At 37.6% G+C, this 62,918-nt stretch overlaps 5 protein-coding genes across 5 annotated transcripts; 1 reads left to right on the top strand and 4 right to left on the bottom strand.

Moving 5' to 3' along the window:
* Window positions 1–8,327: 8,327 nt before the first annotated feature.
* On the bottom strand, window positions 8,328–9,278 carry LOC133764245 (olfactory receptor 5M10-like). Its single transcript, XM_062197918.1, has one exon. The coding sequence runs from the start codon at window positions 9,276–9,278 to the stop codon at window positions 8,328–8,330; it is 951 nt and encodes a 316-aa protein (XP_062053902.1).
* An 11,662-nt stretch (window positions 9,279–20,940) lies between these two features.
* LOC133764244 (olfactory receptor 5M10-like) lies at window positions 20,941–21,891 on the bottom strand. The gene has a single exon (XM_062197917.1). It carries the CDS (start codon window positions 21,889–21,891, stop codon window positions 20,941–20,943), a length of 951 nt encoding a protein of 316 aa, XP_062053901.1.
* A 14,646-nt stretch (window positions 21,892–36,537) lies between these two features.
* Window positions 36,538–37,509, bottom strand: LOC133763631 (olfactory receptor 5M10). Its single transcript, XM_062197429.1, has one exon. It carries the CDS (start codon window positions 37,507–37,509, stop codon window positions 36,538–36,540), a length of 972 nt encoding a protein of 323 aa, XP_062053413.1.
* Window positions 37,510–41,579: 4,070 nt separating this feature from the next.
* On the bottom strand, window positions 41,580–42,525 carry LOC133764242 (olfactory receptor 5AP2-like). The gene is given in 2 exon segments (XM_062197916.1): window positions 41,580–42,405; window positions 42,407–42,525. Coding segments are annotated over 2 exon segments (945 nt in total).
* Window positions 42,526–53,546: 11,021 nt separating this feature from the next.
* On the top strand, window positions 53,547–54,482 carry LOC133763630 (olfactory receptor 5AR1). The gene has a single exon (XM_062197428.1). It carries the CDS (start codon window positions 53,547–53,549, stop codon window positions 54,480–54,482), a length of 936 nt encoding a protein of 311 aa, XP_062053412.1.
* Window positions 54,483–62,918: the final 8,436 nt, after the last annotated feature.

The raw sequence follows: 62,918 nt of genomic DNA, 5'->3' as shown, positions 1-62,918 counted from the left end.
GCCTGCGGCGCCGGCACACCAGGTTCTAGTCCCGGTCGGGGTGCCGGATTCTGTCCTGGTTGCTCCTCTTCCAGTCCAGCTCTCTGCTATGGCCCAGGAAGGCAGTGGAGGATGGCCCAGGTGTTTGGGCCCTGCACCCGCATGGGAGACCAGGAGGAAGCACCTGGCTCCTGGCTTCAGATTGGTGCAGCACGCCGGCTGTGGCAGTCATTTGGGGGGTGAACCAACGGAAGGAAGACCTTTCTCTCTGTCTCTCTCTCTCACTGTCTAACTTTGCCTGTCCAAAAAAAAAAATAACCTAAATATAAAAGAGAGTTATTCTTGCATAAAATGATGAATCAAACTACAGAACCAAAAACTCAGAATGGACACTCAACTTAGATTTTCCAATTGTAAGTTTAAGCAACAGCAACAGTAGAATTTTTCCACTCAAATCCCCAGTGTCTTCATGACCTTCAGACTGTTGAACACTAAGTTAAATTGCACTACCATATCCACTTAAGTAAGGCTGAGAAGGTGAGACAAAGTGCTACATCTTCTATTACTCACAGAAAGAAGTATCTGGCAACTGTCCAAAATTAAAACACATGGCCCACTTAATGCTTTTGTTAATATCAGAGGTAAATAATCTACTAAACACAGCAGAAGAGAGAGTGGACAGATGCTTATGAACATTGCCGTACACAGAAGTTCTTGCTGTGCTCTGCTTCCCCTCATTTCCTTTGAGTTACAGGCTCAATATCCCCACCAAAAATAACACGCAGCATTTTTACAGAGTACTATGCAACTACCAAAGTGTCATCGCACCCGTCATCATCTATGAGCCTTACTACACATCAGTGGAGATGATAAGCACATATCAAGAACGAGGTCTTTGCCATCTAACTTTAGTAAAAGATGGTGATTTCTTAGCTATTCAGTGCTGAAGCCTAGAATCAGCTTCTCAACACCACATTGCCTGTCTCTGTTTCACCAGCACACAGGGACCTCTGTCCTCTTCCTAGGAGAGATCTTGATGTTAAAAATTCAAAGAACAGCATCACCACAAGAATGATAAAGAAAAAAATGATCTTTCTTTTTCTCTCTTTCCCAAACAGAAAAATTTTGCTGAGTGAATAATTCAAATAGAAACAGTAAAAAGAAAAAAAAAATGCTTCAAATGCACAAAGTTACAAAACAATAAAACTAAAGGATAACAAATTTCACGATGTGCTAAAGTTTGGTGAGGATTCCCTATGTTCTACCAGCATTGTGATACTTTGCCTGTGTTATTTTATTAAAATTCTATGTCATAGACAGTGCTATTATCCCATTCTGCAGAGTGGAAATGAGAAGTACAAAAAAATAACTTTGCCTTTGCCAAGAACCACAGTTAGCCCATAAAGTTTAAATATATACTCAGATAATGCACTTCTTGTTTGATTTAACATTCTAGGTCATTTAGATTTATTCTATTCATAACAGAGTTCTGCAGCAGTACAAGAAGCACTAGATATTGTCATACTCTCAGCTTCATTTATATCCAGGAAATATTTAATTATATGAAAAATTCATGTATCTCTTGATAAGAAGACATGATTACAATCTTTCTAGAAATCATGTTCATCAATTGCATCAATAGAAATGTACCCTTTGTTTCACATTTTGTGCTGCAAACCACATGCTCCTATCTCTACCACAATCCTGGAAAATACATTTCTGGCTTCTCTGTAATATCTCCCCACCCCAGAGATGAGATTTTAAGGCCAACCTTATACCCGAGAGACACTTGATTTAGTTTAAGATTCTGTTTATGAAAATAATAGATGCCCAGAAATATTTCTGAAGTCTAAAGGGGTCTTGAAATCTTGTTATTGTTTGTTCTTGGATTTCTCTAAAGACATAAAAATTTTGCAGTAATAAAAATGGATGCAGCATGAATTAAACATTTGTTCTTAGTCTCTCTGTGCTCTGGGAACCCAGAATCAATGCATGACTGAAGGAATTAAAAGGATTATGAGTTTTTCTGCAGGTCGGGAAGTTAGATGAACAGACACATTCATAAACTGCCTTACCTCTAATAACTCTTTACTTCTGTTGGATCCCTTGTTTCTTTTTGTTTAATGCCTAAATTCACCAAAAACAGAAAAGGAGAAAGGAAAACATAAATCCTTCACTTAGGAACGCACTCCCTTTTATTCTCCCAAGTTAAGCCAGAGGCATAGTTTGAACAGACTGTAAAGACCATTCATCACAGGTAGAGGGAAACTGAAAGCATTTCGAGTTTCTCCAACAGATTTGTTCTACATTCAACAGAGATTGACACTCTGTCTTTTAGTCTTCCTCAGTTATAAATACCCTAACTTGTTATATCAAGGTAAATTATGTTTCAAAACTGCAGCAAGGTAACTATACTATTGATTACAATTCTTCCCAATGCAGAGTATTCAGAACTGACTCTGGAGTGAGCACTCTGGTTTATTTCAGGTAATATTTAGTTCTTCTTCTTTGACCTCTTGGGACTCTATGAATCATAGTACCACATTATAATCTACTTATTTTTCCACCCTGAAATTAAGAAAATCTCAGATCTCTTTTCTACTTCTCTCCTTTACCCGTGGGATACGTAAACCCAGTAGAGAAAGAATTTTGAGTCTCATATTCCTAGCAACTATTAAGCATCTTTCTGCTATTGTCCATGAGAGCTGAAGAATTGGTTCCACTGGGAGAATCAAAACAAATCTCCAAAACAATACATTAGCTCTACCCCTGGCTCCAACTCCTACAAGGGCTCTCTGTTCATATAAAATGTTATGCAATGGGGTGAATAGATAATTTGCTGTATAAACACAGTGGAATACTACTCAGCCTTTAAAAGAATAAAATCCCATCATTTGCAGCAAAATTGATGGAACTTAAAGGCATCATGTTAGGTGAAATAGCCCAGACACATAAAGACCATTACTGTACGTTCTTCCTCACAAGTGGGAATTTTTAAAAAAACTAAATCTGGACAGAAAATGCTGATTATTAGATTATGACAGGGTGAGAAGGATAGAGGGAGATTGAAAAAAATATAGGGGAAGCTTTGCACGGCTCACTAATTGTGACCAAAAATATACTAAGATGAGATATTGATAATAGTAGAAGCTGAGTGTGGACTCTACCAGAACTCTTTTTACTATTTCACAAATTTTGGTTTATAAATTTGAAACTATTTTGAAGTTAAAAGCTTTTTAAAAATTATACCACTGATTATAAATCAGTGGACCACTGATTGTGTGGCTTTGATTGTTTCAGTATATCTCTCTCTTTCTTCATTTCTTTATTTATTTATCTAGAAGAGTCACAGGGAGAAAGAGGCAGAGGGAGAGAGCGAGAGAGAGAGAGAAATCTTCCAACCACTGGTTACTCTCCAAATGAACACAAAAATTGGTGCTGGGCCAGCCTGAGAACAAGGTCCAGGATTGCATCAAGGCCTCCCACATGGGTGCAGAGTCACAAGCACTTGGGCCGTCTTCCACTGCTTTCCCATGCGCATTCGTCAGGAGCTGCATCAGAAGCAGCACAGCTAGGATTTGAACCGGCAACCATACAGAATTCCAGTGTATCAGGCAGTGGCTTTATCCACTATGCCACAACACCAGCCCTACCTTTTTCAATCCTAATGCTACCTCATAGGGTGACTTTACAGGTCAAATAAATTAATGAATTTTAATTGCTGCTTCAAACACATATAATTCAATAAATCAGAATTTCTCTCATCTTGAAACTGTTCCCCACTCTCCAGAGTAAGAAACACTTTTCCACATTTGTGGCCTAGATTGAAATTACAAGGTACCTCTTGTCCAAATATATTTCCTCTATAAGAAACCCAGAAAAAAAAAGATATCAATATCTGATAGTAATTTATGATACATCACTATATCTGCACTGTTTAAGTGAGAGTCCAATGTAGTTGCATAACCTAACATTGATAACTCATTTTAATGACCATACAACCATCTAATGCAAAACTGTGTCACTCAATATTCACCCTCTCCTTTATGATCACAGCTATCACATCCTCGCACTTACAGCAGCCCTGTTCTCTCAGGGAGGTGCCTGTGCCTTATTGGTTCCTAAAGGCAACCGATCACACTCTGTGCTGGTCTGTAGCTATTGGGATTCATGCAAACAAAGTTTCAGTATGATCTGGTTTCCCTTAACACTATTGCATGCAAAGTGAAAGCTACCTGTATTTTACATATCAAATGGTTTCTTTGCTCAACCATAAAGCAGAGAACCATGTTAATATTTGCACAGCTTCCCTACTAAGCCTTGTGCAGATTCTTAAAATTAAAAGAGATGCATAAAAATATATATTTGGGCCACACTGTGGCATAGTGGGCTAAGCCTCTACCTACAGCACCAGAATCACATATGGGCATCAGTTCATGTCCCAGCTGCTCCTCTTTTTTTTTTAAATGTTTATATATATTTATTTGAACATCACAGTTACACAGAGAGAGGAGAGACAGAGAGAGAGAGAGAGGTTTTCCATCCGATGGTTCACTCCCGAATTGGCTACAATGGCTGGAGCTGCATTGATCTGAAGCCAGGAGCCAGAAGCTTCTTCCAAGTCTCCCACATGGGTGCAGGGGCCCAAGGACTTGGACCATCTTCTACTGCTTTCCCAGGCCATAGCAGAGAGCTAGATCAGAAGTGGAGCAGCTGGGTCTCAAACCGGAGTCCATATGGGATGCCGTTAACCCGCTGCTCCATAGCACCAGCCCCATGCTCCTCTTTTGATCCAGCTCTGGGCTATAGCCTGGGAAAATAGTTAAAATGACCCAAGTGCTTGGGCCCCTGCCATTTGCAGAATGAACCAGTGGACAGAAGACATTTCTGTCTGTCTCTCACCCTCTCTGTCTGTAATTCTACCTCTTAAATAAATAAATAAAATCTTGAAAATATAAATATACATATATATTTAAGAATTCTTTTTATTTTTTTTATTTATTTGAATGGTAGATTTATGGATAGAGGAAGAGAGACAGACTGAGAGATCTTCCACTTGGTTCACTCTCCAAACAGCCACAAAGGTCAGATTTGGAACAATCTGAATCCAGGAGCCCAGAGCTTCACTCAGGTCACCAGCATGGGTTCAAGGTCCCAATGACTTGGACCAATCTCTGTTGTTTTCCCAGGTGCATTAGCAGGGAGCTAGATCATAATTGTAGCAGCTGGGGGTCTTGATCCAGTTCCCATATGGGTGACAGGGACTCAAGCATTTGGCCTACCTTCTGCTGCTTTTCCTGGTGCATTAGCAGGAAGCTGAATTGGAAACAGAGCATCTGGGACTCAGATTGGTGTTCAGACATGGGATGCCAGCATCACAAGGGGCAGCTTAACCTGCTGTGCTACAGTGCCAGCCCCATCTATATTAAGAAAATTAAATCTGCACAGGTCTTCCTGTTATCAAAAATCCCTGCTTTTACATGAACAGTACAACAATTCTACCTTAATGAACACAACTTAGTGCATCAATCTGAAATACCATAAAAAATAGTTGTTTACTGTACTGGATTCTTATCACTATGATCATGATCAATATTATTTCACAATTAGCAGTAACTAAATCTGTTCATGATGTTCAACATTCTATACAGCATTTAGCACCTGTTAACGACTTTGATAACCATTTCAGTGTGAACTGGAAACAGAAAGAATTTAAAATTAAAGAATTTACTATAATGTTGAGGCCAGTGCTGTGGCGTAGCAGGTACAGCCGCTGTCTGCAGTGCTGGCATCTCATATGGGTGCCAGTTCGACTCCCGGCTGCTCCGCTTCCAATACAGCTCTGTGCTGTGGCCTGGGAAGAAAGTGGAGGATGGCCCAAGTCCTTGGGCTCCTGCACCCCTGTGGGAGAAAAGAAGACTCCTGGCTCCTGGCTTCAGATCAGACCAGCTCCAGCCTGAGGAGCCCTCTGAGTAGTGATCCAATGGATGGAAGATATCTCTCTCTCTCTCTCTCTCTCTCTCTCTCTCAATCTGCTTCTCCATTTAATCTCCTTGTGGTTAAGACTCTAAATGTTGAAAATGCAGATAATTATCCTTTCACTTTCACATGTGAAAATTGTGATATAAAAGTGAGAACCACACCTATGATTAAGTGTTATAACTATTTTTAGGCCAACTTATTTATATTCTATCCCATTTCTCAAGAATTTCTGAGGTTGCTTTTACCCAAACACTGACACAAATAAAATCAAACAAAAGTAAATAAATAGAATATAAATAGACTGCAGTTAGGTCAGCTAATTTAAATTAACAAAAAGCCAAGATTGATTTAAGTTTCCTTGCTGTAAGCCACAGTGGTTCTCAGGACTTGAACATGTTAAGGAAGGGGCTCCTGCTGTGTCATAGCAGGTTAAGCCTCTGTCTGAGGCTCCAGCTTCCCGTAAGGGCACCTGTTCAGTCCTACTCCCTCCAATTCCAATCCAGCTCCCAGTTGATGGCCTGGGAAAACAGTGAACGATGATCCAACTGCTTGGAACCCGCTGAAGCTCCTGGCTAAACTCCTGGTTGCTGACTTTGGATCAGCTCAGCTGTGGCATTTGTGGCCATTTGGGGGAGTGAACAAGTGGGTGGAATACCTCTTTTTGTTCCCTCTCTTTCTGTAACTCTGCCTCTCAAAATACAAAATAAATAAATATTTAAAACAACAGCAAAAAGAAAATGTTAAGGAAGAATATCATTACTAATGCAAAATATAGAGTATTTTCTGCTTATTCAAGTTTTTGAATAGTTTTTGAATAGTATGATGATTCTGAATGTCCAACCATTCTCATTCTAGGAATCAATAAACTCTCAATGTAACAACACAAAAAGGAGGCTTGTTACAAGATAAGGCCATCTTCCACAGAATAAGTGATGTTTGCCTTCAGAAAGCAGGTGCAGGTATACCAGATCCTTTACTGTGATGATTACCTGTCATTCTAGCTGATTCCCTAGCCTCTCCTACATATTGTTGATTCTGTACAAGATTTTCTCCTGATGCCTCCCTAACTTAGCCATAACCAAAGAAAAACACAACCAATAAATTCCTCTGAAAGCTAAAGATCATAACTCAGTAACCCATAAATTCCCACTCTTTTTTTTCAGCTACTATTTCCTAAAAAGATTTGGATAGAGGCAAGCTTAGTCAATTAACCAAAACTTAAGAATGGAGCATAATTTTACAAAACTTAACTTTTACCTAATTTTTTACAAAATTATACATAAAATAGGCAATACAAAAATACATAGTAATGCAAAAAGCAAAATTTATTCAAAAGTTTTAGGTCTGAGAGATTATTTGTGAAATATTTTTATTGCTTTAAAGTTAATAGAGTAGTTGAATATATATAGCATTTCCTAGAGTTGTGTTAGTTAAAAATCAGAGTCAAAATTATAAAATTACCAACCATCAAATGTAGCTTAATAATGGCTAAACATTTATATATACTTAAATATTAAGCTGCTGGCTTAACTAAAAAAAAACATTTATTAAAGTAAATAAAGTATCTGACTCTTTAATCCATTGATTTTCTCAACAAATGTTGATAAGGCTTGGGATGGGCTTATCACAGACAATTTTTTTTTTTTATCACAGACAATTTTAAGAACCAAAGTGAATGTTGGGTGTTCCCTCACAGAAAGATGCACGCATACACACCCTCAATCATTTGTAGGCTCCTTCTGGAAATTCTTCAGTGTGTATAACTTCATGAATAGCCCCAAATGAATCCTAGTAAATTATTCCTAAGTCAAAGTCACTGCAACGAAAAACATATCTGGAATTTCATTAAACTGTGTTGATGATCAAATCTGAACCCACACTCTTGGAAATTCATAATCAGATATGGATCATTTATTTTCAAAATTGAAGAATATAGCTAGTATTATTGAATTTCCTACAAAGTAATTACAGGCATTAGTCAGGCATCAGGGACATTGTTCTAAGCCAGATTTGGAGTACAAATATTCTATCAGTCACAAGTAAGAAGCCCAATACTGGTCATCCCTTTTTCAATATTGCTATAGCTCTGTGGACCATAATTAAGGGAACATGGATTTCCAGTATTCCAATAAAGGCATATAGTTTTAAATTAGTAAAATATGTTATTAGACTTACACCAATTGATATTCAGAGTTTTTGTCAATATGACAGGTTTTAATGAATTATTAATTTTGAAAAGATACTTTTAAAATGGTCACTGGGTGTTGATGATGATAAGCAAGTCACAAGTACAGAGTAATAATTTTAGTCCTTTCAGAGATTCACTGTATCATTACAGCTCATAGTGATTACAAATGAAAAGACGCTTAAACCACAGCTTTACAACATAAGTGTCCTCTAATTACTTGCTGCAGGGCACGGATCACATCCTTATTCCTTAGGCTATAGATCAGTGGGTTCAGCATAGGACTCAAAAAGGTATAAAAAACAGCAATGACTTTGGACTCCTCTATAGACTTCTCTGATGGGGGCCTTAAGTACATGCAGAAGAGGGTTCCATAAAATATGGTAACTGTGGTCAAGTGGGAACCACAGGTGGAAAAGGCTTTGTGCCTGCCTTCAGCAGAACGGATCCTCAAGATGGCTGCAAAGATGAAAAGGTAGGACAGAAGAATGATGAATAGAGAACTTGAGAGGGTAAAGCCCGCAACGATGAACATTGCCATCTTTTTGACATAAGTGTCGGAGCAGGCCAGCATTATGAGAGGAGGATCAGCACAGTAGAAGTGATTGATTTCTAGGGAGCCACAGAAGGATAAGTGAAAAGTCAGCAGTGCCTGAGAGAGTCCATTAAGAAAGCCGTAAATGTAAGGGAAGGCAACCAGAGAGATGCAAGTGTTCTTGGACATTCTGGTGCTGTAATGCAAAGGGCTGCAAATGGCTACATAGCGATCCAAGGCCATCGAAGCAAGGATGTAAAACTCTGTGATCACCAGGGCAATGAAGAGAAGACATTGTGTGAAGCATCCAGCATAGGAGATGGTCTTCTGGTCTGAGAGGAAATTGTTCAACATCTTTGGAGTAATGTTAGTTGAGTAGCAAACGTCTACAAAGGAGAGGTGGCCAAGGAAGAAATACATGGGCGTTTGGAGGTGGGAATTGGTCCTGATCAGCAGAATCATGCACAGGTTTCCTGCCATTGTGATTACATAGATGCCCAGAAAAACCCCAAACAGGATCTTCTCTAGTATTGGGTCATCTGTGAGTCCCAAGAGAATGAATTCTCTCACTTTGGTGTTGTTGCTCCAGGATGACATTTTCTTACACCTGGAAAACTGAAGTGACAAAGAGCAGAGAATTTTGTCTCATTCAGATTCTGCATTCATTCAATCCATTTTATTATTCAGTTACTTATTGATCTGACGTACAAAGACTCTTGGCAATACAGTCACAAGAATTCCTAATTATTTTTAACTTGGCTCTGAATTTCTTTCTCTATGTACCTCAAAAAAGTATATATATTGTCTCTCTTTGTCTCTGTCTCTCTCTGTCTCTCTCTGCCTCTCTCTCTCTCTCTCTCTCTTTCTCTCTCTTATCCACACAGGTGTACTTTTATACTAATATTTTCTTAAGCTTTTATGTATATTCATGCAAGTATCTTTCCCTTTAGGACTTCCATTTTCTTTCCACATTTCTACAATAACAGTCATCAGCAACACAATAAGAAATGAATATCAGCATGTCATTTACATCATTCAAGCAGAAAAATGGATCACCTGTACCTCCAGGACACCTCCAACCATAAAATCATTGTATCAGATATTGAATTAAGGCTGAACTCTCAGCTCAGCATTTTCTCTCTTTTTCTTAAGATTTGTTTATTTATTTATTTCAAAGGCAGAGTTACAGAGAGGCAGAGGCAGAGAGGTAGAGAGAGAAATTTATATCCCTGGGTTACTCCCAAATGGCTGAAAAGGCCAGAGCAAGGAGTTTCTTCAAAGTCTCACAAGCAGGTGCAAGGATCCAAGGATGTGGGTCGTCTTCCACTGCTTTACATACACGTTAGAAAGGAACTGAATAGGAAGCTGAACACCTGGGACTCGAACCAGTGCTCATATAGGATGCCAGCATTGCAGGTGGCAGCTTTATCTGCTATGCCACAGCACCAGCCACAGCATTTTCTCTTAAAATTCAGGGTTGTCTGACTTAACTTCATTAAGATAATAATGAATTTCTGAACTCTATGCCTTGGTTTGTGACAAAAGACATGCAGAAGCAAGAATTATTCTCATTACTTTGGTAATATATCCATCCATTTAATAGTGTATATTGCAAAAGTTATTTTTTTTCTATTCTGCATTATGGATTCATTATGGATTTCCACTCTCAAAGAATACGAATTATTGAAAAGAGGTAGCATATAATAAACCTATGGACAAAAATATATTCTATCATATAAAGGCAATTAATATGAAGTAAATGAACTTAGGGTGCCTTTAGCTGATCAGAGGAGACCTTCATGAGCATGCACATTTGAAGAGGAAATACAGCAAGCATTTCAGGAAGAATGTGGGTTTTTTGTGCCATTAACCTACTCATGAAAGCAATTGTATAAGGAAGCACAAGTGTAATCATATTTTCCAGGTCTACATACTCTCTCTCATTTCTTTCTGTAAATATAATCACTGTGAGAATTACTCAAGAATTGCACCTTAAGGTTATTATTTGTTTAGTTCATACATAGAATTTGTAATAAAAAAACTCACACATGGTAATAGAATCAGTGCTGGCTCCATGGTGCACAGGTTAAGTGGCCCCTGGCAACACTGACATACCACGTTGGAGTGCAGGTTCCAGTCCCACCTACTGCATGTCTTGTCCAGCTCCCAATTAATGTGGCTGAGAAGGCAGTGGATAATGGTCCAAGTCCTTGGGCCTCTAACACTCATGTGGAGACCAGAATGAAGCTAGAGGCTCCTGGCTGTGGCATCATCCAGAACTGGCATTAGAAAACATCTGGGGAGTAAATCAGTAGATGGAAGAGCTCCCTCTCTCTCTCTCTGCCTCTCCCTCTCTGCGTCCTTCATCCTCTCAAATAAATAAGTAAATCTTTTAAAGAAATTGACTCTTCACAGAGTCGGTGAAATATTAATATATGAATGTAAATTCAGGTTCAATTGATGGGAATATTTATCCCAAAATGATGGCATTATAACCTGCCACATGAAAACTCAACATGTATTTTTGGTGAAGAAATTCAGATAATAACCTACCTGTAAATACTGACTCACCGCCTTTTGGAAAAACAAGATGAGGAGCTTTATAATGCATTTATTAGGAAAAGTCCCTAAAGTATTTTTGGAATAATTCTGAAGATCTCATTAAAATATTTTTATTACTCCAGGGCATAACCTTAATTTAATGTTTTGATGGTTAGATTCTCCTTTGAGGCCAAAACCCTTACCTAACATTTATGTACACACCTTAGTATGTGTATACATGAGAGATCTCTAGCTCAGACAAAAACAACTTAACAATTCAATTATAAGGAAAATATGAGTAGGAGCATTGTATCCTTTAATATAGGCAAGATGGAATATTTCCCATTAGAAGTCCTCAGTTTTTCTCTTTATACATTGAGGAAGGTCACCTAATATGTATTTATGATAGGAACGTATGGTGAGAAATTTGAGAGAAAACTGTTTGATAGACTGCAGAGGTCAGAAGTGACACACAAGTGACATAATTAGTAAAAACAAATAAAAGTGCTGGTCATGGCTCAGGGATCTTTGGAGTATTTAAGCAGGGATAATCTGCTCTAACGAGTTAATTCATCAACAAACTAGGAACCATAGGCAGGTCTCAGGACCACAATACCGTCACAAAATTGATATTTCATGACACTGGTGATTTAAGTTGAATATTGAAAATATAATAAAAAACACTGGACATTATTCAGCACTGTGCTTTTTAGAGAATATAAAAGCTAAATATGATATCACTGTTCTTTTTTATCCAATGTAAAAATAGTTATGGGTCAATACAATACAATGAATTAAAGTATATTTTGACCAATACAGTAGAAGCATTTCTAGTTTAGTTAGATCTTCGAATGATGAAGTATAAGGTCAGAAATCAGAGACAAAATTTCATGTCAAAAACAAAATAGGTATCTTTATCACCTCAAGAAATTTTTAAAATATTTATTTATTTATTTGAAAGTTAGAGTTACACAGAGAGAGAAGGAGAGGCAAGGAGAGAGAGAGAGAGAGAGAGAGAGGTCGTCCATCCTCTGGTTCATTCCCTAGTTGGCTGCAACGGCTAGAGCTGTGCTGAATTAAAGCCAGGAGCTAAGAGCTCCTTCTAGGTCTCCCACCTGGGTGCAAGGGCCCAAGGACTTGGGCCTTCTTCTACTGCTTTCCCAGGCCACAGTAAAAAGCTGGATTGGAAGTTGAGCAGCCAGGTCAAACCAGCGCCCATTTGGGATGCCAGCACTGCAGGCAGAGGCATTACCTGCTACGCCATAGCACTGGCCCCAATCACCCCCAGAAATTTGAGATTTCAATATTTTTCGTAGAAAAGCTTTTGCTATTTCAAAGTTTCTGTTTTATTCTGATTCCTTACATAAGTAAAAGGTAAAATAATTTTAAAAATAAAATTAACAACATAAATGTTTGTGTGGAGTAAAAGGTCTTAGAGAATTATGAAATTGGCACAACTAATCTCCTGATGCCTTAAAGTGCACCACCCATTTTTTTGCAGAGCAGAATTACAGATTTCATTCTGATAAAATTGGTCCTGAAATACATATTTGGTTACTGATATATGGTAATAGCAAAAATTATTTTAAAAAACATGTTATTTACAAAAAAATTTTCATGCAATAAATAGAAGTAGTTTGATAATGAAAAATGTATGTAATTAGACATTTAAGATCTGAAAAAAACAATATTCCATGCTTATTAGTAAAAGCCTTATAACTAAAATTCTATACTAAGGCAAACTGAAAAGTCATTTATCAAGGAATGAATAAGTTTACAGGAGGCAGACTTTGCCTAGATGAATGAGAGGGATTCAAAGGCTTTCATGTGCTCTTATTTTAATTTTCCAAGAAAGCCTTCAGAATGCTTGCCTTATATGAGGACAGAAATTGTTAGTTCATTTTAATTTACTTCAATTGCAATTTCAAGAAATGTGTGTGTGTGTGTGTGTGACCAATGATCTTTGTTAGTGAAATGGTGCCGTCTTATCTGAGGTGCCATTTTCAACCCCGGGCACCATCTTAGACCCTGGCCCAGTCCCCAACTTGTACAATAAGTTTTGACCTATACAAAATCCAGCCTGGCTTACTAGAAGTCAGGTGAAAAACTGCCCAACCACAAGTGTCAACTCCACCCCATCCTAACGAGATTTGCTGCTCCCACTTCCCCACCCCTACGAGGCTATAACAAGATCTACCTTCCAGCACACTCTCTCTCCTTCTCTCTCATCCTCTCTATCCAGCCTGTCTGGACCCCACCCCACCCAACAATAAAGTTTTCCTTTAACTCCAGCATTTGGTGTTTTGTGATGGCTTTTCATTGGTACCATGACTCAGACCCCGGCTCTCCCATTGACCATGCTCAGCCCTCAGGGATCCGAGCTGTTTAAAATCCTGGTTTCCTACCAACCACAAAACTCAACCCTGGATCTCCATCTTCACCACCAAACAAGCGGTGATTCCTGTGCACACACCAGCTCTCCAAATCCTGAGGTTATACATGGAAGTGTGAAGTTAGCCACTGAGAACTCTACCTCCAGTCATGGTTCTGTTCTGCTTCATCTCGAAATCCTGGTACCAGGCACCAGAACCTCCAAGGGCTTTACACCTCTCCACAGACTTTACACCTCTGGTAACAGTGGGTGCAGGTGAAGACCCTGCCCTCTGCTCTGCCCCTTACTCTCCTGGTCAGATGGCCATGATACCAGGGATGACTACTGTCAACTAGTCTGCCGCCTCAGGTCGCAATGGGAACTTCCTCATCCCACGTTCCATGCAACTCTCCCCTCAGTTATTTCCTAAATAATCTTGTTCCTCTCAAATTGGCCCGATGTCTCAAACACCATCACCTCATCTTTGTTGTAGTCACGCGTGGCCCACCTATGATTTTGAGAACCAGTGCAAATGGCCACTTAACGGCACGTTGGACCATGACGTTCATCAGGACCTTTGCCACTTCTGTGACCATCCAGGAAAGTGAAGGAAATCTCGTATGTCCAGGCTTTCTCCTATCTCTCCTCTAAACCTTTGTGCTGTACCTGTTGGTCTCTGGCTCATGTTCTTTTAACTTCAAAAGCTCCCACTAAAAGGCCAAAAGCGCTTTCTTCTACTTTCTACCCGACAGATGAGACCACACATTTCCCTAAATGAATGCAAGTAACTCAGAGGGCTTCATGTGCTCTTATTTTTATTTTCGTAGAAAGCTTTCAGAATACTTGTGTTATACTTGAGGACAGTAATGGCTAGCTTATTTTACTTGACTTCAGTTGTATTTTGTTGTTGTTGTCGTTGTTAATAAAAATCCCATGGTATTTATTTTCTTCTTGTAACAACAAAAGGGTAATAATATAAGGGCTGACATGATGGCATAGCAGGTAAATCCACTGGCTACAGTTCTGGCATCCCATATGGGTGTCAGTTTGAGTCCTGGCTTCTCCACTTCCAGTCCAGCTCTCTGCTATGGTCTGGGAAAGCAGTAGGAGATGGACCAAGTCTTTGGGCCCCTTCTTGCAACTGGGAGAAGAGGATACCAAAAAATGGAGGAATCTTCCATGCCCATGGATTGGAAGAATCAACATCATCAAAATGTCCATTCTCCCAAAAGCAATTTATACATTCAATGCAATACCAATCAAAATACCAAAGGCATTCTTCTCAGATCTGGAAAAAATGATGCTGAAATTCATATGGAGACACAGGAGACCTCGAATAGCTAAAGCAATCTTGTACAACAAAAACAAAGCCGGAGGCATCACAATACCAGATTTCAGGACATACTACAGGGCAGTAGCTATCAAAACAGCATGGTACTGGTACAGAAACAGATGGATAGACCAATGGGACAGAATAGAAATACCAGAAATCAACCCAAACATCTACAGCCAACTTATATTTGATCAAGGATCCCAAACCAATCGCTGGAGTAAGGACAGTCTATTCAATAAATGGTGCTGGGAAAACTGGATTTCCACGTGCAGAATCATGAAGCAAGATCCCTACCTTTCACCTTACACAAAAATTCACTCAACATGGATCAAAAACTTAAATCTACGACCAGACACCATCAAATTGTTAGAGAGCATTGGAGAAACCCTGCAAGATATAGGCACAGGTAAAGACTTCTTGGAAAATACTCCAACAGCACAGGCAGTCAAAGCCAAAATTAACTATTGGGATTGCATCAAACTGAGAAGTTTCTATACTGCAAAAGAAAAAGTCAGGAAAGTGACTGGATAAAGAAACTATGGGACATGTACTCTATGGAATACTATACAGCAGTCAAAAACAATGAAACCCAGTCATTTGCAACAAGATGGAGCAATCTGGAAAGCATCATGCTAAGTGAATTAAGCCAGTCCCAAAGAGACAAATATCATTTGTTTTTCCTGATCGGCGACAACTAACTGAGCACCAAAGGGTAACCTGTGGAAGTGAAATGGACACTATGAGAAATAGTGACTTGATCAGCTATGGTTCTGACTGTTGATGTACAATGTAACACTTTATGCATTTTAGTATTTTTTTTGTAAACTTTGTAATTAGCACACAATTATTCTGAGGTGTCTAAATCTTAACTGAAAAGTGATCCCAGTTAAATATAAGAATGAGAAAAAGAGAGGGAGGAGATGTACAATAGGGGACATGCTCAGTTGGATTTCCCCAAAAACTAAATCTGGACAGAAAATGATGATTATTAGATTATACCAGGGTGAGAAGGATAGAGGGAGACTGGATAAAAATATAGGGGAAGCTTTGCACAGCTCACTAATTGTGACCAAAAATATACTAAGATGAGATATTGATAATAGTAGAAGCAGAGTGTGGACTATACCAGAACTCTTTTTACTATTTCACAAATTTTGGTTTATAAATTTGAAACTATGTTGAAGTTAAAAGCTTTTAAAAAATTATACCACCTAGGTAAGGTTATCGAGAAGGCAGGGGAGACAGAGAGGTGAAAAGAAAAAAAAGGACTGTGTTAGCTGGGAAGCCTGGCTCTGTGGTTCACTGATTGTGTGGCTTGGACTGTTTCAGTAAATCTCTCTCTTCCTTGACTTTTTCATATTTTTATTTATTTATCTAGAAGAGTTACAGAGGGAAGGAGAGAGAGAGAAATATTCCAACCTCTAGTTTACTCCCCAAATGGCCACCGCAGTTGACTATGGGACAGCCTGAGGCCAAGGTCCAGGAGTTTCATCAGGACCTCCCACATGGGTGCAGAGTCACAAGCACTTGGACCATCTTCCACTGCTTTCTCATGTGCATTAGCAGGGAGCTAGATCAGAAGTGGCACAGCTAGGATTTGAACCGGCAACCATACAGAATTCCAGTGTATCAGGCAGTGGCTTTATCCATTATGCCACAACACCTGCCCTGCCTTTTTCAATCCTAATGCTACCTCATAGGGTGACTTTACAGGACAAATAAATTAATGAATATGAATTGCTGCATCCAACATATATAAACCAATTAATAAGATTTTCTCTAGTCTTGAAACTGTTACCCACTCCAGAGTAAGAAATACTCTTTTGGGGCCGGTGCTGTGGAGCAATGGATTAACTCCCTGGCTTGAAATGCTGGCATCCCATATGGGTGCTGGTTCAAGACCCTGCTACTCCTCTTCCAATCCAGCTCTCTGCTATGGCCTGGGAAAGCAGTAGAAGATGACCCAAGTCCTTGGGCTCCTGCACCCATGGGGGAGACCGGGAGGAAGCTCCTGACTTCTGGCTTCGGATTGGCGTAGCTCTGGCCATTGTGGCCAAATGGGGCGTGAACCAGCGGATGGAAGACCTCTCCCTCTCTCTCTCTCTCTGCCTCTCTTCTCTCTCTGTGTAATTCTGACTTTCAAATAAATAAATAAATCTTAAAAAAAAAAAGAGTAAGAAACACTTTTAAACATTTGTGTCCTAGATTTGAGATTTACAAGGTACCTCTTTTCCAAATGTATCTTCTGTATAAAAGACTCAGAAAATGAAGAAAAACATTACCAATATCTGATAGTAATTTATGTTACATTATTGTATCTGCATTGTTTGGGATTAAGTGAGAGTCCAATGTAAATAATTAAAACAAAAGGTTTTTGGAAGTGATGATTGACAGGACATAAGAGCAGAAATCAGCTGTTTAAGATTCAGCTGGGATATGTGCTCAGTTCCCTCAAGCCCTCGTGTGTCCTTAATTTGTTAGCAGACAGCTCCTTCCTTTATTCTTAGCTCCCTGTTATTGCACATCTTTGAGCTACTTTATCAACAAACTGAAATGATTCATAACACATTTTCTTAATGATTTACATTCAAGTAAAATATTGCATAGTTTCTGTGGTCAGAATTACATTCTCAAAAGAAAATTCTTTCTCTAGTATCAGATGCTTTTTTTTCCTACACTTTTGTAAAAATTTTGTGTTTATTCATCTTGAATTTCAGATTATGTTTCTTTTATGACTTCAAACAGAGAATAACATTTTACATGTTTATGTGACCCTGTGATTTGTGTCACTATTTTCAATTACTCAATCACATTACTTCTTAATAGATGTTGACTTGTCTCAACAATATTATAAATAAGTACTAGATATTAATTTTGCATTTACTTGCCAGTTCTTATCTATCCACAGGCTATTTTAACATAACAGCTATAGTAATATGAATGAAAATTTGGTTTCAGTGCTTTACAATTAAATCATAGCATACACCTAATCCAGAATGATCATCTTTGAAATTAACTTTATTAACTGCATTACCTAAAATTGATAACTCATTTTAATGACCATACAACCATCTAATGCAAAACTGTGTCACTCAATATTCACCCTCTCCTTTATGATCACAGCCATCACATCCTCGCACTTACAGCAGCCCTGTTCTCTCAGGTAGATGCCTGTGCCTTCTTGGTTCCTAATGGCAACTAATCTCTCTGCTCCGTGCTGGTCTGTGGCTATTGGGATTCATGCAAAAAAAGTTTCAGTATGATCTGGTTTCCCTTAACACTATTGCATGCAAAGTGAAAGCTACCTGTATTTTACATATCAAATGGTTTCTTTGCTCAACCATAAAGCAGAGAACCATGTGAATATTTGCACAGCTTCCCTACTAAGCCTTGTGCAGATTCTTAAAATTAAAAGAGATGCATAAAATATATATATTTGGTCTTGTACTGTGGCACAGTGGGCTAAGCCTCCATCTATGGCACTGGAATTTCATATAGGCACCAGTTCATGTCTGGCTGCTCCTCTTCCAGTCTAGCTCTCTGCTATGGCCTGGGAAAACAGGGGAAAGTTGAACCAAGTGCTTGGGCCCCTGCTATTTGGGGAATGAACCAGTGGATGGAAGACTTTTCTTGCTGTGTCTTCCTCTGCCTCTATCTCTACCTCTCAAATAAATAAAATCTTTAAAATATAAAGGTATATAAGACTTCTTTTTAAATTTGTTTATTTATTTTAAAGGCAGAGTTGTTGAAAGAGAAAGAGAGACACTCTTTACTATTTCACTTGTGAAAATTGTGGTATAAAAGTGAGAACCACACCTATGATTAAGTATTAAGTGTTGTAATTATTTTTAAGCCAACTGATTTATATTCTATCCCATTTCTCAAGTATTTCTGAGGGTTTTTTTACGCAAACACTGACACAAAGAAAATCAAACAAACGTAAATAAAGAATATAAATAGACTGCAATTAGGTCAGCTAATTTAAATGATCAAAAAAGCCAAGATTTATTTAAGTTTCTTTGCTATAAGCTTCAGTGGTTCTCAGTACTTGAACATTTTAAAGAAGGGCCTAATGTCGTGGCAAGTGAGTTAAGCCTCTGCCTGAGGCACTGGCATCCCCTATGGGCACCAGTTCAGTGCCAGTTACTCCAATTCCAATCCAGCTCCCTACGAATGGCCTGGGAAACAGTGGAAAATGGCTCAACAGTTTGGACCCTGCACATGAGGCTCCTGACTAAGTTCCTGGTTCCTGGTTTTGGATCAGCTCAGCTCTTGCATTTGTGGCCACTTGGGGAGTGAACCAGTGGATGGAATACCTCTTTTTTGTCTCTCCTTCTCTCTGTAACTCCGCCTCTCAAAATACAAAATAAATAAATCTTTAAAACAAAAAAAGAAAAGAAAATGTTAAGGAAGAATACCATTATTAATTTAAAATATATAGCATTTTGTGATTATTCTAATATGTAATTTTCAAATAATGTGATGATTCTGGATATCAGACCATTCTCATTCAAGGAATCTAAAAATTTTCAGCTTACCAACACGATAGAAAGGCTTGTTATAAGATAAGGGCATATTCACCAGAATAAATGATGTTGCCTTCAGAAAGCAGGTGAACCAGGTGCTTTACTATAATGGTAATTCCCTGTCCTCCTAGGTGAATCCCTTCTACATCATTGTTGATTTTGGACAAGATCTTCTCCTGACGCCTCACTAGCTTGGCCATCACTAGAGAAAAACACAAGCTAAGAAATGACTCTGAAAGCTAAAGATTATAACTCAGTAACCCATAAATTTCCACTCTTTTTTAGCTCCTGTTTCAGAACAAGGATTTTGGCGGAAGCAACCTTAGTCAATCAACCAAGATGCAAGAATGGAACATAACTTTACAAAACTTAACTTTTACCTAATTTTTACAAAATTGCACATTAAATGGGAAATACAAAAATACATAGTAGTACAAAACTCAAATTTATACAAAAGCTACAGTGCTGGGAGATTATTTGTGAAATATTTTTAATACTTTACACTGAATACAGTAGTTGAATACACAGCATTTCCTAGAGTTCGGCTAGTTAAAATCAGAGTCAAAATTATAAAATTACCAACCATCAAAGATATTAATAATGGCTAAACAATTGTATATATATTTCAATATGCAGCTACTTGCTTGACTAAAAGCACATTTATTAAAGGAAATAAAATATCTAACTCTTTTTTACCATTGATTTTCTCAACAAAAGTTGATAAGGCTTGGAATGGGCTTATCACAGACAATTTTAAGAACCAAAGTGAATGTTGGGTGTTCCCTCACAGAAAGATGCATACACACACACCCTCAATCATTTGTAGGTTCCTTCTGGAAATTCTTCAGAGTGTGTAACTTCATGAATAGCCCCAGATGAATCCCAGTAAATTGTTCATAAGTCAAAGTCACTGCAGTGAAAAACACACCCGGAATTCCATGATATAGTGTTGATGATCAAATCTGAACCCATACTCTTGGAAACTCATGATCAGATTTGGATCATTTATTTTCAAAATTGAAGAACATAAATAGTATTACTGATTCCTGCAAAATGATAACAGGCATCAGGGACATTGTTCTACACCAGATCGTGGGGTACAAATATTCTATCAGTCACAAGTAAGAAGCACAACACTGCTCACCCCATTTTCAATATTACTACAGTTTTATGGACCATAATTAAGAGAAGATGGTTTTTCAGTATTCTAATAATAGCAATAGAGAGGTAAATTAATAAAATATGTTATTAGATTACTACCAATTCAAGTACAGAATTTTTGTCTGAAAGAATATTTTTAATTTTCAATAATATAGGTTGTAGTGAAATTATTTTGGATTCAAGGTATTAAAATTGAGGACATATTTTTTAAAATGATCCTTAGAGTTGTTGACATTAAGTAAATCACAAGTACACACTTATACTTTTATTCCCTTTGGAGATTCACTGTATCATTACAGCTCATAGTGATTACAAATGAAAAGAATCTTAAACCACAGCTTTACAACATAAGCGTCCTCTAATTACTTGCTGCAGGGCACGGATCACATCCTTATTCCTTAGGCTATAGATCAGTGGGTTCAGCATAGGACTCAAAAAGGTATAAAAAACTGCAATGACTTTGGACTCCTCTATAGACTTCTCTGATGGGGGCCTTAAGTACATGCAGAAGAGGGTTCCATAAAATATGGTGACTGTGGTCAAGTGGGAACCGCAGGTGGAAAAGGCTTTGTGCCTGCCTTCAGCAGAACGGATCCTCAAGATGGCTGCAAAGATGAAAAGGTAGGACAGAAGAATGACGAAAAGAGAACTTAAGAGGGTAAAGCCCGCAACGATGAACATTGCCATCTTTTTGACATAAGTGTCGGAGCAGGCCAGCATTAGAAGAGGAGGATCAGCACAGTAGAAGTGATTGATTTCTAGGGAGCCACAGAAGGATAAGTGAAAAGTCAGCAGTGCCTGAGAGAGTCCATTAAGAAAGCCGTAAATGTAAGGGAAGGCAACCAGAGAGATACAAGTGTTCTTGGACATTCTGGTGCTGTAATGCAAAGGGCTGCAAATGGCTACATAGCGATCCAAGGCCATTGAAGCAAGGATATACAACTCTGTAATCACCAGGGCAATGAAGAGAAGACATTGTGTGAAGCATCCAGCATAGGAGATGGTCTTCTTGTCTGAGAGGAAATTGTTCAACATCTTTGGAGTAATGTTAGTTGAGTAGCAAACGTCTACAAAGGAGAGGTGGCCAAGGAAGAAATACATGGGCGTTTGGAGGTGGGAATTGGTCCTGATCAGCAGAATCATGCACAGATTTCCTGCCATTGTGATTACATAGATGCCCAGAAAAACCCCAAACAGGATCTTCTCTAGTATTGGGTCATCTGTGAGTCCCAAGAGAATGAATTCTGTCACTTTGGTGTTGTTGCTCCAGGATGACATTTTCTTACACCTGGAAAACTGAAGTGACAAAAAATAAATAATAATTTTGTCTCATTCAGATTCTGTATTCATTCCATTTTACTGTTTTGAATTTACCTATTGAGCCTAAGGACAAAGCCTGCAATAAAGTCACCAGATTTCCTACTTCTTTTTAACTTTGCTCTCTGAATTTCTTTCTCTATGAACCTCAAAAACATATGCACATTCTCTCTCTCTCTCTCTCTCTCTCTTACACACATGTATAATCATATATATATTAATATTTTCTTATGGTTCTATGTGTATTCATGCAATTATCTGTTCCTTTAAGGACATTAATTATCTTTCCAAATTTCTAGAATAAAAGTCTTCAGCAACACAATAAGAAATGTACATCATAGGTCATTTACATCATTCAAAAAAATGAAGAAACTGTACTTCCAGAGTACCTCAAACCATAAAATCCATTGTTTCAGATATTGAACAAACTTTCAGCTCAGCATTTTCTCTTAAAATCTATTGTATTCTGGCTTAATTTCATTCAGATAATAATGAATTTCTGAAATCTATGTCTTGGTTTGTGACAAAAGACATGCAGAAGCAAGAATTATTCTCATTGCTTTGGTAATATATCCATCCATATAATAGTGTATACTGCAAAAGTTAATTTATTGTATTCTACATTATGGATTTCCACTCTCAAAGACCATGAATTATTGAAAAGAGGTAACATATAATAAACCTATAGACAAAAATATATGCTATCATATAAAGGCAATTAATATGAAGTAAATGAATTTAGGGTGCCATAGATGATCAGGGTAGACCTTCATGAGCACACACATTTGAAGAGGAAATACAGCAAGCATTTCAGGAAGAATGTGGGTTTTTTGTGCCATTAACCTACTCATGAAAGCAATTGTATAAGGAAGCACAAGTGTAATCATATTTTCCAGGTCTACATACTCTCTCTCATTTCTTTCTGTAAATATAATCACTGTGAGAATTACTCAAGAATTGCACCTTAAGGTTATTATTTGTTTAGTTCATACATAGAATTTGTAATAAAAAAACTCACACATGGTAATAGAATCAGTGCTGGCTCCATGGTGCACAGGTTAAGTGGCCCCTGGCAACACTGACATACCACGTTGGAGTGCAGGTTCCAGTCCCAGCTACTGCATGTCTTGTCCAGCTCCCAATTAATGTGGCTGAGAAGGCAGTGGATAATGGTCCAAGTCTTTGGGCCTTGAACACTCATGTGGAGACCAGAATGAAGCTAGAGGCTCCTGGCTGTGGCATCATCCAGAACTGGCATTAGAAAACATCTGGGGAGTAAATCAGTAGATGGAAGAGCTCCCTCTCTCTCTCTCTGCCTCTCCCTCTCTGCGTCCTTCATCCTCTCAAATAAATAAGTAAATCTTTTAAAGAAATTGACTCCTCACAGAGTCAGTGAAATATTAATATATGAATGTAAATTCAGGTTCAATTGATGGGAATATTTATCCCAAAATGATGGCATTATAATCTGCCACATGAAAAGTCAACATGTATTTTTGGTGAAGAAATTCAGATAATAACCTACCCGTAAATACTGACTCACCGCCTTTTGGAAAAACAAGATGAGGAGCTTTATAATGCATTTATTAGGAAAAGTCCCTAAATTATTTTTGGAATAATTATGAAGATCTCATTAAAATATTTTTATTACTCCAGGGCATAACCTTAATTTAATGTTTTGATGGTTAGATTCTCCTTTGAGGCCAAAACCCTTACCTAACATTTATGTACACACCTTAGTATGTGTATACATGAAAGATCTCTAGTTTAAACAAAAACAACTTGACAATTCAATTATAAGGAAAATATGAGTAGGAGCATTGTATCCTTTAATATAGGCAAGATGAAATATTTCCCATTAGAAGTCCTCAGTTTTTCTCTTTATACATTGAGGAAGTCACCTAATATGTATTTATGATAGGAACGTATGGTGAGAAATTTGAGAGAAAACTGTTTGATAGACTGCAGAGATCAGAAGTGACACATAAGTGAAAACAAATAAAAGTACTGGTCATGGCTCAGGGACCTTTGGAGTATTTAAGCAGGGATAATCTGCTCTAATGAGTTAATTCATCAACATACTAGGAATCAAAGGCAGGTCTCAGGACTACAATATTTTTACAAAATTGATACTTCATAATATTTGGTGATTCTAGTCGAATATTGAAAATATGATGAAAAAACAACGGGCATTTTTCAGCACTGAGTTTATTAAACAGAAGCTTAAGATGATATCATTATTTTTTTATTTTCCAATGTACAGATTGTTCCAGTTCAATGCAATCCAATGAATCAAAGTATAGTTTGACTGAGACTGTAGAGGCATTTCTAGCTTGGTTAGATCCTCAAATGATGAAGGGCTCAAGGTGGCACTTCAGATATGACAGCACAATTTCAGTAACAATCATTGTAACCGTGACACACACATATAATACACACACACACATATATGTGACTAGAAATCAAAGATAACATTCCATATCAAAATCAAAATATGTATTTTCTTCACCTGAAGAAATTGGAGGTTTCAAATTTTGTCATAAGTTTCTTTCTCAACAGAAATGTAAAAGCTTTCTCTACTTACAAGTTTGTGTTTTAGTCTGATTCCTTGCATAAATAAAAATAAAAATATTTTTAAAATAAAATTTACAACATAAATGTTTCTGTGGAGTAAAGGTCTTATAGTATTATGAAACTGGCACAACTAATCTCTTGATGTTTTAATGTGGACCACACAATTTTTGCAGGACAAAATGACAGATTTCATTCTGATAAAATTGGTCTAAAATATTTATTTAGTTATTGATATATGTTAATAGCCAAAAATAGTTTAAAAAAACATGTGATTTACAAAGATTTTTCAAGCATGAAATAGAAGTGGCTTCATAATGAAAAATGTATGTAACTAGAAATTTAAGATATGAAAAAGCAATATTCCATGCTTATTAGTTGATGCCACATGACTGAAATTCTGCACTGAGAATTTTCAGTAAACTAAAAACGCATTTATCCAGCAATGAATAGGTTTACAGGAGGCAGACTTTGCCTAGATGAATGAGAGTGATTCCAAGGGTTTCATGTGCTCTTATTTTAATTTTCCAAGAAAGCCTTCAGAATGCTTGCCTTATAGTTGAGGACTGAAATTGCTAGTTTATTTTACTTTGCTTCCATTGCAATTTCAAGTTTTATATATATATATATATATATATATATATATACACACACACACACATGCACACACACATATATGTGTGTGTATTATATGTGTGTGTTACGGTTACAATGATTGTTACTGAAATTGTGCTGTCATATCTGAAGTGCCATCTTAAGCCCTGAGCATCAGCTTAGACTCTGGCCCAGTCCTCATCTTACACAATAAGTTTTGACCTGTCCAAAATCCAGCCTGGCGTATTAGAAGTCAGGTGACCAAACTGCCCAACCACAAGTGTCAACTCCACCCCACCCTAATGAGATTTTCTGTTCCCACTTCCCCACCCCTGCAAGGCTATAACAAGATCTACTTTCCAGCACATTCTCTCTGCTTCTCTCTCGTCCTCTCTCTCCATACTGTCAGATCTCTCCCTACCCCACAGAACAATAAAGTTTTCCTTTAACTCCAGCATTTGGTGTTTTGTGGTGGCTTTCCATTGGTGCCATGACTCAGATACATGCTCTCCAATTGACCTTGCTCTCCCCTTGGAGATCTGAGCTGCTTCGCAATCCTGAGTTCCTACCAACCACAAAACTCAACCCTGGATCTCCTTCTTCGCCTACAAACACTCTGTGATTTCCAACCACACACCAGCTCTCCAAATCCTGAAATAAGACAGGGAATTGGGGAATTTTTGAATGCAACCTCTACCTCGGGTTTTGGTTCTGTTCTGCTTCCTCTCGAAGTCCTGGTACCAGGCACCACAACCTCCACAGACTTTACGTCTTTCTGTGATTTCTATACCTCGAGTATCAGCGGATGTGGGTGACGACCCTACACTCTGCTCTGCCCCTTACTCTCTTTGTTGGACAGCAGTGATACCAGGGATGCCTGCTATCAGCCAGCCTGACCATTCAGGTCACTATGGGAGCTTCCTCATCCCATGTTGCATCGGATTCTCCCTTGGTTGTTTCCTAAATAATCTTGTTCCTCTTAAACTGGCCCCAGACCACAAATGTTATCATCTCATTTTTGTTTATAATCATGCATGGCCCACTTATGACCTCGACAACCAGTCTAAATGTTAAAACAGCACATTTAATGCTGACAATATTCAGGATATCTACCACTTAGGTGATTGTGCAGGAAAGTGGAAGAGAATCCTCAAGTTCAGGCTTTCTCCCATCTCCGCTCTAAACCTTCTCGCTACACCTCATGTTCTCTTGTTCAGGTCCTCTTAACTTTGAAAGCTTCCATCAAAATGCCAAAACCCCTTTCTTCTACTTTCAACCCTACAGATGAGCCCCCACCTCAAACCCATCATCCACTCCAGCACCATTTGCCCCAGATCTCATCGACACCTCCCCTTTCTTCAGGACATTCCAGGAGGTGATGTCTGTTTCTACTCTGGCTCTCACTGTACTTTCCCTTGCCTTATCTCGAGTCTTCTACTCATCCTTATTTCAAAACCAGTCTTTATCCATTTCTGTTCCTCCCCCTCCCTTTACCTTATCTCAAACCCATCCTAGTTCTGACAATCGCCTTCCCCCATTCCACAGAGCCAACATTCTGTCCCCGCCTTGCCATCGCCCTTCAACCACCCCTCTTCTGTGCCCAGACCCCGAGTCACTTGCTGATCTCTCACAAATCAAACAAAAACTGGGTGCCTTCACCTGTAACTCAATGTTCTGCACTAAAGAGTCCTATGATCTGATTTTTCACGATGCCTTTATGATTCTCTCTAATACCCTCCTTCCAGAAGAGTGAAGGCAAGTTTTGGAACAGGCCTGTCTCCATGCCAATCAGACACATCAAACTGACCCTGTCCATCCCATAGGAGCAGATGTGGTCCCCAAATAGGATCCCACTCAAGATTATAACTCTCCTGATGGCATAATGGTCAGAAGTCTTTTCATTACCTGCTTACTAGCTGGCCTCAAAATATCCACCAGAAAGACAAAGTTAAATCAGCTTGAGAGGGGCCCATTAACTCCACAGGCAGAAATTTAAAGGCAGCCTTTAAATTATACAACGATAGGGGATGAGAGAACAAGCTTTTCAGCAACCTGCTGCCTCTCGTAACCCTGCCAACTGCAGGAGTCCTCCGGGTCATGCTTTAAATGTGCCCAAACAGACCATTGGGCCTAAACATGTACCAACCTTAAGGATCCATTGGGCCCATATCCTAAATGTCACCAGAAGGGCCTCTAAAAATGACTCTGTCCTTTGTTTTAGACCCTGTCTAGCCCACGTGGAGCCTTATTTCTTTATAATCATACACTCTACACTCACATCAGTGGCTCTACTCCCAGCCCATGTATATCAGTGGCCCTCATCCCCCACTTAACATTGTATGATTATTCAAAATTTTCCTACAGACAAACCCCTCTACCCACAAGACATGAGCAGTCTTTCTCCCAGTTTTGGTTGAATCAGCTTTGTAGCCTCCCTCTCGTCAGTAGTGATCACAGGAACAGCTTACAGCATTATCTCAACAACCAGCCCCAAAACAACTCCAACAGTTATAAAAGGAGGTCGCTAGGTCCATTGAGACTTTAGCTAATGCCGTACGAGATCTCCAAAGCCAAATCAGCCTCACTAACAGGTGTGGTACTACAGAACAGACCAGCTTTAGAACTTATAACAGCTAAAGAGGGGGAAACTTGTATCTTTTTGGGAGAACAATGTTGCTATTATGTTAATCAATGGGGCCAGGTAAAACAAGATGTTAAAATGCCCCCAACAATTTGCCACATCTATTAAAGAGTCTGCCCTAGGGTCCAGAGAACCTCTTCTCTCTTCAGCCCTATGGAATCCCCTCACTACTTAGCTAATGCCACTCCTAGGGCCACTGACTGTTAGTCTCACCTTGGCTTTTATACTACCATGTCTGTTCAAGTGTTTACAGGGGGTAGTAATGGAACAAACCAAAGCCTTTATCAGCTAGGTGATCATTCAAATATTACTACAGGGATATATTTGGCTCCCCACCCAGTAGATCATGACTTAAGATGTTGTCTCACCAGCAGAGAGTGACTGAGACCCCATGACAGCAAGAAGTAGCTCTAGAAGATAGATCATCATCCGTCCACACTTCCTGGGCTCTTGCAGCCAATGTAATCCTAATACATCACTTCCTTTATAAAAAACAAAAGGGGTCTCTGTAACTCTGCCTTTCAAATAAATAAATAAATCTTTAAAAATGTTAATTAAAAAGGGGAGGATGTTAGTGAAATGGTGCCATCTTATCTGAGGTGACATCTTAAGCCCTGGGCACCATCTTGGGCTCTGGCCTCTCCAAAATCCAGCCTGGTGTACGAAAGATCAGGTGACCAAACAGCCCAACCACAAGTGTCAACTCCTCTCCCACCCTAACAGGATCTCCTGCTCCCACTTCACCACTCCTGCAAGGCTATAACAAGACCTGCTTTCCCTCTCTCTCATTCTTTCTCTCTCACTCTCTCTCTCCAGCCTGAAGATCCCCCTTCCAACAATAAACTTTTCCTTTAACTCCTGTGTTTGGTGTGTTTTGTGGTGGCATTTCGATTTTAGCTACAAAAATGCCATAATAGTCAGATGGTTTGATATATCCTTCTTGTCCTGTAAGTTTTTATTTGTTTTTGTGATTCTCTTTTTTTATTTAGTAAATATAAATTTCCAAAGTACAGTTTATGGATTACAATGGCTTCCCCCTCCCCATAATTTCCCTCCCACTCACACCCCTCCCATCTCCTGCTCCCTCTCCCATTCCATTCACATCAAGATTCATTTTCAATTATCTTTATATACAGAAGATCAATTTAGTATATATTAAGTAAAGATTTCATCAGTTTGCACCCACACAGAAACACAAAGTGTAAAATACTGTTTCAGTACTAGTTATAGCATTACTTCACATTGGACAACACATTAAGGACAGATCCCACATGAGAAGTAAGTACACAGTGACTCCTGTTGTTGACTTAACAATTTGACACTCTTGTTTATGGCGTCAGTAATCTCCCTAGGCTCTAGTCATGAGTTGCCAAGATAATGGAAGCCTTCGATCTTATTGCGACAGGGTCATAGTCAAAGTGGAAGTTCTCTCCTCCCTTCAGAGAAAGGTACCTCCTTCTTTGATGGCCCCGTTCTTTCCACTGGGATCTCACTCGCAGAGATCTTTCATTTAGGTCTTCTTTTTTTTTTTTTCCAGAGAGTCTTGGCTTTCTATGCCTACAATACTCTCATGGGCTCTTGAGCCAGATCTGAATGCCTTAAGGGATGATTCTTAGGCCAGAGTGTTATTTAGAACATCTGCCATTCTATGAGTCTGCTGTGTATCCAGCTTCCCATGACGGATCATTCTCTCCCTTTTTGATTCTATCAGTTAGTATTAGCAGACATTAATCTTGTTTGTGTGATCCCTTTGACTCTTAGACCTATCAGTGTGATCAATTGTGAACTGAAATTGATCACTTGGACTAGTAAGATGGCATTGGTACATGCCACCTTGATGGGATTGTATTGGAATCCCCTGGCACATTTCTAACTCTACCATTTGGGGCAAGTCCGATTGAGCATGTCCCAAATTGTACATCTCCTCCCTCTCTTTTTCCACTCTTATATTTAACAGGGATCACTTTTCAGTTAAAATTTAAACACCTAAGAATAATTGTGTGTTAATTACACAGTTCAACCGATAGTACTAGAACAAAACAAAACAAAAAATACTAAAAAGGATAAAGCATTACATTGTACATCAACAGTCAGGACAAGAGCTAATCAAGTCACTGTTTCTCCTAGTGTCCATTTTCACTTCAACAGGTTTTCCCTTTGGTGCTCAGTCAGCTGTCGCTGATCAGGGAGAACATGTGATATTTGTCCCTTTGAAACTGGCTTAATTCACTCAGCATAATGTTTTCCAGATTCCTCCATCTTGTTGCAAATGACAGGGTTTCATTGTTTTTGACTGCTGTATAGTATTCTATAGAGTACATGTCCCATAATTTCTTTATCCAGTCTACTGTTGATGGGCATTTGGGTTAGTTCCAGGTCTTAGCTGTTTTTGTGATTCTCAAATGGATAATTTTATTCAAATGTTATAGGAGGTTTAGTATTCTTTTGTTCTACTTAATACAATTGGTTGAACTTTTTAGTTAACACACAATTATTCTTAGGTGAACAATTTAACTAAAAAGTTACCCCCGTTAAATATAAGAGTAGGAATAAGAGAAGGAAGAGATGTACAGTTTGGCACATGCTCAATTGGACTTACCCCTAATGGTAGAGCTAGAAGCATGCCAGGGGATTCCAATTGAATCCCATCATGGTGGCATGTACCAATGCCATCTCACTAGTCAAAGTGATCAGTTTCAGTTCATAATTGATCATAATGCTAGCATTAAGTGTCAAAGGGATCACACAAACAAGATTAATATCTGCTAATACTAACTGATAGAATTAAAGAGAGAACAATCCAACATGGGAAGCAGGATACACAGCAGACTCATAGAATGGCAGATGTTCTAAACAGCACTCTGGCCTCAAAATCAGCACTTAAAGCTTTTGGATCTGGCTAAAAAGCCCATGAGAGTATTTCAGGCATGGAAAGCCAAGACACTCTGGGGAAAAAAAAGTGATCTAAATGAAAGATCTCTGTGAGTGAGATCCCAGCAGAAAGCGTGGGCGATCAAAGAAAGAGATACCTTTCTCTGAAGGGAGGAGTGAACTTCCACTTTGACTATGACCTTGTCTAAATAAGATCAGAGTTGGCAAACTCAAGAGGCTCCCATAGCCTTGGCAGCTCATGACAAGAGCTTCGGGTGATTACTGACACCATAAATAAAAGTGTCAATTTGTTAAATCAACAACAGAGTCACTATGCACTTACTCCCCATGTAGGATCTCTGTCCTTAATGTGTTGTACTATGTGAATTAATGGCATAACTAGCACACAAATAGTACTTTATATTTTGTATTTCTGTGTGGGTGCAAACTGTTGAAATCTTTACTTAGTGTATACTAAGTTTATCTTCTTCTGTGTATAAAGATATTTGAAAATGAATCTTGATGTGAATGGGATGGGAGAGGGAGTGGGATATGGGATGGTTGTGGCTGGGCAGGAGGTTATGGAGAGGGGAAGCCACTATAATTCAAAAGTTGTACTTTGGAAGTTTATATTTATTAAATAAAAGTTAAAATAAAAAGAAATGTTATAGGAGATTATTAGTCCATTAATGCTACCATAATAATATACCTAAGATTGCATAATTTATAAATGATAAAAATGAATTTCAGCAATTTTGGAGGGTATAAAGCCCAGTTACAGAGTGCCAAAAGGATCACAGCATGGTAAGAAACTATTTGTTTCCAAAATGGCACCTTGAATGTTTACATGGCAGAAGGTGGAAGCACACAAGGAACCTACCTAGTTCCATCCAGTCTTTTTACAAGTGTACTAACTCCATCCAGTTGCCTCCTAAAGGTCTCATTTTTAACATTGTTGCAGCAGGGAGGATATTAGAATATGAATTTTTGATGACAAATATTGAAATCTTAGCATCAGGTTTTAACATTATACTAGAATTCCTGACATACACAACAAAGGAGAGGATGCCATCCCTTTCCCTGTCTTAATATATTCCAATGAGTGTATGCGTGTGTGTGTGTACGTGTATGCATGTGTGAGTGCATGTATGTGTGTGCATGTGTGTCTGTGCATGTGTGTGTTACGTTTATTTCATCCATTCTTCTCTGGATGAGCATTTAGATTGATTCCATATCATAGCTATGGTGATGGTGCAGCAATAACCAGGGATGTGAAGGTATTTCTTTGACATGTTGATTTTATTTCAATTGGATATATATCCAGAAGTGAACAGCTAGGTCATATGATAGATCTATTTTTAGTTCTTTGAAGAACCCCCATAATGGTCTCCATCATGACAGTTCTAATTTACATTACCACCCACAGTGTCCCCTTTTCTTCACACCCTCACCAGGATTCCAAAAAGCTTTTTTTGGACAGTCATTCTAACAGGTGAGAGGTGACATCTCACTTGGCTTGCCTCACATTTCCTTGATGATTAGTAATATCATGCATTTGCTCATATACCTCTTGATCACTTCTGTCCTTTGACAAAAGTCTATTTGGATCTTATTCCCCATTTTAAATCAGACTATATTTTTGCTATTGAATTATTTGCATTCATTATGTATTCTGGATATTAACTCCTTGTAAAATATACAGTCTGCAAATAATTCTCTCCTTTCAATAGGCTAATACTTTTGCTATGCATGAGCTTTTTAATTTGATTTTATCTGATTTGTCTGTTTATTGTAGCACTATTCATAATAAAAAAGAAACGGGGACAACCTAAGTCCCTATCAATTGTCAACTGAGATAACATGGATGGAACCAGAGAATATTACATTAAGTAAATTAATTCAAGCACAAAAAGACAAATATTGCATGATCTCACTTACATGTGTAAATTTGAATACTTAACTTTATAGAAGTTGAGAGTAGATTAGTGGTTATCAGGGACTCAGAAGAGTAGGGTTAAAGAAGGAATGATGAAGTTGGCTCAACAGACACTAAGTTACTTGGAAGAAATAAGTTCTTGTGTTCTATTACTTAGTAGAATGGCTATATATAATGGTATATGTCAAAAAATCTAACAGAAAGGATTTTGAATGCTTTCACCAGTAAGATGTGATAAATGTGGAGATAAATATGTTTACCATAATTTGAACCCTACACAATGTACATACAAGGTGTCACATAAATATGTACAATTTTGTGTCAATTTGAAAAATGATTTAAAAATGTGGTGCTGTCTTGAAATACTTAACCTGTATGAAACTGCAAATGTTATGAACCATTCATATATGACATAGATCCTAATTTTGGTTTATGAATTATAATAATGTGTAAGCATCTAAATGTATAATATGATGAATTACAAATATGTTAACTATTGATTTAAGGCATAAGATATTGTATCAGTATCATATTATTAACTTCATATCTTATTGATATTAGCCTGCATTTTTTAATTCTTTCTAATGAGCAAGAGTGCTTTAATAATTTAGTTTATATATTAATAAAATGCATATTAAATACAGATAAGATATAGAAAAATTCCCTGCTCTGGCATTGAATAGTACAATTTTACTTATAATGCACACAAATTATCATGTTAACCTGACATACCATAGGAAATTGATGTTATTCTTAGGATATTTATTGTTAGCATCATGATCACAATTATTTCATCTACAGTGGTAACCTTGTTAGCTTCTTATTCCCATCATCCCTTCCAGCATTTACCCTGTGTTAAGAAGTTTGTTAATCACTGCATTATAAATTGGAAACAGATGGCATGTATATAAGGGGTTTGCTTTTGTGAAGCATTGGTGGCTGAGTGACTATGTACAAGCCATTTAATCTCTTTGTAGTTAACACTCTAGATATTATAAATGATAATAACAATTCTTACACTGTTTAATTTGTGAAAATTTAAATATTGATAGAAAGGTGAGCACTAACATGATTAAGTACCACAATTATTTTATGCATAACTTATTTATCTTTATTTCTCAAGGATTTCTGAGCTGGCTATCATGAAAATACTTGTACAAGGAAGCAATAAATCAAAAATAAAAGTAAGTAAGTAGAGTATGAATAAAGACAAGCTACAAGGAGTTCACCCACTTGGATTAGGAAAGGTTCCAAGACTGAATTCTGGCTTGTTCAACAGCAAGCTGCAGTGGTTCTCAGATTTTGAAAATGAAACTAACATACAGATGTTTCATAAAATAGAATACATAGGTAAAAAGAACATTTTTGTAATAATTCTAACAGAACATCTTTCAGATAGGATTATAAACCTGAGTATCAGATTATTCTTGTTGCTAGGAATGCAAACAATACCTGGTTTAACAGAGAATTTTGTTGTAAAGCAAAACAATATCCCCCAGAATAAACAGTGTTTTTTCTCCAAAATGAAAGGACCCTGCATTGGTGTGTCTAATGAATACTTTCTCTTTTTTAAGTGTTTATTTTATTTATTTGAAAGGCAGAGTTACAGAAAAAGAGAGGGGAGAGAGAGAGGGAGAGAGAGGGAGGGAAGAGGAGAAGGGAGAGAAGGGTAGGTGATGTGTGTGTGTATGTGTGTGTGTGTGTGAGAGAGAGAGAGAGAGAAAGAGAGAGAGAGAGAGAGAGAGAGAGTCGATCTTCCAACTGCTGGTTCACTCCCCAGATGCCACAATGACCAGCTTTGGACCAGACTGAAAGCAGGAGCCAGGAGATAGGAGCTTCTTCCAATCTCCCACGTTGGTGCAGGGACCAAAGTACTTGGGCTGTCTTCCACTGCTTTCTTGAGCCCATTACCAGGGAACTTGATCAGAAGTGCTACAACTTGATCCAATAGCTCTGTGAGTCAGAGCTATTGAAGTGGATCCCCATGGGATGCTGGCATTGCAAGCAGCAGCTTTACTGACTATGCCATAACGGCAGCTCTGAATGATTACTTTCTTACATTGAGCTGCTATCATAGCCAACATGAAACAAATAGCTCTTAATTTTTTTAAAGATCTATTTACTTATTTGAAAGGCAGAGTCACAGAGGCACAGGCAGAGAAAGGATCCATCTGCTGGTTCACTTGCCATATGGCCACAATGGCTGGAGCTGCACTGATGCAAAGCCAGGAGGCAGGAGCCAGGAGCCAGGAGCTTCCTCCAGGTCTCCCATGTCGGTGCAGGGGCCCAAGGACTTGGACCATAGTCCACCATTTTCCCAGGCCACAGCAGAGAGCTGGACCATAAGTGGAGCAGCCAAGACCTGAACCAGCACCCACGTGGAATGCTGGCACTACAGGCAGCAGCTTTAACCACCATGCCACAGTGCTGGCCCTGCTCTTAAATTTAAATAGTATATTCAAGTAACACAGAAATTACTTTATTTCTCTTTTTAGTTATGTTTCCTTAAACAGGATTTTGATACACCTTGGTGTATCAAGCAAAGAATGGGACAGAGCTTTATCAAAACTACAAGTCTGAGTGATATGCTTCAAAATAATTTTAATGTTATATGGTAAATACAATAATGGAATCTTTAACAGCATTTCCTTTAGTAGGGTTAATTAAATCCACAATGTGAAATATTAAAATACTCAACATATAAGGCAATGTAACAACAGCGCTTTCTCTCTCTCTCTCTCTCTCTCTCTCTCTCTCTCTCTCTCTCTTTCTCTCTCTCTCCTCCATGTAAGTGAAGTATGTATCATTTTATATAGGCCTTTTTACTAGTGACTCTTGATAGAAGTTTTGAAAACTGCTAAAAAACTTTATACAGGAAATGATTCACAGGCAATTTTACAAGCCAAAGTGTATACTTGGTTTTGTGCTTTAGAATACACTCTCACCTTTAAAAAGAAAAAAAAAAAGATTTATTTTATTTATTTGAAATGCAGGGTTGCAGAGACAGAGGATGGAGAGACACAGAGGGAGAGATCTTCCATCCTCTGGTTCACTCCCAAAATGTCCACAATGACAGGGGCTGCGCCAGGCTGAAGCCAGGAGCCGGGAGCTTCTACATGAGTGCAGGGACCCAAGCAATTGGGCCAAATTTCAGTACTTTCCCAAGTGTGCTAGCAGAGCACTGGATCAGAAGTAGAGCAGCTGGGACTAAAACGAAAGCCCATAGGTGATGCTGTCACTGCACATGGAAGCTTAACCCTCTATTCCACCATGCCAGACCCCTACATACCCACCATTATTTACTGTTTCTGAATAAGTCAATTCATAGGACCCACTGACTCCTAATAAATTATCTGTGAGTCAGAACTATTGCAATGTAAAGTATACCAGATATGCCATTTTGCTACACTGAGTTGAATCCCTATCCTTTAAAACTCATAAATAGGGAGTTTCCACTTGGCTTCCAAAATTAAGAAACATAACATATAATTGGATGAATGAAAAGAAAATTTACAGAACATTTAAACCAACAGGTGATCAATATATTTAAATTTTCTTCCAGCTGATCACACTGATTAGTCAGGCATCAGAGCCATTCTTATAGAGACAGTAGATATTATTTCATCATTGGAAAAAATAAGTGCAAACCTATTCACACTCTTTTCAATGATAATGCAGTTCTATGAAATGACATTTCTCAAAGGAAATAAATTTCCAGAGTTCCTATCATAATGTTAGTTATAATAGATAACTTACCAGTAAGTAAAGACATTAAGTTATTATAGAGTGTGATAAAATACTGAACAGTTCATATTTACAATTTCTGCACTAAAAATGTATTTTACTTTATGTTATCATTTTCTTGAAATAATTTGTCTTTACAGTGTCAATCTGAGAAGAAATTAGCAAAGGTGGTTATTTAGAGTTCTGGTTAACTGCAAGTCATAATATGGAACATTAATTTATCCCTTTTAAGAAATCATGGTCAACACCGTTAGTGATAAAATGTGAAAAGATGCCCAAACTGCAATTTTATAGAAGAAATGTCCTTAATTACTTGCTGCAGGGCACAGATCACATCCTTATTCCTTAGGCTGTAGATCAACGGGTTCAGCATTGGGCTTAAAAAGGAGTAAAAAACTGCAACTACTTTGGACTCCTCAACAGACTTCTCTGATGGGGGCCTTAAGTACATGCAGAAGAGGGTTCCATAAAATATGGTGACTGTGGTCAAGTGGGAACCACAGGTGGAAAAAGCTTTGTGCCTGCCTTCAGCAGAACGGATCCTCAAGATGGCTGCAAAGATGAAAAGGTAGGACAGAAGAATGATGAAGAGAGAACTTGAGAGGGTAAAGCCCGCAACGATGAACATTGCCATCTTTTTGACATAAGTGTCGGAGCAGGCCAGCATTATGAGAGGAGGATCAGCACAGTAGAAGTGATTGATTTCTAGGGAGCCACAGAAGGATAAGTGAAAAGTCAGCAGTGCCTGAGAGAGTCCATTAAGAAAGCCGTAAATGTAAGGGAAGGCAACCAGAGAGATGCAAGTGTTCTTGGACATTCTGGTGCTGTAATGCAAAGGGCTGCAAATGGCTACATAGCGATCCAAGGCCATTGAAGCAAGGATGTAAAACTCCGTGATCACCAGGGCAATGAAGAGAAGACATTGTGTGAAGCATCCAGCATAGGAGATGGTCTTCTGGTCTGAGAGGAAATTGTTCAACATCTTTGGAGAAATATTGGAAGAATAGCAAATGTCTACAAAGGAGAGGTGGCCAAGGAAGAAATACATGGGTGTTTGGAGGTGGGAATTGGTCCTGATCAGCAGAATCATGCACAGATTTCCTGCCATTGTGATTACATAGATGCCCAGAAAAACCCCAAACAGGATCTTCTCTAGTATTGGGTCATCTGTGAGTCCCAAGAGAATGAATTCTGTCACCATGGTGTGATTTGGAGTGGACATTTTCTTATTCCAAAAAACTGAAAATGACAAAAAAGTGAGCTTCTGTCTTATTGAGACACTCATTTTATCATTTACTCATTTATCTATTTCTCTAAGAGATAGCTGCACTTCTCTTTTCAATAAATGCATCAGCATATCTGTATTATATTTTCACAATATATCTCTGGATTACCTTTCTATCTACAATTCAAACACATACATACACACACCTCTATTTTTTTCAAACTTGAGTGCTATTACATAAAAGCATACAAGAGTACTTAACAATTTTTGAAGATGGAAGTAAAATATAAATTTATAGTTCTTCAAAAAAAAAGCTTTTAAGGTCACACATTGTTCCTTCATGATATACTTTTATCATAAACTTTTTCAGGATCTCTTTTATGTATATATTTCAGCTTCTTTGCACCAAATTAAACTTAGCTTTCAATGCCATTTCCCATTACCTTTTGCAGTGCCTTCAAATATGAATATATATATATATATATTCACTTAGTTATCTCCATGTTTGATATTTTTCTCTGAATTTTATGGCAAACATTCAAAGGTAGGGAAGTAAGAAATGAATATAGCCAACTCATTTATAATTTAAATGTACAAATGAAGAAAGCTGGATCCCCAGAAAGCTTTCCATCTTATTATCCTATTGTTTCAGACACAAAAAAGAGGATGAATATTCAGTACCACATTTTCACTTAAAACCCACAGTTTTCTGGCTTAACTGAATGTTCTGAAATTTATCTCTTGATATATGATTAAAAGGATATAACTCAAGAATTATTCTTATTTCCCTGGCAATTTTCCCCCATGTATTTGTGTGTACTGCAAACCTTGATTTATTCTGCTGTTCTGAGTGATGAAGTTAATGCAGTGCAGAAATTCTCCATTCTCAGAGATCATACAATGTAGAAAAAAACATGTTAAATGATATGTAATGTGATATAAAAGCAAGGACTATGGAGAAATATGAAGGTGGGATACCCATAGATATTCAGAGGAGAGCTTTCTGAGAAAATAATATTAGAAGAGTAAATAAACAAAGCAAGAATCAAAGATGAGTATGCATATTTTTGGTTCACACATTCTTCTGTCTCTAATCCACTCATGAAAATATTTCGTTAGGAATGCATGGATCATGTTTAAGTGTGCCCTCAGTTTCTAGATCAAGTCATTCTTTCTGTCTCAGTTCTGCTACAGAGCAGTACGACTGTGAAAATTACTACTCAAGAACTGCACCCTAAAGCCATTGTTTGTTTGATTCACAAATAAATTCCTTTATCAGAAGAACTTGTATGAAGTAATAGATTCTTTAGGGAGAAAATGATCTGTGAACATATGAATGTAAAAGTCAAGGACGATTGCTGAAAAATTTTCCACATTGATAGGATACTATTTTCCACATTAAAAGGAAAGAAAAACTTTAATGAACAAATGTAGATAATAACCTACCTGTGAATATTGGCTCACCATATTTTGTGAAAGCAAGGTGGGAATATTTATAATGTAAGTCTTAGGTATTGCCTCTAGAGTATTTTTAAGGATAATTCTAAACAACCAATTATTATTATTTTTTTTTATTCCTCAAGAGCATAACCTTAATTTGGTGCTTTGATAAGCTGGTTTCTCCTTTGTGGCCAAAATCCTTACCTACTATTTGGATGCATGTCTTGACATATATGTGCAGAAGGCAGTACAAACAGATAGACTTATTGTAGGTTTTTAGTGTAGCAAAGACAAGGATATTATACTTGTTATTATTAAGTTTTTTCTCTATAGACAGTGTGGGAGGTCATCTAAAGGAGTGAAATGTAGGATGATGTGGTAGGTAAGAGATATGAGAGGAAATACATGATAGACGAGGCAGCTTAAAATAATATAATCAGCAGAAGGAAGGTCTGGTGAGAGAGTTGATGGTTCTTTAGAGGAGAGACATGGGTTTATGTGGTAGCAATCTTCCATACTGAATTAATGTCATGAACATATGCTGAAACTAACACAAGGATGAAAACTAGGACTGTTTATAAAATTGTTGATTCATCACATTTGTGATTTAAAATGAGGACTAAATATAGAAGAAAGAATAGTCAAACACTGTCATGGTGTTAGGATAAGGAAGATAAGGGTGTTTTCATAACTCTGTCTTCCAGGACACAGAGAGTTCCAGGTCCATGCAGTGAAGGGAATCAAAGTATAGTCTGATCAATACAGGCAAAGCATTCCTAATTGAGTTAGATCCACAAATAATGAATTACACTGTCAGAAATTAGTCAATAAGATAAAGTTTATATCAATATCAAAATAAATATTGTTATTATTCCATGAAATTTGAGATTTGAGCATTTTCCATGTATTCTTTTTCTGAAATGGAAATGGAAAAAGTTACTGTATTTCATACTAAATCCTTCCATAAATTAAATTAATAAAATTTAAAAACTAAGACTTAAAAATTAAGCATAGCGATAGAATGAAAGGTTTTTAGCAATATAAAATAGGCATGCTGATTCACTGACATTTAATGTGGACAACTTATTTTTTAGAGATCAGAATGCAGATTTTATTCTGAATAAATTTTGTTCTAAAAGACTTATTTATTGATATAGATTAATAGATAACATTATAAAAATCATCAGATTTACAAAATCATTTTTCTAGAATAAATAGGATTGGCTCATTATAAAAAAATAGGTTTACATATATATACATTTATATATATTATATTATATATATTATATATTATAATATTATATATACTATATATAGTATATATAATATAAAGTATATATATATATATATACTTAAGTACCTATTTCATGTCTGGAAGGGGAATATATCCATAAGTACATTTTAGATGCTAATGCTTGGGAAGGGTAGAGATATAATTTCAGAAACAAAGTCCAGATAAGGCTCCGAAGATGTGAGAGAGCTTGTCTTAGTTAAAAGAAGAGCTACAGGAAGGTATCAAGAATATATGTAGAAAAAGTGAATATTCTCCAATAAACTTCCCGAATATGTACAAATTTCTGTCTCAGAGTCTGTTTGCCAGAAACCAAGTAAAGGCACCATGTATGTATACATATATATTATATAGTGAAATTGAGATTGCATATATAATAAAGAGCTAACTATTGGAATTGGAAATTAAGCACAGATCAATCAGTGCTAAATGATTTGATATTTCTAAAAGATACCACCTCACCCACTGTGTTGACTGACAAGATGGGTGCATGTACACATATGTAATACTCTAGGATTAGGAAGTAGACCTCAGTTTATTTTTATTTTGCTTTTTTCAGCATTTTATTGCTTTATTTTCATTTTTGACAACTTTATGTAATTTTACTGATAATATATTTTAATTTACATTGTACTAAATGGCTTAATGCCTCTATTAAATAAAAAATTCAATAAAATAAAGTTGAAAGACCACAGTCCAGCAGAAAAGTAGGCAAGGGCTATAAACAGTAATCAAGGAAAAAGATGTTCAACTTCATCATATAAAGTGAATTTTTAAATAGTCATAAAATCATTGAAACTATATTAGTATATAAATCCTATCAATATGTTGTATTTGACAGACAGAGGCAAGAAAATAGGGTGAGAGAAATGATAGATATAGATTAAGATAGAGATGGAGATAGAGACAGAGATAGAGATGAGAGAGAGAGAGAGAGAGAGAAAGAAAGACAGAGGGAGGAAAGAAAGAGAAACATTCTCATTTGCCAGTTCACTTCCCAAATGCCTGCAAATGCCAGGGATGAACCAAGGCCAAATCCAGAAGCCTGGAATGCTGTCCAGGTCTTCCATGTTGGTGACAGGGAGCAATTTCTTGAGCCATCACCTGCTGCCTCCTGAAATCTCCATAACATGAGGCTGCAATCAAGAGCAACACTGAGACTCAAACACTCACAAACTTATATAGCATGCAATCTCCTAAACTGCTAGGCCAACTGTTTGCTTGATATACCGCATTTTAAATCATTTACTTTAACAGAGGGAAAGAGCTTAAGCAGTCATAATAACATTAGTATGAAAAGTATCTTCTATATAACAAGGTGTTTGATAAAGTGGCTTTAGAGTATGCGTTTCTGTAAGATCTTCTTTATGACCCCTTTCACATCCTTATTTTTCAAACTGTATATGAAGGGGTTTAGCATGGGAATAACCACTGTATAAAATACAGAGACAATCTTGTCCTGCTCCATTGAGTAGCTAGATGTAGGGCGTAAGTACATGAAGAGAATCGTCCCAAAGAATATGGTGACAGCCATGAGGTGTGAGGCACAGGTAGAGAAGGCTTTGTACCTGCCCTCTGTTGAAGGTATTTTCAAGATGGCAATGAGGATACACAAGTAGGAAATGAAGACAATTGTAACACAGCTGATGATATCAAAACTGGAAAAAGCCATGATCACAATACCATTGATGCGAGTGTCAGAGCAAGAGAGTTTGAGCAGGGGTGGAGTGTCACAGTAGAAATGGTTGATCCTATTCGAATCACAAAATGACAATCTGAAAGTCATCCCTGTGTGGATGGCAGCATTTCCAAAGCCTGCTAGGAAGGAAGTAGCTATCAACAAGAAGCAAATTCTCCCAGACATGATGACTGGGTAAAGCAGTGGGTTCCAAATTGCTGCATATCGGTCATATGCCATCATGGCCAACAGGAAGCATTCAGTCCCCAGGAAAGAGCCAAAGAAGAAAAACTGGGCAGCGCATCCACTGAAAGAAATAGCTTTGTTCTCAGACACAAGGTTCACCAGCATCTTAGGAGTGACCGAAGAGGAGTAAGAGGCATCTACAAAGGAGAGGCTGCTGAGAAAGAAATACATGGGAGTGTGGAGACACGGATCAATCTTAATCAATATGATCATCCCCAAATTACCCACCATGGTTGTCAAAGAGAAACAATACAAAGAGAACACCCTGTAGATCTGGATTGTCTGTGAGTCCTAACAGGATAAATTCCTTCACTTCAGTTTGGTTTTTGCCTTGGCTGTCTTTCATATATCTGATCATTTGAGCTGTAATAAGAGAAAATATGAAACATAGAATTTGGTCAGATGAATTTATGATAGAGTCATAAAAATATTTTCTTGACACATGTATATTCTAACAGAAGAATTTAGAAAGAAAGCCTAGTAAAGAAGTATGTATGGTTAAGGGTTGCACTTCATGTCAAAAGACATATACGAGTATTGGATTTGTTGCCACCTAACGAATGATCTTGGGGCAAATGATTTGGATCAATTAGCTTTGATCATTTTCGGAATCAGCTATTTTTAATAACTATAGGAAGATATTATTAAGATGTAGGTATTATGATAAACAAAATAATTGATATATTAACCTATGTATACAACTCTGGGAGAAGGTGATAATTTTAATTTAGAATATTGTCCTTTTTCTCTGCACTAATAGAATAACTTAAAAATATTAAATTTGGCAATATTAGTCAGCAATATCAAGCAAGGAAAACAGTTGATTCTCCTTGGGGGAGGAAATCTTTAAAAATTTATGACTAAGGATCCAGCACAGGATGTATTCATTAATACTTAGAGCACTTGATATTGTAACCCTGAGAGTTTCATTAATATTCCAGAATATATATTGTTACATTAAAAATTCATGTATCTCTGGAAAATAAAATTTAACTCCAATCTTTCTTAGAAATCATTTTCATCAAATTGCATTATTAGAAATAAATCATTTGTTTCATATTTCATGTTGTACATCATAGGCTTCTATTTCCCCAATATTCTGAAAAATATATTTCTTGCTCTCTGCAATATCTTCCCACCCCTGCTGAGAGTTTACAGTCAACCCTATAGCCGAGAGACACTTGAACTGTGCTTTAACTTCCTTTGAGTTTCTTAAAATAATAGTGAAATATCCAGAAATAATTCAGTAGTTTAAAAGAGTTTTGAAATATTGTTACTGATTGTTGTTTAGATTTCTCCTAATGATCTAACAAAAATTATAGTAATAAAAAATGGATGCTACAGCATGTATTAAATATATTTTCTTAGTCTCTCCGTACTCTGGTAACTTGAGCCAATGGATACTTGAGAAAATTAACACGACTTCAGATGAGTGTTAAATGAACAGACTGATTCATAAAATTTCCTTACCTTTAGTAACAGTTTTATTTCTATTGGATCCCTTATTTCGTTGTGTTCAATGCCTACATTCATCAAAAACAGAAAAAGAGAAAAAGAAACGTAAATCTTTTCTCTTAGGAAGGCACTCCTTTTTATTCTCTGAAGCAGCATGCAAAGTGAGAACAGATTTTAGAGACCATTCATCATAGATGTAGGAAAACTGAACTGCTAGTCAGCTTCTCTCTGATAAGAGAATTGTTCTGCATTCAGTATAAATTGGGTCCTTTCTTCTACCCTAAAACAGTTCTATCTGGATAAATAATGTTCTTAAATTACTGTGAGGGAGCTATAATATTGGTTGCAGTTATTTCCAATTGTAAAGTATTCAGAACCAATTTTGGAGTGAACCTCCTGATTTCTTTTAGGAAATATATGCTTCTTGTTGTTTGATCTATGGGGACTGTAGTTCTCATGATATTACTCATTTTTTTTTCACTTTGAAATTAAGAAAATCACATACCAATTCCTGACTTCTTTCCTTACCCTTGAGACATGTCTGCCCAGTGGAGAATGAATTTTGAGCCCCATATTCCCAATAACTATTAGACATCTTTCTACTGTTTCCCATGATAGCTGGTGGTTTGGTTCTCTTGGGAGAATCAAAATAATCTACAAAAATGGCACAGTATCTCTACCTCTGACAGCATCTCCTATAAGGGCTCAGTGTTCATTTAAGATGCTATGCTATCAGATAAATACTTAAAGTTAAGGTTATATATAAACACAATGAAATACTATTCTACTTTGAAATGAATGAAATTCCATCATTTGTAGTAAAATGGATAGAACTAGAAGACAACAAGATAAGTGAAGAACACCAGACACAGAAAGACAAACAGCACATATTCTCCCTCATATGTGAGAGCTTAGTATAAAGCAAATTCAATCTGAACATAGAATGTTCATTACTAGATGCTTAGAGAGGTGAGAGGTATAGAGGTAGGCTGGACAAAAATAAAGGGGAAATTGTGTGTGAGAATTTGGGTGTGGGGTGTATAAGAACTCTTGGCACTACTTCACAGTTTTTGTTTTATAAATTTATAAATACTTGCAAGTTAAAATATTTTTGTTTGTTTATTCACATAGTAATTTTTTTAACTTTTATTTAATGAAAATATATTTCCAATGTACAGCTTATGGATTACAATGGCTTCCCCCCACCATAACTTCCCTCCCACCCGCAACCCTCCCCTTTCCCGCTCCCTCTCCCATTCCATTCACATCAAGATTCATTTTCAATTCTCTTTATATACAGAAGATCAATTTAGCATATATTAAGTAAAGATTTCAACAGTTTGCACCCACACAGAAACACAAAGTGAAACATACTGTTTGAGTACTAGTTATAGCATTAAATCACAATGTATAGCACATTAAGGACAGAGATCCCACATGAGGAGCAAGTGCACAATGACTCCTGTTGTTCACCCAACAAATTGACACTCTAGTTTATGGTGCCAGTAACCACCCTAGGCTGTCGTCATGAGTTGCCAAGGCTATGGAAGCCTTCCGAGTTCGCCAACTCTGATCCTAATTAGACAAGGTCATAGTCAAAGTGGAAGTTCTCTCCACCCTTCAGAGAAAGGCACCGCCCTCTTTTTTTCTTTTTTAAGGGAAAGGGTGTATTGGGGAACACCCAACAGACTGGAAAGCTGATTCCAGCCAAGACTGGGAGAAAAGTCACTCATCTTTTATAGTTAGAGGGGTTTGTCTGTAGAGAAATTTTGAACAATTATACAGCATTAAGTGGGGAAGAGGACCATCAGTACACACAGGTTGAGAGTAGAGCCATTGGTGGTAGAGTAGAAGTTACGATTACAAAGAAATGAGGCAGGGTCTAGAACAAAAGACAGGGTCTAGAACAAAGGACAGAGTCAATATTAGAGGAGCTAAGAAAGGTGCTGTCTAAGCTACAATTAACTTTTCTGACTGAGAGACAAATAGAACCTGATAGAAGGGGCTTGATAATAATCTGTTGGGCTTTGGGCGGCTGTCTGGGGAGTGAACCAGCGGATGGAAGACCTCTCTCTCTGTCTCTACCTCTCTGTAACTCTGTCTTTCAAATAAATAAAATAAATCATTGAGAAAAAAAAAAGAAAAGAAAAAGAGCTTGTCCAAATAGTTAATACAGATAAGAACTGGAACTCAAACACAGTTTTGCCAGAATATGCGTTGTTAAGTTGAAAGAATTAGGCAGGTTAGGCAGGTTTAAGATGGAGTTGCTTGAGCTAACTGCATATTGTTACAAATTGACTAGGCTTGCAATAATCTTGTAAGAAATGTGACTGCTTTCATAAGATGGCTGAGCTTGCAATATGTAACCGATTTTAGGAACTATAAAGGCTGAAGTTAACAGAAAATGTACCCAACCTATATCCTGTTACAACACTACAAGTTACCACACACTACATACCCGGCTTGACGACCCCTGCCCTTGCTTGCTCAAGCTAAAGATAAAAACCGCAAGGCACGTACAGCATGTAACTTCTTCCTTTATCCTGTAATCATTTAGGTTACCCAATGAAATTGTAACATAGTGGAAATATGCTAATGTTGTGGTTTTAAGCCTTAAATACTCTGTGAAACTGATGATCGGGGCCGCTCTCTCTGCACTGCACTAGAGGGTGCTGCTGAGACGGCCCATTTGCAAATGAAATAAACTTCCCTCTTGCCCTTTGCATCGATTGGTGTGGAGATCGTGTATCTGGGGTTCGGTCGATTTGTGGGACACCTGCTTCGGGGGTCCTACAAAGTATTGTGTCACAGAACCCAAAAGTAGAAAACAGTACGTGAAAAATATTCTTTGATGTTAGGTATGAGTACCACACACACTGCAATGATTAATGACTTATTTTATATCCTCTGGTCATTTTGGTTGACTCTGCAGTAATATATATGGAAGTACTGATGATGCTGTTTGCTGGTAGAAAGGTATTAGGAGTAGAAAGGGGGAGTGGCTAAATATGTAACTCAATGAATTCGACAACCCGTTGTTGCAAGAAGTTACTTAATATGACATGCCTAGAATTCAAAGGTGGTCTCAGTGGAAGTGACATTCCTCTGGGGACATTATGGAAATTTGTGATTATCTTGATCATGAGGGATACATTATCGAATCTAGGGAGTGGAGGAGGAGATACAAAAAACCTGCACTGTGTGGGACAGTCTTTAATAACAAAAAATTCTTCATACATCTTGTGATTTTCAATTATTCTGCCCATTATTTAAATACTTGATAGGATTATTTAAGCCTTAAATTTACCTCCATTTTAATGGAAGCACACTTTATAGCATAAACATGACAACTTTCCACAACTTAATTTATAAATTTAAAATAGTTCTGGTAACAATATACTGCTTTTTCCTAGACAAGTTAACCACAAAATTAAAATGGAAACTTTTTTAAGTATATTGCAGCCATGAGAATTCTGGAAAAAAATTGAAGTTTAGCTAGACCTACTTGTATAAAATTTATCAAAAAGTCTATATAATTATAGTAAAATGTTATTGGTGAATAATTTGTATAGAATTAGTGAATAAGTGAGGAAATAGGAAAAAATCAGACAAAGACCCAAAGGAGTGATTTCAAAATTCAATGTGTGATATTTAGCCACTCTTCCATTTCTACTCCTAACACCTTTGGTTCAATTTCTGCCAGGAACCTATGTCATCAAGACTCAATGACATCTAAAAGCAGCTGACATTGTCCCATCAAGCTTTTAAAAATCAAATTTACTCGGCCAGTGCCATGGCTCACTTGGCTAATCCTCCACCTGCGGCGCCAGCACCCCAGGTTCTAGTCCCAGTTGGGGTGCCGGATCCTGTCCCAGTTGCTCCTCTTCCAGTCCAGCTCTTTGCTGTGGCCCAGGAGGGCAGTGGAGGATGGCCCAAGTGGTTGGGCCCTGCACCCACATGGGAGAGCAGGAGGAAGTACCCGGCTCCTGGCTTCAGATTGGCACAGTGCCCGCCATAGTGGTCATTAGGAGAATGAACCAACGGAAGGAAGACCTTTCTCTCTGTCTCTATCTCACTGTCTATAACTCTCTCTGTGTGTCTCTCTCTCACTGTCTAACTCTGTCTGTCAAAAAAAAAATCAAATTTACTGTATATTTGCTGAAATTTCTGGTGAAGCAACAATGCTTAGTTTTCTAAAAGTGACCATTATTGCCCATCAGTGCTGAGCTTATATGTCTACAGCTTTGCACATTAAAACTTTTCTAGATGCTTCTCAGTTCTTAGAGGAGCCCTGGCAGTGCCTCTGTAAAAACTGAAACCTGAGCAAAACATCTTCAATAACCCTTTTAATTTTTACTGGAAATGTAAAGACACAGTGCTTCAATCTGCAGGGCAGTGAAATCCAAAATTTCTTCTTGCTAAAATCCAAAATTTCTTCTTGCTAAAAGATGCACCAAAAGTTCCTTGCATGCAAAAATACAAAGCAATTAAAGCAGTTTTTTTTTCCACTGGAAGTGGACAAAATCCTTTGAAAAGTCCCAGGTAACAGGTGCATAGAACTCTAAATGAGTGTTTTAAAATTTAGGCTTCTTCATTCCCTTAATGATGGTTTATTTAAAAGAACTTCTATAAGACTTTGTTTATCATAGCTCCCTGACAACATTTGAGGGATTTTTTTTTAAGACAGCAGTGTTGAAACATAACTGATGAATTGCAAAGAACTGCACATCTTTAATGTGTGTGATTTGATGAGTTCAGAGGTATTCAAATACCAGAAATTCCATCATCACAATGAAGTTAATAGACACAATGAACACCTCCCATAATTTCCTTGAATCCCTTTCTTTCTGTTTTCAGTTAGAAATAATTGTTTATTTATTATTTTATTTAACCATTATAACTATAGTTTAATATGTTTTCATAGAATGTGGAAAGTATTATCCTCTTTGAAAAGATTTTCAAGTATTGACAAAGGACCTTTCTCAGTCACTCAGAATCACAGCATGTACTCATGTTTGGGGACACAGTGCTCCTGACACTTTCAACCATCACAGAAGTGTCTTCAAAACTCCCCTGTGTTTTCTTCTTTTATTATTAAGGTTAAAGGAAAAGAAGATGAAATTCTTTGGGGATGACAATTCATCAAATTTTTTTGAGTCTCCTGTGAATTCATAAAGCATTTCATCATATTTCTTCTGGGAAAATTTTTGTGAGTCTGAGACATAAATACCTCCTGCACACAGGAGCAAAGGTGAGAGGAGCACGTAGCTCAGAGAAAACTAACAAAACAATTGGATGCCTTTAGACTCTTCCCAGAATATTTGGTCATAAACCCATCAGAGAAGAAGACATATTCAACCTCTCACCAACAGGTAGAAAACAATTCAGATCACAGTTGCATCATGGGACAGAAGGAGAGAGATGTGACCTAGCTGAGTGTGGTGTTACAGTGTCCAGTGCTTCTTTAGGCGTGAACTCTACTTGACACCAGAATCACTCCATTTAAAAATTTTAAAAAGAGATGTAGGCAATGGGTTTGACTTTTGGTTATCTCTTCATATGTGTGAATGAAGAAAATTATGGAATTGGAAGGAATTCTAGAATACACAGATAGGGAAGCTGCATCAAATGCAGGAATTATCTAAGATGTGACAATTAATCAGTGGGAAAAGAGAGTAACACTACATACATCATCCCCAGACTCTATCTCCAGTATTTTCAAATGAACTTGCAAAATCAAGTAATACTTTGAAGTCTAAAATATACTTCATCCATATTTGCTTCCATAAAATAATATTTTATGATCTCTTTTGAGACATTTGAGTTTATTGGTAATGATTGAGTGGTTTGTTAAATTGATATTCTATAGTTTCTTCAAGAATCAGACAGCTTGAACTTTGACTATGTGGGATTGAAAAGTAAAGATTCTCTTTTCTTCAGTCTTAGTCAAGCCTGTTTTTGAGTGTTATATTTCTATTTATTTATCATTTAGTGAAAGTGCTATAGAACTAAAGAAGCACTCCCTAATACATCATCTCTGTGAAGTAAGCAGTACTCATTTTCCCCAGGAGCTGATTGCCCAATGATATACTAAGTTAAAATATCTTTATTTCAACATAATGGCCAAACCCTTTAAGCACTTAGCATATGACAGTCACTGAATTCAGTACTCTATATAGTCTTGCTCATCTTTACAGAAAGCTATTTACAACTTAACAATAGTATGAATTAATAACAATTCAATAGATGAAAATCTATGGCTGAAAAAAGATAAGTAGTGTGCTGGAAATCCATAGCCGTATATGATAAAGCCCGGATTTATCTTTCCACTGTAACAGAACTGTCAGTGTGCTTTCAGAAGCACTTCATTTAGCCAGAACATTGGATCTTACAGGGGTAAGAGAATGAGTTCCTAATCCCATTTCACAGCTGAGTAAAATGAACGAATTGGAACATGCCCAGCTGTGAGTCAGTCTCACGCTTGGTGCTGTGTTAGTACAAGGTATTTCATACTTCTCTAAATACTGCAATCTTTCATCCTCTCTGCATGTTAGAGATTGATGACTGAGTCTGCTCACTTGTCTATAGAATTATGAAATTAGCTAAATGGTTCCTTCCATTTTCAGCATTGGTATCATTTTTCCCTGTTGGTACAGAGCAAGAATCCACTAACAAGTGGTATTTGTTTCCTGGTGCATTATTTTCAGGTTTCTACATGACACATAAGGGGAAAACATGAAAACATCACTCTGGGTAATTGGCAATCCTTAACAACTAATTCACTGTTACTTTCCAAAATTTCTCAGTCTAAATTGTTGTTTCCCAGCCAACCTAATCTATAAAATGATGTGCGCATTCACAAGTAGTAAGAATGCCCTGAGCTGGAGCAGGGGCAGTTTCTCCAGTGCTTTAAACAATAGCTATATAGGGGAAGGCATTTTGGTGCTGTGTGTTAGGCTTCCACTTTGAATGCCTGCATCCTATGCATACCTGTTGAAGTGCAGACTTGAGATCCAGCTCATCCACCTCTGACCAACCTTCCTAGTATTGAGCTTAGGAAGGCAGTGGGTGATGACCCAAGTTCCTGGGTCCCTATCATCCATGTGGGAGACCTTGTTGGATTCTAGGCTCCTGATTTCAGCCTGGCTCAGCCCCAATAGTTGTGAGTATATGAGAAGTAAAACAGGGCATAGATGGAATGTGTCTCTCTCTTTCTTTCTCTCTCACTCCTTCTCTGTCACTTTTCCATTCAAATAAACAAATAAATATTTTAAAGATAATTATATTAAGATGTAACTGACATGTAATAAATGAATATATTTAGAGTATACAAATTTTGTTTTAACATATGTGTATACCCATGAAACCATCACACAAATCAAGACAGAAAATTGTTATGGTTCACAATAATGAATTATAATACAATATGAAGTATTGGAAGAGGAGCTGGAAGGTTCTTAACAAAAAGAAAAGATAAGGAAATGCACATTCAAGTTGACTGGTGCAATAGGTTTACGTTGTGTGTGTGTGTTGGAATATTGCACTGTGCCCTATAAAATATTTAAGCATTATATGATGAACAAAAATTTCAATACATTTTTAAAAGATTGCAAACTATCAGCCCTATAAGTTTTTTTTTTTTATTCATGGTATCTCTCCCCTCCCGCTCCCCCTCACACACAATCCCAAAACTTGATCATTGATCTATTTTCTGTCATTATTGATTTTCTTTCATTTTAACAATTTTTGTAAATGGAATTACACAAATTGTAATATTTTCTCTGTGTTTTTTTCATTTTCTTATCTTGAAAACTATGCATCATATTTCATGTTCAATAGTCTGTTCCTTTTCATTGCTGAGTATTGTATCATTTCATAAACATACCACAGTTTATTTATCTGTTCACCCACATATAGCCATTTTGTTTCTTTCCTTTTTTTACATAACTAGATCATAGAGTTCATGTGTATGTTTTTTATTCAGTAAGAAAAGTGCTTTCCAAAGTATTTGTGCTATTTTATATTTATACCAATAATAGAAATTTCAATGATTCCACTTATTTGTCAACACTTGGCATGGTCATTCTTTTTTAAGTTTAACTTTTTAACAGGTGTACAGCCATATTTCATTACAGCTTTCATTTGCATTTCAAGAATATGAACATCTGAGCATGTTTGCAACATATATATTCATTGGTAAGTGTTTAAACTTTTAAACTATTTCTATGAATATAAAGAGAACATATTTCAAAGATATAATTCTAAGAAAATAAGGATACTTTCTTTCCTTCATCCCTCCCTTTTTGCTCATTCTTATTACATTGTTTATTCTCTTAATGTTGAGTTTTAAATTTTCTTTGTATCATGTAAGTACAAATTCTTTACCAAAAATATGTTTTTCAAGCAGCTTCTTGCAGGCTTCTCTTTTCAGTTTATTTTCCTAACTGACCTAGTGTATAAATTATTGCACACATTTACAAAATATTAAAAATGATTTGTACAGAAAAAAAATTAGAGCTTTATTAAACATAAACTCTTGGGATAATGCATGGCATTATTAGAGCCTGTTCTTTACAGTGATTAATTATATTGTGTGGAAATCGAAAAATCCAGGTGTACCTTTCATTATTTTTAAATCCTAGGATTTAGGATAACCTACTTTAAATGTCTATAACCTCTTTTTTTCCTTGAGTATTAAACCAATAAAAGCAGATGCAATCTGTATTCTCCCTTCATGTTTATATAGTATATAGCTACTTATTTCTAATTTACTTACATTTGTTTATTTTGGTTTGGTTTCCCCCACTACTCTCCTAATCCTGCAACTGGGCAGATATTCATCCATTCAAAATAAAAAAGGCTTAACAAATGCATGGCACTGTAGGATCACTGAGTTGGACAATGCTTTCTCAATTTCACCTGAATGATATGTCCTTGAATCTTTACTAATTAGTCTGAAACAGTATTATTCAAGGACTCTCATTATGTCCCCACACCTCAACGCTGAGTAATTCTAAAAGAGACACAAGTAGACCCAGTCTGTTTCTATGTATAGCAGACAGCACAAGAGACAGAAAGGTAGACATAAAAAGTTTCAAATGCCACCAAATAGCATCTACACATAAGGTAACAATGTGAAAAAGATTTTTAGTGTCATATCCAGTTTTGCTGCTTACTGGCTATTGACTTTGTTAAGATTATTCAATATCAGGTCTTGTTCTTTTTGGATATAATATGGATACAATAATAGCATCTACTTCACATACCTCTATGAATGAAATATAGCCAATATTCAGGAACTTCAAAATTTTTAAAAGAATATATTATTTTCCACTGCCATTTTTTATATTTCTGACCACTATTCCAATATTTCATTTTCTGTGTGTGTGCCTGTGTGTGTGATTTGTTTTATTTTTAGATCCTAGGGCAATTCATTTTCATCTTTTTACCCACATGTAATGAGAATCAACGCTTATCCCTCATCTACATTTATTTTGTTTTGTTTTAGAAAGAAGCAAAGAAAACTCAACACTGCACTTCTTTACTGATGAATAAGACAAGTAATTGCCCATACCAGGTCAAACATTTAGTATACATGTGATAAATGACCTCAGAGTACCAAGGACATTGAAGAGGCAGAACTTGACATTTCCAAGAAAATACCATCTTCTCCTATGTAGAATGGACACAATGAGAAGGCCCATAACCACCACCATAGCCAAAGTCATTGTTCCTATTGGTCATAGAGTCTAATTACTGGAAAGATTTTTAAGAAGCACCACAAACACAATCTTCATGTATTGTACTAGTATATACATAACAATGTCTCTGGAATGTGATTGCTTATCTTTATTTTGAGTATCTTCTGTGATAGGAAATTTACTACACACATCAATAAATCCAGGTACACATACTATTGAAGCAATGGATAAAGAAAACCACTCCCTGGTGACTGAGTTTATCTTTATGGGCATCACTCAGGATCCTCAGCTACAGATCATCTTCTTTGCAGTCTTCCTCATTGTCTACCTGGTCAATGTGGTGGGGAACGTGGGCATGATCATCCTGATCATGACAGACACTCATCTGCACACACCCATGTATTTTTTCCTCTGCAACCTCTCCTTTGTCGACCTGGGCTACTCTTCGGCCATTGCTCCCAGGATGCTGGCTGACTTCTTAACAAAGCACAAAGTTATCTCCTTCTCCAGCTGTGCCACCCAGTTTGCTTTCTTTGTAGGTTTTGTGGACGCCAAGTGCTATGTCTTGGCTGCCATGGCCTATGATCGTTTTGTGGCCATCTGCCGACCCCTCCACTATAGCACCCTCATGTCCAAGCGAGTCTGCTTGACCCTCATGCTTGGATCTTATCTGGTGGGTCTTGTGAGTTTAATAGCACATACTTCCCTCACCTTCAGCCTGCATTACTGTGGTTCCAATATCATCAACCACTTTTTCTGTGAAATACCACCGCTCTTGGCACTCTCTTGCTCAGACACCTACATCAGCGAGATCTTGCTCTTTAGTTTGTGTGGTTTCATTGAATTCAGCACCATCCTCATCATCTTCATCTCCTATGCCTTTATCCTCATCACAATCATCAGAATGCGCTCAGCTGAAGGTCGCCTTAAGGCTTTCTCTACCTGTGGGTCTCATCTTACTGGTGTCACCCTCTTCTATGGCACTGTCATGTTTATGTACCTGAGGCCAACCTCCAGCTACTCTCTGGACCAAGACAAGTGGGCCTCTGTGTTCTACACTATTATCATCCCCATGTTGAATCCCTTGATCTACAGTTTGCGGAACAAAGATGTGAAAGCTTCTTTCAAAAAACTAATTGAGAAAAGGTCTCAACAATAAAATATGAAAATATGTGTTTACCACAGTGTCAGAAGGATGATGACAGCAGATAGAAATGCAAATACCTGGTCAAATAACTCTATCTAAGGAACTCTTTCTTTCCTGAGTGAATGTATAATTCTGAGGGGAAAGAAAAGTACATTAACAGTTTTGAAAAATAAGCTAAAGGGCCAGCGCCGCGGCTCACTAGGCTAATCCTCCGCCTTGCAGCGCCGGCACACCGGGTTCTAGTCCCACTCGGGGCACTGGATTCTGTCCCAGTTGCCCCTCTTCCAGGCCAGCTCTCTGCTGTGGCCCGGGAGTGCAGTGGAGGATGGCCCAAGTCCTTGGGCCCTGCACCCCATGGGAGACCAGGAGAAGCACCTGGCTCCTGCCATTGAATCAGCACGGTGCGCCAGCCACAGCGCGCCAGCCGCAGCGGCCATTGGAGGGTGAACCAACGGCAAAGGAAGACCTTTCTCTCTGTCTCTCTCTCTCACTGTCCACTCTGCCTGTCAAAATAAATAAATAAATAAATAAATAAGCTAAAGAAGATGCATTTGTTTTTTAAAGATTTATAAAATTGATTTATATATTGATTAGAAATTGAGGCAGAGCTTGATAGGGGAAAGACAAGGCCATTGTAACTAAAACATTTTTCTCAGTATCTTGAAATATATCAAGTCTAAATACAGAAAATATACATAAAATAGGAATGAATGTGGCCAGTGTGGTGGATGATTTAAATCAGTCTGGTATCCAATCAATTCACATATTTAGCAAAAACTTTTTAAGGGCCAGGATCTGAAGCATATAAACATAGATTGCTTTATTGTATAATCTCTATAAATCTTCTGCCATCGACAGCAAAATTAGGAACCATATACATTCCAAGAATGACAGAGATAATGTGCTGCTAACTACTTGTGAGCTTACTAAAAGGACCCTTTTCTTTTATGACCTCAATTTTTCCATTATTCAAATAATTGGCTTCATTTAATAATCGCTGGGTCTTTGATGTCATCTGCCTAGTAATAGAAAACGGAGAGCACACAGCATGTGTCAACTTCAAATATGGACACCCTTTTAGCCCTCAGGCACATCTCATAACTTTAGAACTCTAAGATGTAGTTTGGAGCATTCTCTAAAGTAATTTTGGAAATATCATAACTATTGCAAGATTAGTTTACTGGCTCCCATGTGCAATTTTTCCTCTCTTCTCATCTTTTTTTTTTTTTTTCAGATCAACAGATCTTTTATAGTGTTGTTAAAATACCACAAGACATAATCCGGATTCTTATTTTTGTAGCAAGACAAATTTTAGATCTTATCATCAACCTGCTGAACTATTCCTTGTGCAGACACATGGATACTATCCAAATTTTTTTTCTGATATCCTAGAATTCAACTGTTTTTAGGCCCTAGCCTTTTCCATGCTCACCACCTTCATGCCCAGACTCTTATCAAAAAATATTCTCATGAACTTTAAACATGACATATCAATAACTGACATTTCTCCTTCCAAGTTCTCCAAGCTACACAGTTCCAGTTAAACACAAGAATGTCAAATGTCAGGCACAGGAGAAGGTAATGGACTGAGACTTTGGGAAAGCTAACTTTTTTTTCATTCGTGCTACAATTCTGTCACACAATAAATTTTAAATACTTGGGATCAAGAGTGTGTCTAGTTCAAGGCCAACATTGTGGTATAATAGGTAAAGCTGCCACCTATGGGGCCAGTATCTCATATGGGTGCCAGTTTGATTCCAAGCTGCTCTACTTCCAATCCAGCTCCCTGATAATGACCTGGAAAAAAATAGCAAAAGATAGTCCAAGAGCTTGGGCCCCTGTGCCCTGGGGGAGACTCAGAAGAAGCTCCTGGCTTCTATCTTTGGCCTGGCCCAGAGCTGGCCATTGCAGCCATATGGAGAGTAAGCCAGAGAATGAAATACATACATACATATATACATATATATATATATATATATATGTGTGTGTGTGTATGAAATATATATGTGTGTGTCTATATATATATATATATATGATGTGTCTACATCCATGTTCAGCATGGAAAGCACCAAAGAGTGTTAGGAGCAAAACAGCAGGTTTTCCAATAGCAACACTGTACATGAGTCATGGTTTAAAATCACTCACTCATATCATGAATTCCCAAACCATATCCTCAGCATCATAATAAGGAGAAATACTACTCTATAGTTAATGGGCAGACGTAAGAGACAGCCTTCAGTTCCAAAGAACAGACTGTGTAAATCATTCACGCTGTGTAAAGCATCAGAAAATAGGTCTTTCTTTTTCCACTAACTGCATAACAAGTATACGTTATAATTAAAAGAGAAGTTGCTTTAGAATCAGGAATATCGTTGAATCTTATTTCTCAATCTTCTAATCAATGATTTTGTTGCTAAAGAACTACCTTTTTCTCAATTTTTGGTTATATTCCTTTAACAAAAGAATTAAGGTCTTACAACAACCATTAAGTCCTCCATATGTTCTTACAAGAATCATGAGAAACAGATATCTTCCTTGTTTAAAATAGAATAAACCTAAACCCAGATCATCCAACATTGAGTGGTAGAATAACAACTGATCCAAGGGTTGTACTTTCCACTGACTTTTGAGAAAATCGGAAAGAAGCCTCTATATAGGTTTTGCTATTTTTCTAGTTCGTGATGTTTTGAAAAATAATTTGAGCAGGATGCATTAGTTTTTTTTAATTTTTATTTTTATTTTTTTTTTTGACAGGCAGAATGGATAGTGAGAGAGACAGAGAGAAAGGTCTTCCTTTTTGCCGTTGGTTCACCCTCCAATGGCCGCTGCGGCCGGCGCATCGCGCTGATCCGAAGCCAGGAGCCAGGTGCTTCTCCTGGTCTCCCATGCGGGTGCAGGGCCCAAGCACTTGGGCCATCCTCCACTGCCTTCCCGGGCCACAGTAGAGAGCTGGCCTGGAAGAGGGGCAACCGGGACAGAATCCGGCGCCCCAAGCGGGACTAGAACCCGGTGTGCCGGCGCCTCAAGGCGGAGGATTAGCCTGTTAAGCCACGGCGCCGGCCTTTTTATTTAAAACTGAAATCATTTGGTTTTAACCCACCTCAGTTTCTTCATCCTACAAATTGGAATATTACTCACCATTTAGCATTTTTCAAAGTGTAAGCTATAAGGTCTACAAAGTATCTGTCACATTAAAGATGCTTGATAAAGAACAAGCTTTTTCATTTTTCCTTCGTTTATGTGTTATCTAATTATGCCACTGATGTTAAATAATAAAGTGAGGACCTCAAATGTTTTAATTTTCCATGCAGTTTTGATGGTAGAATTATTCACATAAACATATAATGACAAGAGAAAAATGGACAGAAGTAGGATCATCTTGGTCTTGATCTCACTCTTCAGAAATTATCTCAAATAAACCTCTTATTATTCTGTATTTTAATTTTTTATCAATAAAAAGTATACTGTTGTTTGTAACTAATCTATTAATTTGTACAAGTAAGAGATTAATAAATGTTTTATGTTTGAAAAGTCCTGACTTTTCCTCCATGCTTTAAAAAACTGTTTCAAATAATAAATTGAGCAATTTTGCTAGCATGTCAATCACATTCTCTGTAACAGACTCTGGATATCATATTCTGCTGACTCAACTCTTGAGCTGTATTATCTCAAGTGACAAGTTTCTAAACAACCAGTGCTCAAAATTTGATGATCAAAATGATGTACATGCATGATCCCATGGAGTTTACATTTTATAAGGAGATAAGGTAACTATCCTATATCACAAGAATAAAAATAATTGCCAAAGAGGATTCACAAGATACCATGAATGTTCACACTGGAAAGATAGCACAGACTCTTGGGAATAAGAAAATACTTCATGGAGGGAGAGAATCAGATTTGTCTTTGAATAATGGGCCAAAAATTAAATAGGTTAGCAAATGAAGTGGAAGATACCAGAAGGAGGGAAAAGGGAGCAAACATCTTAGAAAAAAAAAATGATCATAAAGTAATAATTTGACATAGAAGTTAAAATGCTACTTGGGATGCATGCATCCATATCAGAATGTCTGGGCTGAAGTACCAGCTCTACTCCCACTGATGTTCCTGACTTGGAGGCACAACATGATGACTCAAGTTAATCGGATCTCTGCTATCCATGTGGGTGACCCATACTAGGCTCCTGGCTCCTATCTTTGGCCTGGCCCAACCCAACTATTGTGGGTATTTGGGAAGTGAACCAAAGATGAGATTCTCTCTCTCTCTCTCTCTCTCTCTCTCTCCTTTTATTTTTCTATCTATTTTTCTATCTATATTTCTCTCTCTGTTTCACTTTCTCTTTTAAATAAATTAAATGCTTAAAAAAATGTATTCTGGAGCACACACCGTGGCACAGTGGGTTAAAGCCCCAGTCTGCACTGCCAGCATCCCATATGGGCTCCGGTTTGAGTTCCAGCTGCCCCACTTCCAATCCAGCTCTCTGCTATGGCCTGGGTAAGCAGTGGAGGACAGCCCAAGTCCACAGGCCCATGCACCTGCATGGGAGTCCTGGAAGAAGCTCCTCGCTTCCGGTTTTGGATCAGCTCAGCTCTGGCCATTGCAGTCATTAGGGGAGACAACCAGAGGATAGAAGATATCTTTCTATCTCTGTGTGTCTTTGCCTCTCTCTGTAACTCTTTCTTTCAAATAAATAAAATAAATCTTTAAATATATATATATATATATATATATATATATATATATATATTCTGGTCATTTTAACTGGGTGCCCCAGGGAGGGTTTGGAGGTGACAGTGAAATGTAGCTCAATAATTTGGCACTAATTTAACCAGATTGGAGTTTATACCCTGGGGAGTGTATCACTTGTGGATTCTAGAAAACATTCTTTGCTCCCAAAAATCCTGTTACATGTATATCAGCTGAGTGACCTTGGATGAAATCAACCTGGAAACATAGCCATTAAACTGATAAATCTGAATGGACTGGCTACTTGAACCAATTGTACTGGTATGGATAGTATACTTTTCTTAATGGGATCTGCATAAAATTCTTATACTTAGCCCCACATCTGGTCTTCTGGAACTCCATCCATGTCTCCTACATGGGTTACAAGGCCCACATACTCTAGCCATCTTCTGCTGCTTTCTCAGCACATTAGCAATGAGCTGGATTGGAAAGAGAGCAGCCAGACTCAAACCAGCACTCAATATGGGATGCAAACAGTGGCTTAACCTGCTGTGCCACAACACCAGCCTAGGCAAAGTCCTTGTCTTAGTATTCCACGTTCTGTTCCTTCAACCACCTCTCTGGTATTATTTCTCTTTGCTCCCCTTTATCCACCAGATTCTTTTGTAAAGTTATTTCTTTGTTATCCATTTTTTAAAAGATATGTGTTGTTATCTGGAGTGGGGGAAGATAGAGAGAGTGAGAGAGAAAGAGAGTGAGCAAGAGAGAGAGAGAGAGAGAGATCTTCCTTTTGCTGATTGACTTCCCATTTGTCCACAATGGCCAAGAATAGGCCAGGCCAAAACCAAGATCCTGGAACTCCAATCTGGTCTCCCATGTGCATAACAGGGGCCCATTAGTACATGGCCATCTTCCACTGCTTCCTTGGGTGCGTTATCAGGGAACAGGAGCAGAAGTGGAGCACTCCAATATGGGATGCTGGTCAGTGTTATAACCAGTGCCTTAACCTATACCACAGCATTAGCCCCATAAAACTATTCCTCGGCCAACTCTTATATTTGCCACCTCTGTGTCTTTACTTATTCTCTTCCACCTACACTCTACACCTCCTTGACAGTTTCACCTCTATGATCTGGGCTGACCCAGATTTTTCTGTTTAGGGCCGTCTTAAAGAACACACCTTAGGCTCTGACATTGTGGTGTAGCAGGTTAAGCTGCCTCCTGAAAATCTAGCATCCCATATGGGAGCTGGTTGGAGTCCTGGCTACTCCACTTCTGATCCAGCTCCCAGCTAATGTGCCTGGGAAAGTAGCAGAAGGTAGTACTAGTACTTGGGGCCTTGCCACCCACATGGGAAACTTGGGAGGATTTCCAGACTCCTTGCTTTTGACTGCTCCAGCCTCAGCCATTGCAGCCACTTGGGGAATGAAACAGTAGATGGACACTTTCTTTCTCTATTTCTGTCTCTCTGTGCCTTTCAAGTAAATAAACAAATCTTAAAAAAAGAAAAAAATACACATCAGAAAGTCGCCTCTTTCCCATCTACTTAGGTGGGAGAAATCCCCATCTTCTGAACAACAAGATCTCTTATTTTTTAACTTTCCTACAGTTGTGTGGGTGAGAATTACAGCCCTGCATGCACATGTGCACATATTTTGAAGGCAGAAACTATATAACATGTACACTAATTTTCCTGATACAACAGTGAACTCATAGAGGACTCTTAAGGAATGTCTGTGCAAAGAACGAACATTTGTTCACTGAACTGTTTTATAGAATTCAAAGCACCATAAAACTATGCAATCATTAAGGGTTGTGGAAGGAATCGTGTTGGTATTTAGCTCTGTTAGATCAAGTGTTAATGAAGACAATGATTCCCAATCACCATGTCTGACTCTAGGAGACTGGGCCATGGTCCACAACGGAATCATCACTATGAATGATATCCACAGATGGCACCTTGCACATCTCACATCTCAGAAGTTTAATCACATTGTATTCAAGGGCACTACATTTTTTTTTCCTTTTTTATGCTTTTGCTTATACTAGCCCTTAAGCCCCAAAGTCCACCACCTCATGTGGAAAACACATACATCTGTTTGATATCACAAATAATCACTTTTCCTACAAGTCATTCCTGGATTACCCTCCAGGATTTTCTCATTTGTAAACTAGTGTAGATAATACACCATGGGATTACTATGATGACTGTGATGATATTGCTGTGGCCAACTACCTCTCCTGCTCAGGAGAGCTTCAGTTTTTCCAGTTGCCTTAGAATATTAACAGTCTACCTTTCTCTCTCAAAAGTATTCTAATTCTGATGCTAAAATATATTTAAAAGTTGAAGTAGTGTATATTTACAAGAAAGCATTCCCAGACTCATTCCTTTGTAATCATAACCTCTACTCTACCACCAATGGCTCTACTCCCAACCTGTGTGTACTCCTGGTCCTCTTCCCCACTTAATGCTGTATAATTGTTCAAACCTGGTAAATGCCACTCTTAGGATCATTGGTTACTATCCTCACTCTGTCTTTTATGACCTTGTCTAAATATGATCAGAGTCGGCAAACTTGGAAGGCTTCCATAGCCTTGGCAACTCATGACGACAGCCTAGGGTGGTTACTGGCACCATAAACTAGAGTGTCAATTTGTTGGGTCAACAACAGGAGCCACTGTGCACTTGCTCCTCATGTGGGATCTCTGTCCTTAATGTGCTGTACATTGTGATTTAATGCTATAACTAGTACTCCAACAGTATGTTTCACTTTGTGTTTCTATGTGGGTGCAAACTGTTGAAATCTTTATACTAAATTGATCTTCTGTATATAAAGAGAATTGAAAATGAATCTTGATGCAAACGGAAGGGGAGAGGGAGCGGGAGAGGGGAGGGTTGCGGGTGGGAGGGAAATTATGGGAGGGGGAAGCCATTGTAATCCATAAGCTGTACACTGGAAATTTATATTCATTAAATAAAAGTTAAAAAAAATGGAAGTCTCCAAAGTTCTAGAAAGTACTGTGCATATACTTCTGCTATAATTCTAAAACATATTCATCTTGGCATGATAGTTTCCTTTGTATGCTGAGATTCTTGGGAAATATTAACTAAGTAACAAAATGTTCTTAAAAAAAAAAAAAAAAAGAATGAGCACTGAGTACACTCTGCCAAGCTATGGAAAAACTGATGAAACACAGACTCCATTTTGGATCTCGGGAAATCTACAGGTTATATGTGTGAGCTCCCTAAGACCTCTAGGATGGTATTAGTAGCCCTATTTCTTTAGATAATTAAATTAGAGTTGTGGAGTTTTAAGTGGAACGTAAATGTGCTTTTAGATTATAAGTAACAGACTTGTGATTTGTAATAATTTCTCCTGACTACTACTCCAGATTTTTATAGACCAGGAAAACATATAGAATTTCAAAGGTGACACACTTTGTCCAAATCGGAGGTGAAGGAAGGAGCTTTTAGAAAGAGGGTGATTTATGGCTGTCCTCAGTCTGGTATCTTGATGACATCAGTTAGTTAGTAATGATACTGGGTTATGTTGAGAAGCACTTATTGAAAGATCCACATTTACATATAAATATGTGTGGCTGAATATTTGTAAGGTTAAGCAGTGAGAAGAATCATCATAGCATAAATAAGCACAGGAAAAGAAAACAAATAAGAAATTACATCCAAGAAACATTTCAGATTTCAGATTATGATGTGACAGTAAAATTGACATGTAATTAATTTCATAATGAATTTAATAC

Source organism: Lepus europaeus, chromosome 7 (assembly GCF_033115175.1).
Source record: "Lepus europaeus isolate LE1 chromosome 7, mLepTim1.pri, whole genome shotgun sequence".
Lineage (NCBI taxonomy): Eukaryota > Metazoa > Chordata > Mammalia > Lagomorpha > Leporidae > Lepus > Lepus europaeus.
Note: the sequence above shows the minus strand (reverse complement) of the source record. Positions and strands in the feature narration are given on the sequence as shown.

Coding starts and splice junctions, on each gene's coding strand:
- LOC133763630 (XM_062197428.1), top strand. CDS start 53,547: ATGGATAAAGAAAACCACTCCCTGGTGACTGAGTTTATCTTTATGGGC.
- LOC133764244 (XM_062197917.1), bottom strand. CDS start 21,891: ATGTCATCCTGGAGCAACAACACCAAAGTGACAGAATTCATTCTCTTG.
- LOC133763631 (XM_062197429.1), bottom strand. CDS start 37,509: ATGTCCACTCCAAATCACACCATGGTGACAGAATTCATTCTCTTGGGA.
- LOC133764245 (XM_062197918.1), bottom strand. CDS start 9,278: ATGTCATCCTGGAGCAACAACACCAAAGTGAGAGAATTCATTCTCTTG.